Here is a 72089-nt window from a genome sequence, read left to right on the forward strand (position 1 = left end):
TGTGTGCGAGCTGCGCTGGGAAGAGTTTCGTTTCAAGTTTCGCCTTTGTTTTCCACCGTTTCGTGCATGTTTGGGAAACAGTTTTCATCAAGATCGCTCCGCGTGTGTCTTTCGGTCTAAGGTTACAGTGTCTGTATGTATGGTTTATGTGATTTATGGCACACCGTCACCGTTGTTGTTTTGTTACCGTTTGGTGGCGGGAAAAGCGAGCGTAACCGAAACCCGGTTGTGGTTTCTTTTTTGACTCGAGTATTCGAATTGCGACTTGAGTTATCTCAGCTGCTTTTAGCGTGCGTGGATTCAACCCTGCTGCGGACGGGCAGCAATCTGAGCTTCTTCCGTGCGTAACCTTGCTTCACTTGTTTGCTATTGTGGATGCAGTTATTGTCATGAACGGAACAAATCTTCACCGTCGGATTTTTGTTGTTGTTTGCCGTTATTAATAGTGGCATATGTATCCCTGTTATCACAATGTGCTCACACTTTTGCTCACAGTTCCCTGATTGTACGTTTCACAGCATAGTTGGTTGACGTACGTCTCTTATTTGCCACAGGAGGGATTAAGACACTATACCCTGCTATCTTTCATTGCAATGACGAACGACAGAGGGAAAGCTGAGACGATGTTTATGATAGCATTATCACACTTGAAGTCCGCTGTTTGCCTTCACTAATTTGATATCTAAATTCTCTTAATAATGATTCAAGACATCATTAAAAAGTGAGTTATCATGTCAAGTTCGTTTACCTAGAGTTTACTCAGCCCTCTTACTATCAAGTACTTTAATGGATGATGTACGTATAGTTGAAGAAATCGATAATGGCCTAAGAGACAACTTTACTTGTTGTAAACCTTGTTGAGGAATTAAATATAATTCATTCATATTGTGAAGAAACAAAATAAATCTCCGTGACGGGGAATCGAACCCCGGTCTCCCGCGTGACAGGCGGGGATACTTACCACTATACTATCACGGACTTCTGATTTGCCCGATACTGCAAAAAAGTTTTCATTTATCGGAATCTGCATGCATGCATGCCAAAGGTTTCTTTCGACAGAGTGTTGTTTAACTATTGTAAACTGATACATTCCAATTTATCATCGAGAATGCCAATGTACTACATGAAACTGTAGAACCAGTTTGTAAACTTTCAAAACTGCTTTTCACCATCTGAGTGCATGTCGGTTCCTCTCTTGCATTAATAATTTTTCCAGTCTTTAACTTTTCCAGTGTACTGCGCTGTACCAACAGCATCAATTAGCGCTTTGCTCAATGTACCTCAACCCCTTTCTGTACCACATTACTTTATGAAACGCATATCAATTACGGCAATTCAATTAGTAGAGCATGCATCAGGTTCGTTCCATTTTCATAAACTACCGAGCAACCAGATAGAAAATGCAGCATCTTCAACTTGCTCCTGCATGGCATTAGTCCGGCCCCGTTCACCATGTTAAAGTTTTTTGTTTTACCAAATCCCTTGATTGTTCGATGCCGAGTTTTGAATTACAGCTTAAATTAAACTACTATTTCCATCGCAATGGAACGGTAAAAATTCGAGCCACACTAACGGCTGACTTCTCTCACCGCACTGACTGGGCCGGGTAGGTAAGGTACTGCATATTTCATCTTTCGCTAGTAAACAAAATTTTAGATGGGATATTGTTTGCTTCAGGGATTTACTTTTGAAGCCACCCAAGCTAAGCAACCTAATTCCTGGGATGAAAACCGTATTCACAGGAAAGCTTTTATTGATTAGGGAGGCAAACTGTAGGGAAGGAGCGGAGTGGGAGAGGCATTTTTAAACGATTGAATAGTTATCACAGAGGATTTATCTGGGAAACCTGGAAGGTTTGAAATGTGTACAGCATAAACAGTACACTTGAACCCGAACGACTGCTTGTACACTCACTGGTAGGTAGACTGTTGAGCTATCTATTAAGATGTATATCAAAGGATTATTTGTATTTGCTAAATGAAGAGTACTATTTGCTCCAATTGGTACTTCAGTTGAACCAGGCAAAATGGCGGATAAGCGGTAGCGTGGCCGAGCGGTCTAAGGCGCTGGTTTAAGGCACCAGTCTCTTCGGGGGCGTGGGTTCGAATCCCACCGCTGCCAAATAGAGTCTATTTTGCATGATCTGATGAGCGTGATTAGCAGCAGATTTTATACATCTGTATGTTAAATTTTGATTTTAAAACCAAGAAAATATGCTGCCAATTCCGGTTAGTAAGGATCAGTAGACATTTAATTACATTTGTGCTTTTTTCGTTTGCGACGTATGGAAAATATAGGCAATATTGTCATGTAGACTTATTTACAACTGGAATTAGTCATATAATTAGTTGCCACAACAGATTTTTAACAACTGTGCTAGTAGAGATGAAACGAATATTTTTGACAAGGACGAAACATTATATTAAACACAAAGAAACACGTAACTATCGTCTTCGGGAGAGTCGTCTTTAAAAAAATTGATAGAGATGCCAAAATCGGATATTTCGTAGACTGTGTTAAATTGGGTTGCCTTGTTGTGTTAAAACGTAGTTGATTGAAGTTTCTCGTACGAAGAAATTGTTCTGGGGTGTAAAGATTGAGCAATTCCTGTAAAGTACGGCAATTAACCTGTCCAAAATCAGCATTGAAAAGCATGAAAAACGAAACAGGAACAGACGAAAAAGAGGAAACTGCTGGTAGAAAAAAAATGAAATGAGAGAGAAAAGGAGGGAAAACGAGAGAAGACGGGGAAGTGAAAAAATGTGACAGAAAAGGTGGGTAAACGGGAAAGAGAAAGAGGGAAAATAAAACAAGAAAGGGAAAACAAGCGAAACTTAAAGGGAAAAAAATGGCGAGAGTGCAAAAAACCGAGAGAGGAAACATAGAAAACGAGAAGCAGAGATTAAACGGGATATAAAAGCAGAAAGAAGGCTGAAAAAAAGTTTGAGAAATGGGAATGGGATGGCAAAATAAGACAATTAAAGAAGAAAAGACAAACAGGAAAAACGGACCAAAGAAAAAGGTAAAACGAAAGGGAAAAAAGCCGAAAAAACCGGCTATCTAAATCTAAATGGCACAGATGAGGGTGATAAATTAGAATGAAAGGAGATAAAAAGATTTAGTGAAAGTTGAGCAACTGGAAATACAAAAAGCAAAAAGGGAAGAGAAAAGACGCAATTTGGGTAAGAAAATTACAACATCTGTGTAAAACAAGTGGACAAACAGGACTTGAAATAGGATCAAATGGGGCAGAAAAACGGAGCAATGAAACAGGAAATACTTAACAGAAATAGAGAAAAACAAGAGAATACAAAGGAATACACAAGGAAAAAGAAGAAAAGTAAGAGCCAGAAAACGGAACAGAAAAGATAAAAAAATGGAACAGAAAGGTGCTAAAACATGTGGGAAATTAAGATTAAAAATGTCGATCCTAATTTGAAGTAAAACTTCGTGTGTAATTTCGTGTCCACGTCCACTTTCTAGTCTAACTTAATGTCTAATGTCAAGTTCAAATAAACGTCGATTTCTACTAAAATGCCAAGTCCAATTTCAAATAAAAACTTTAAAGTGACCTATAATCGATAAAAGGAAAAAGGGAAAAAAAATTTCAAATTTTCTTTTTTTTTGTTCGATTTCATGTAATTCCAAGTCAAATTTCCAGTCTAAATTACTTTAAATTTAGTCAAAATTCAAGTCTAATTTAATGTCATATGTCAATTCCAATTTCAAGTCCAATTTCAACTCTAATTTCTAACCCGACTCCAAGTCGAATTTCGACTTTAATTTTCAATTCAATTTTACCCGACAGTGCGGAGTTTTCAACCTATTTACTTATTTCTTACTTCTACCAGCATGGAGCCGGGGTGGCTCTTGCCGTATCAAGAATTTCTCTCCACAGTGCTCGGATCTTGGCTACTTGTTGCCAATTCGTTGAGCGTCTCGACACTCGCAAGTTGGCTTCAACCTCGTCGAGCCATCTCTATTCCTGGTGCCGTTGGGATTTATTGAAGATAAACATGATTATGTTGCATTTTAGGACAATCCAGGCATCCAGGTGGTAACACTATAGAGATTTAGTTAATGAATGATGTAAAAAATAATGGGCCTAATTTGCCGCCTGGAACTCCCGATAGAATGCAAAACAATTTATTCTTTTACGAGTTTTTCTAACGCGGATTCAATCTAAGCAAAAGGTATCCATCGCACAAAAGGGGTTTTAGTGTAATCAAATGGCATACTTAAAAAATCTCAGTTAATGGTAAAAGATTTTTTTAAATCCTTGACCTACAATGGCGAATTTGAATTCAACCTGGTGTTTAATCTAGTGGACGCCTGCTCATGATTCTGATCGATGATGATCGGTTAAGGACGTGGTTCGGGGTGAGCGGTGACGCTTCATCAGGCTCGAGCAATATGTCGGTTACTGGTTACTGGCGTTGAAGATTGCTTCTAAATACTTCATGGAGCATGGTTCGAAGCATTTCGTAGGTGGATGTTTGGTTAACCCTAACCATAGTTTAGGTTTTTTTTATTGACTAGATGTGTCTTTCCCAGCATCCTCCAAAGTGAAGCACCATTTGGTCTGGGTGGTTACGAAGCTCTTGATTGAAATGTTCTGGTCCATTCATTGCAGTGCATCTCTTAGTTCGCGTCTAGCACGCTATAAAATTTTAGCCATTGGCGTTGATTATCTCTAGTGGCATACCTGTTCGTGCGACGAAGTTGCAAATAGTGAGTATCTGCTATCTTTTTCCAGAAATTTTTCCATATCAGAGGGTGTTTTAATTATTTTGCTACATTTTAATTTACTTCGATTTACGCTTGATGATAGGATGATTCGATGGGACGAAAATCTGTAAAACTTGGTGGATTTATACTTTTTTCAATAAAACTAATATTATTCTGCTTATACCATTCCACGACATCCGATAATGGCAGCGGGCTAAGTCGGCTCAGAACATCACGGGAACTTTGTGCATCGAATGAATGGTAATATTGTATTCTGAAGACATTTCTCCATGTAAAATCACAATTGTTTCAGACGACCCAGACGTTTTTCGCTTGAAATTTCCAGTTATGTGTTCCATATTTATGTTTGGTTTATTTTGCTCAATCCAACGTCAACGTTGACCGATAGCATTTGACCACTGCATTTACAGTCGATTTTGGGAATTTGAGAGCCTTTTATGACTCTTCCTGACCACGTTGGATTTTCAACATGAGAGTGCAGAATGTTTTCACATCTCTCGCGTTCCATCTTTGATAACTTTTCAACGTGTATATCAATCCTGATGGAACTTTTACCACTGAGTAAGCAATCCCTCCGGATAAAATACTGTCATTAGTTTCTTGGCACAGTAACTAGGTTCAGCTGACAGTGGTCTACTCTGCGCCTGCGGCTTTTCATTGCCTGTACAGGCCCGAAAGAATCGATGACCGTGACCGAGACCGTGAAAACACTAGTTTAAAAGTTGACAACCCAAGTAACAAATTGGGTTTTGTTATACTTTTTTAATTGTGTTTGTGACTAAAACTGGTCATGAAAACCCGAATAAGAGTGCAATAAAACGCTTATTGCTACTTAATTTTATGACTTTTGGGAAAAAAGTCTTTTACAAATTCACATGCACTAATACGACTGTGAAAGCGCAGTACACCTTTTCTTATCGAAATTTGGACTAAACTTGCGGAGAGTACTATGTTTAGGTTAACTCCGCTTAGTCGTGTAGAAAACCTCGTAAAAAGTGACGTTAGTTTGTTTTTCAAAAGAAACATTTTGCTGTAGGTCAAAAAAATTAAATGTTTCTCTCACCTTCTCGTTGAACTTAATATTGTTTATTCAAGTTAAAATCCAAGATGGCCGATGATGAGTCACAAAAAAGTCCTGTAAGAGATTCGCTTCATTGTCCCTACTACTTTAGCAGCCGATAACCGGGGTGGCTCTTGCCGCATCAAGAATTCCTCTCAATTGTACTAGCCCAGGACCTAATTGTCGCCAATTCGTTGCAAGTCTCGACACTCGCAAGTCGGCTTCAACCTGGTCGAGCCATCTATCACGTTGAGCGCCTCTATTCCTGGTGCCGATGGGGTTCTTGAAGAGAATGGATTTCACTGTAGAGTCGTCCGGCATCCTTGCGATGTGGCCGGCCATGCAAAGCAAATGCTATTATGTACATGTTTATCGCTGTGATAAGTGGAAGGAACGAGGAAAAAGAGAGTGGTTGTTGCTTAGATCCTTTAGAAAAGTTACGCGAGAATTGTCGAACGGACGTCGTCCGACACAAGTGAAACTTTTGCTTGCATCTGTCCGACGTCGTCCGATAAATTTTTTTTATTGGGATTTTGGTAGATTCATTTTAAAGTTATCGTGTTTTAGCATCCATGAGGATCCCATCCAAGGGGAAGATTATTTTGCAAAAACGTCTGGTCCATGCCAAGTTTTCACTACTTTCACTGATATTGGATATTCACAATTATGCTTTGCATCAGGTCGTACATTTGTGAAGCTGTAGAGGCTTTCTAATCTTCAATATGTTGATTTAATTTCAAATGTTCATTAAATAAATTCGAATTCTCGTTCCACAACTCTGATAGACCGAATGCTATTATTCTGCACAGCCATTATATGTTTAGCAAGTTCGTGATTCACTTCAAATTAGTTAACGACCAAATTGTTTCTCCAGCCCATACTAAACGACATCTTAAAACCAATTCAATTATTCAATATCATTGGCTTAGCCATGATTCTACTAATTGATTAATATATGAACGTAAAGACCAAGGTAGATGCATTTCTGCGTTCTATATTCCATGCTTAAACATCATTCCAAGTCACAAGTGCATGCGATCACAAGCGCAAATATGAAAATCGATACAATTGAATAATCTATCATCAGCTTATGTTCGCAAGCTAGTCTAACTAGGAGGCAAACAATAAACAACACATGCACAGTTCAACGCAAATCTTCGCAAATTTAGTTTAAAATTAGCAAAATGATCAACTTTCTGCCAGCATAGTCTTCCGAGAAATTTACCCGGCAGACAAACGCATATTTGCGAGATTAAGTTGTACAGGACGGGTACGTGGTAGGTACGGTACAAAGCATTTCATTCCAGTCGGAAGCACACTCTATGTGAAAGCAAGATAAATATAACACACAAAGTTCTGATCTCTTGCTCGAAACCATGTCAAACTGCAGACGATGCAAGTTTCGCGAATCACACAACCGCCAGGAAAAGTTGCCCCGCAGAATGACAATAGCGCTGGTGCTCCGTACCTACCACATTCCTATCGCTCTGCTCTGGGAAAAGTTTTCATCGGCCCGAGAAAAGGAAATATAATTGTGCGCTGCTGCTGTGCTTCGGCCGGTGATGCTTCTCGCTGCGAACAATTTCTGGTTGTTGCCTCTATTTGTTAGTAAGAATCCATAATCCAATAAAAGCAACTTGTTTCAGTTTGAAATTAAGCCAGCAGTCTCACTCTCAGTGCTAGTGGCTTCCTGGGCCGCTTCGTTGTGATGTAAGATGCTGGGCAAATTTGATTTGTGCTCTACTAGGAAAACCCTCAATGAATATTCCACAACCTTGTTCGTTTGTTGCCTGAAGAATTTACAGTTGAAATCAATTTATCGATTTTTAAGCCCAGTAAAATCACCTCGCTTTGATCTTCTCTTCTCATACTATTGCAGAGATAGTAGTATAGAATAGAACCGTAGGTAGGCGTAGGAGAGGTCAATTCAAAGACCGCACATCAAACGAATAAAACATTCCGATTAAGTTGCATCACCGCTTTTATTTCCGGTTGATGCGGGCCGCCCGTCGTACTGTCATTTCCATGCGATCCGCCTCCTACTGTGGTGCTCCCGACGACGGAACATAAGCAGCGTGCTTTCATATTCTGCATAATGAGTCTATTTTTCACCTCAATACACGTGGCTGTGCTGTTTTTTTTTCGCTTGCTGCTCTTGTTGTCAATTTCAGCGTAAGAGAATATTTCATTCAGCGGAGAAAGAAGGGACTTCCTAGTGGGGAAGCAACTAAAAAAACAGAGGGAATTCACGGAGTGAATTTCGTTCGAAGATTTTCGTCAGGATTGCTAATGGAGTGACGGCTGTACAGTGGACGAGTTCAATAGAAAGCTCTTATTGATTTATAGCCTTAATATGGTCGGTGTAGAATTGCAGAATTCATGAGAAAATGGAAAACCCGGCTAAACGAAGCAGTCGCTAGTTGATTAAACAGAAATTTCCCTCTTCCAATTGAATCAAATTAAAGAAATGAAAGCGTTAATTATAATCTGTGCTTGCGGTCTCAAGCAGCCGCTCATTATTTGACGGTAAACAAGGCGCCTCCATCGAAACCCGGGAAAATGTGGACGCATGATTTGTCTCAGAGAATCGTAATTTTCAACACTACACATGAAATTGTTCGTAATTCAGGAGAATATACAACGGCTAAAAGTTGTTTTGCTGTGCAAAAGTCAGGCATTTAAATAAAGTTGTATAAAAAACTGCAAACAATTGAGAAAAAGAGAAAACAACTTTGTAAATTAGCAACGAAGACATGGATAAAGTTTAGCTACTTCAGTGATTGATGGGAGATGTTACACTCATGCTATGGAGAATGCTTATGGTGAAAGACTTAAAATAAACTCGGTGCATTATTCGGCACGCTGTCACTCAGCAGCTCTTTTCGATGCACACTCAACTGTCCCATATTGTCTAGTGGTTAGGATATCCGGCTCTCACCCGGAAGGCCCGGGTTCGATTCCCGGTATGGGAAGCTTTTTTTTTGTACCTCAACGAATTGAAAAAGTTGCTGTTTCTGTCTATTGTTTTATACTTTGAAAACAGATTGCAACCAAATTGTTCCAAACATGTTAAATTAAAATCATTAAAAATGAATACAGAAAAATCTTACGACAATCCAATCGAACCACCCATCTTCACACACTATCTCTTGTGAAGGGCTTGGTTGTATAAATAAAACAGAAAATTCCAACATGTCAGCTGCTTTCATGCAATTAAAAAGCGAGCGTGATCTGCCCCAGCTGTGATAAACAGTCAGTCAACCCCCCGCACGTCACACGAACAACAGCGAACAAACAATACGAATGCGAATACTTATAATTACCCTCCCGGTAGAGTGTCACTTGTGATTCTTGTTCACACACCGTACAGGTGCCGCCGCCAGGATAAGTACGAATATCTAGGACGTTGACCGAAGGAGAGTCCACTTGCCGGATCCGCAGACCGCGAATAACAATGGCACTGGCGGCTCGGCTGTGCAGCGACGTCAACAGCGCGTGGCGGCGGTGGCGGCGGCGGCGTCGGCTCTGAGTGCAAATGAGCAACAAATGAGTCTGTTGTTGCAATGTTTGCCCTGAGTGTTTTCTCTGTGCACACAAACAGAAGGATACATTTTCCTCTAGCCTCTAGTAGGTGCGGGTTCCAGCGGACGGCTATTTGCTGTTTGTTGATGCTACTATTGCTGATGATGATTTTGATGGCGAAGAAGATGGTGCTGATGATGATGCTGATGACGATGATGGTAAAAATGATTATGATGAAGTTGGTTCCCGTTGGCCATTACTGTTTAATTCATAAAGTTAAGTGCTGGGTGAAACCTAAAATGATAAATAAATTTGTTTATGGTCAGCTAGCTGACAGCTGCTAGCTGCTGCGCTTCCTTATGGTTATTATGTGTACTTCAGAACAGTGTAATATTTGTGCAAAACTAACGTCAATTAATATGATATAATGTTTCTGAGCGGTCATATAATAATCGCCTTCATCAAGCCATCAGTTCTCACCAATAATGCACGAATATTTGCGGCAAGAATATCACATTCGGATCCGGTAGGTACGAGAAGCAAAAACACCACCACCATCACCGTTGCTGAACAGTCGTTCCGCATTGCGACTCGAAAAAATGGAAATTATTCGTTTGAAGCATTCGCAATTACCACAATAAATCCTTGCATAATAGGGTTAATTATGGTTGCATGTTTTGCTCTGGCAAAAAGGAAAAATATTTATGTGATAAAGTATTCAGCGTCACAACCAACGTGTGTCACTGCACAGGAAAAACTATTAGCTTTAATCTCTTAAGTGGTTTTATGTGCATTAATCCTTTTGCTTTATTCATGAGAAGCATTTAACCTAGCCAACAGGCACTGCAATAATTGAAAGCTTTCATCCGTTTTCTTCGATGTTGATGTAGTTTTTAAGCTGGTTATGAATGGAAGAATGGAGCATCGAGCATGAATTATATTTGTTTGATTTTTCAAGTGATAATTCAGCTTGTTGAGTGTCGACCAAACCTCGTGATTTTAGTCATGACCTTGAAATGCGCTCAGGCATATATTAATATTTTTTGAAACGATGGTTCTACAATTGATGATGGGACGGTAAGGGAAAGTATTGAAGAAGGATTTTTTGGGAATGGATCGGAAAGAGTGGAAAGGAAGGGGGGGGGGGGGGGGGTAATAGGTAGCTACGCTTAATAAGTTGTCACTGTGACTCCTACCTTTTGTCCAATGAAATCTCAGTATTTAGTGTAATTTATGCCCCAAAAAGTAATGGAACCTATAGAATGCAATGTTTTATTTTGTGATGGTTTCCCGAGTCAATGGGAGCATCTTGGTACACTGAAGAAGGGAAGGGGACCGTTTTTTATCCGTGCTGTATGTCTACGTAAAGCCTTGTACGATCAACCAGTCCTTGTATCGCACAGTCTGGCCGTTTCTGTCCTGCTTCTTCTTGAAGGTCCATTTTTATCCTACGGTCTTCCTTCCAGGTGGTAGAGACACTAGCCCTTACGTTTGGTTGTCCAAGCTGCTGCTTCCGAGAACTGGATTGCCTCGGAATAGTTTCTTGGTTCGTTGGTGTTTTTACTGGTGACTGGTGTACTGTCCATAGCATTGGAACTGGACTCCCTTGATGGATCCTATCGAACGTCGTGGCCCAATTGACATAACAGTACCATCCCTGTCCTCCTCGATTGCTTGGTATCGTCGTCATCGTCACCAACAGATTCACACCCGACAACGGTATCGGGGCTCTCACCATCGTCCTCGCTTTCCTCTAACTCACCGTCATCATTGTTTTTATCATCTGGCGTCTCTGCTGCGGTTTGCTTCAATTTGGAGTAATTGGAATTCAATCGTATTCTCCTCTTGAACGCTTTCGGTAAGCTCATCGTGGTCGCCTTCACCAATCGTGGTATCCCTGCTGATGTAGACTTTTCGGGTGGTTCTGTTCAGCACGATACACCTTGTGATCCTGTGAATATTTCACGAACATCAGCTTTCGGGATGTAGAACTTGGTTTGTTCCGCTGTTGCTTCGGGTCTTTTGTTGTTTTAGCCGCCTCGACTCGACACGTTCTTGAATTTTGGCCGCTACTTCCGACTTCTCTCAACAGGAACAGCGTGCAGTACCTCGAATAGTCGTCGATAATCGTCGTGAAGTAGCGGAATCCGGTTACGGATGTTACCTGCACCGGACCACACACGCTCGTATGCACCTGCTCCAATGGAGCTTTGGTGCTCGATTTAGATTCCTTAGAAAAGGGTGTACGGGAGCTTTTACATTTGCAACAATACTAGCAGACTACCTTCACTTCGTACTCGTGGATTCGGTGACTAAATCGTCCATTCGGGAAATCGCGTTCAGATCCCGGTAGCCGAATTCCTGATGACTTTCATGCTTGCGACCCTTCTTGTGGCTCCCACCGGCCAGCAGCGTGACCTCCTTCGGTTGCTGCAGGTCTTGTTTGAGCGTTGCTATGGCTGCCGTTTGGTTGCCAGGTATCACCCGTCAACCGTTGATGTCGAAAATAGCGGTTGCATTTTTCTGCACCAGTCCCAAGTACTATGCTGCATCAATATCCGGACACTTAAGCAGGTCATATGTTTAATATGCTCCGTAAACAATAATTTCGCAACATTCTAGTAATTGCTTTGTACTATAATCAAATATAAAGCTTAAATTTGCAATAACACGTCAATTTTACAATGAAAACTCAATAAACCACATTAAAATAAGAGAAATGAACAGGCTTGTCTTGTTCATAAATCCGGACACCTCACATCTCAGTGAATCAATATCCGGACACTTTTGAATCGTTTTCCGGACAGGCAAAACTTTCTCGTATTTTTTCTAAGAAATGTATGCCTATAAACAATCAACTTATCACTTGTAAAATGTAGTATTAAATAATCATCTCTCTATACATTTTTTTAATTTTAATGCCACTTTGGTGTCATTAACTGTACGATTTTAGTCAAGTACTACACTGACCACTTACCTAACCAGAGAACGAAAGTGATTAAGTATTTCTACATTAAATGTCTGGAAGTATTTTGGATTTCCAAATATTTTGACGGTTCCATGGATCGAGACTCCTTCTTTTACAACACCTTATGCCTGATTCAACGTGTCCTTTCGCATTTGCTAAGGAAAACGTTAGGTAGTTACCATCAATAGTCACACATGTCCGGATTTAAAAACATGGTTTTATATCCGGACAGCGTAATTATTTATAAAAATACACTTTATTTCAACACATTAATGAATGACACCGTCTCAATTAATTAAAACTAACCTTCTTTGTTGATACTAAGCCTAAAAAGTTGGTTTCTTTGTAATAATAAGCTCCCAAGACCTTAAATCGCGAAAGCACTACTGTTTAGTAATCTGAGAAAAATTCGCAGAAAAAAGACACTGTTCGACACCAACGTTAGGTTTGGATTTATTTAAGTTATTTCGCGCAGCCTACTTAACCACCGATTATGTTTAAACGCTCTTAGATATATTTGCCAATTAATCCACATAACTACACCTCATAAATTGTATATATTATAACTTAATAAGGATAAATTAGTGAAGGTGTCCGGATATTGGTACCGTCCGGATTTTGATGCAGCATGGTAGCACACTTTAGGAACATTTCTGGCTTTAGTTTTCAAAAGGTCGCATAATCAACCTTTTTGCATGCATTATGCGACCTTCTGAAAACTAATGCCAGATTTAGTTGAAGCAACCAAATTACGACTGAAATTAGTCATATTTCGGTTACCACAACAACTTTACAACACTCGTGCTAGTAGGGGTGATGACACAGACAAAGGGTTTGTCGCCAACCACATAGGCATGTTGGGTGCCTTGCTCACGGTCATCTCGGTTTGCTAACTCAGGTCGTTGTTGCTTTGGATGACGTCGGGGCATTCTCCTTTGACGTTAGCTCGCTTCCCATCGGCAAGTATGATATGTCTCATCTCGCTTTCGGGAAGCTCCGTATAAACTCAGGCTTGCAACGTTGTGGCTACTTGCTGCTGACTTCACGATCTTCGGCTTGTCCGCGACTCGATCCTCGTGCTGGTTGGCAAGTAATGCAAACGAAACGGAATTGTGATTTACCTCTTTCTTGAATGATGAGGGCTTTCCCCGAATCTGGCCCAGAGCCCTGCTTTCCTCGGCTTCGTTTGGAAGTTTTCGTTTAATAACTTATTGCATCAGGATCTTATCAGACGGGTCTACAGCAGAGCCGTAGCGTGGAATTGTGACGCCCTTGGCGAAGACCTGATTTAGTGCTCCCTCGTTTCGTATTATCGTTTTCCTTCCAATTTTATGGTTTTTGATAAAATTTTTAGCCACTAAACAGATTCTGAACCTGCGCTAAGTTGTGGTTAGTGAACCACATGAGCTGGATTCTCAACCACATTTTTGATCATATTTTGGACCGGATTTTGGACCTGAAGCAGACTTTGGGACACAATTTTTTGACCAGTTTTTAAACCACCATGGATCAGGTTTTGGAGCAGATTCCGAACTTGAACCATCTTTTGGATATAGACTAGATTTAAAATCGCATTTTTTTCATCAATTTTTGTTTCATATTTGGACTAGATTCTGGACCAAATTTCGAACCACATTTTTGAACAATATTTTTGACCAGATTCTGGACCCGAACAAAATCTTGGAGTTGCATCAGATTCCAAGTAGATCAGATGGGTCACATTTTTATCAGATTTGGACTAGATTTTGGACCACATAGTTGATCAAATTTAGACATAGACCAGATTGTGGACCTTGCCCCGAATCTAGACCACATTTTTTATTAGTTTTTGGATCAGAGCTTGCATCAAATCTGGGTCCTGATTCTGAAACAGAACCGGAATGGAAACCAAACTTTGGGCTACAGTTTTGATCAGATGTTGAACCACCAACCAGATTTTGAACCATATTATGGACCTGGACTATGGACACAGCGAGTTAGAAGGAAACGAGAAAGCTGGGAAATACTGTAAAGGAAAATTGCTTTGCGGCACCTGGACTACAGCAATCAAAGAAGTTTATTACACTTAGTGGCAAGAAAAACCTGGAGCTGCTTAGCTTAAATGAAAAAGAGCTAAGCATAAGGACAGGATTGCTTACAGGATACTGCCCGAGTAAATACCAGCTCACAAAAATGGGCATTCTTAGTGAAGATATATGCTGGTTCTGTGGATACGACACTGAAACGTCAGAACATCTACTATGAGTGTGTGGTGCGGTAATGCAATGCAGATTAAGAGTCCTCGGTAAAGGAACATGGGAGCCTTTGAATATTCGGACTGACAGTCCCAACAAGGTAATTAACTTCATAAGAAGTGCTGTACCTAATTGGGACTACTGTGCATATTGAGTACTGACAACAACTCGAATTACTGGTCAAGCAGTGCACATAGATTAAGGATGGAGCATACTACAATAGATCTAAATGCTGGTCGCAGAGGTCTCGTCTCCTATAAACAAAAAAAATTAACCTGGACTAGAGATTTTGTATTATCTTCAGTTTTAGTTGAAATATCGCGATGAATATATCGCGTAACGTTTCAGCCTACTACTCTTCAGCTATCGTCTGACTCGATTTTTTTTAAACGGTACAAAAAACACACATTACAAAACTTTTACATTCTTCTAGTATCTACGCCACATTCATATCAATTGGAGAGATTTTGTATCAAATTAGTGAACAGATTTGAACTAGATTCTGGATCAGATTTTGGTTTACATTTTTAATTAGATTTTGGCCATATGCTGGACCCGTTTCTGGACCTGAATCAAATTTTGGACCTTCATCAAATTCTGGGCCAGATCTTGGACCACATTTTTATCAAATTTGGACCAGGTTTTGAATAATATTTTGTACCACATTTCTGGGATTTTTGATCAGATGTGGGACCAAATTTAGAACCACATACTGAAAGAAGACCAGATTTTGAGGCTGGTCCTGATTCTGGAGCACATTTGTTATCAGATTTTGTATCAAATTTTGAAACAGATTTAAAAACTGGGCCAGATTATAAACCAGATTTTGGACCTGGACCTGAGCTTTCATACGTGAGTCGCACAACACCCTGTATTTAAAAATCCGATACACTTGAGAGTGCCTTATTGAGGCTCATGCTGTTTTAGCGCCCCTTGAGCTAGCGCCCTTGGTGGAGGACAGTCTGACCAACTGCATGGGACCAACTTGGAGGGTGTTTAAAGAGCTTGGAACCTTACACTTCAAGATCATCGTAACCATGAGATTTTTCGTCGAACTCCGTCATGCGCTCTCCCTCTCCCTACCTTCGACGTGAAACTCACCTTTTGATGACGGTTCTGGAGCGCTTTCCAGGCATGTTTCCCTGTCTTTGACGGTCGAATCAGTCCATTGGTCAGTCCTATGCCATTGGTTTCACACCTGGTTCGACGTAACGCCATAAGTCCAGTCGCTTCACATGAGGAATTCCACTTTGAAGCGCCAGTTTGCGTAGTTTGAATTGTTCAGCTTCTGTAGATTGAATCAGTATTCCATCCAGAACACTTCAGTCTGGCAAAAACCAGTTCGTGCTTGCCCGTAACCTACAATAGCAGCAGAACTGAAGTAAAACTCAAGTGGTTGGAATGGTTACTAACTAACAAATGAAAATTTATTCTCTCTAACATACAGAGGCTATGATTGGATTAGATTTGATTGTTTGTTGTACAGACCCGGGTGCGGGGTATGCCCTGAAGTCTACTGCCTCTTCCTGGTTTTCCGCTGGAAACCATTTTAGCTAGTATTTCATTGGGCATTCTGGCCACGTACCTAGTCCACCACAGACTGTCACATTGTACTACCTTGACCGTCACTGTATCAGCATATTTGTATACATTGTACAGATCGAGGTGGTCCATGTGCCCATTCAGCATCACACTAGTTACGCTGAACTAGTTTCGTCGAAAAACGATGTTCTAGTATTATCTGCCACAGCTCATTTTGTTTAACTGAATCGTACGCCGCCTTAAAGTCCACATACAGATGACGACCCTGCAAGTTGTACTCCCAGTAGTTGTCTCGTGACTGGAGCCTCGCGAAAATCAGTTTAGAATCTTGGAGACTGTCAAAAAGTTTTATAGCGACAGATATCACCTTCACCTTTTTTTGATTTTTGAATATTAAAATGGGTACCATGTTGCCCACAAAAGGATTAAGAAACAGTGAGCCTCATTTTCTTCGTTACGTTGGACGATGGCTCCGCACTTGATTGAACCTTATAATACGAATATTTACAGACAGCTACTATTGCATGCGACATCGATTTGGGTGCTCGCTCACGAATTGAGTCCGATTCATATTAGCAATCTATTTTTCCTTACGAAAAAATAACGACCAACGACTAACCTGGTGGTCAAATTTCTAACCATTGCCATTCTCTCTCACTTCTCGATTCCCGGGGGCAGAAACGAATGATAACACTGCTGGAGCCGCAGCATATAAATGGATTTATTCTGGCCGCAAATTGCTGCATCCTCCCAGCGCAAGCATGCCTGTAAGCACTATTTATAGCATGGATCACGGCTTTTGGTCGAGATACCAAGTTCGTACCCGGTTGCATCCGGTTGGACCGAGCAGCAGCGCAAAGCTTCGGGACCCGTCGCTAGTTCATCGTTTGGTCTTATCATCACGAGGTTATCCTCGGTCGGCGTAATTTATTTCAGTAAACGTAAATGATGTTTTTTTTCGGCACCTACTGTCAGCAGATCGTCGCTAGGTGGTTCTCACTCGCTGGGACGACACCAACGACTGCCTTAACCCTTTGATGGTGGGTGACCTAGTTTAAATTTTACCTTCACTGATCTCAAACCACTAACCCCCCTCCGCTCCTTTCGATGATGTAAAATGTACGGTTTCGCTGTTCTGATCGAGACGAAACAATGCGATGAGAATAAGCTGATTATTAATTTATTCTAGTGGTTGAATGCATCCCCACCCAACGCTACGTCATCAAGCCGCACAGAGGTAGGAGTATCAATATACAACACCTTTCCCGTCCGCGGTAGGTAGGTACACCCAGCAGGAGTCACGTTTTGTTGAGTGCTCGCCGTTATGAGGCATTCAAGCTCACTCAGTAGGATCAAATTTTGGGAGAAATTACGTCGCTACCGTGTCAAGAAGCTGCTCATTATTTAAACATTTTAATTACCTTTTCCCCATGCATAATACGGTGTCAGTGTTCTACATTTGGCATTGGTTTATATTTTTCCAACATAAATGAAGTCATGAGTTAGGTATTAAAATTAAGGAAATTTGTCACAAAATATCTCGTTGTAAATCACTCAATCAAAGCTGGTTTGACATATCTTAATTCAGCAGAGAAAACTATTGCAATTTTAGATGATTTCAATCCAAATTAGATTTTAATGTTTATTTAATTCCTCAGAGGAGTTTGCAACAAGATGTTATCTAAAGAAAAAAATCTATTTTAAAATCTTTCCTCTACTACTCTGACTGAAAGCGACATGCTTCTTTGTTCATTAAGCACAGATGCCATTAGTGTGCAAACTGCTTTGAACAACCGTTGAACTGTTAATTACTAAAAACGGAATACATCGCAACCGCACCAACACCAACCCAAAAAGCTCCGTAATTTCACGACAAAATTTCATTATCCAAAAGCGGAAAAAACACTGGAGATCCTGTCTCACTAATGGCATTACCCTGACGTTGACGTTATTTCATCATTCCACAAACTGAACATAAATTTAACCACCCTCCATCTTCCCTTCCCAGGATGTGTAGCGTAGCAGAGAATAGGGGCGCGTTCGTGTCATGTCAAAGTTCAAACATTAACGCTGATGCCCTGTGAAAACTGCCAACTGGCGGGTGGCTGCAGACCAGCGGCGTAGAAGAAACGGAAGGATTAAGCCCGCGTCGCTGACATAAGTAAGACTGCAACAACGTCTAGGAACGAGCTTCGGAACTGCGGTCCGTTGCGATAACGGTTTATGAAACACGTATCCTTGCACTAACGGGAAAATCGTAAACCAACAAATTGACTCATGACTCAAGCTTAACCAATTGCAAATTGTGGCGATGCATTTTCAAAGCTCTAAAACGGTTGCCATGAATGTATCCTTTTTAAAGCAACCATTGTTTTCAACTTTTTTTTCTCGATTTGCGTCATAATCTGTCGCTGTTGTTGAATATGCAAATCCACTCGAACTCAGTTCCTGCTGAATGGCGGAAAGCGAAATGTATAAAAATAACATAGAGTGGTTCAAAATTGTTATTCTTGTCGTACCAATCACTTTGAACGTGACAGGAAGTTCAATTCTCAGTATTGATTGTTGAAGCAACATTTAATTTACTTGTCGGGTGATTTTCGGTGGTTAAAAAGCAAAATTATAGAAGTGGGAAGAACAGTGAACCAAACCACAAGTGATCCAAATGGAATTTATGAACTGTTCTAGATACGTAAAACGACAACCATGTGTTGAGATCGATGTGAACAACGTGTGTGTGTGTATGTGGGACATTGAAATTTTCATACCGAATTGGATGCAATTCATGACACGATCCATATGCATAACGAATGAACATTGTTTTCGCATTGATTCGACTGATTGCTGATTGCTAACACTATCATCATCACTCACAGGCAAAACGCTCCTCAGCAATTCCTCACCAACAACGAGTGGACGCTCGATACTTCAACATATCACGGCAAAATAGTGAACCTTTTGATGCCATTGAGTAACACCGTCTTCAAGAAAAATCGCTGCCAGTCACAAGGGACAATAAAGCCAGACAAATGCATGTCATTGTTTTTGCACAATTCATCGGACTTTTCTTCCCGAAGCCTCACTCATCTTACGGCACTATGGCGCGGTGAATCACAAAGCCCCATTCGGCAACAAGCCGCCTTTTCTCGCCGAAATACCTCAAACTCGTTCGCATTTAACACCTACCGTCGTCGTCAGTCACATCAGACGCCGTTGTCGTGCCGGATGTGTTCAGAATCCAACCCAATCCAACCCAACCCGCAGGGTTCTCCGTTCCCTGTGTGAGTGCGGAAAACGTATGAAGCTTAGCATTGGGAATTTTTAAAAACCTGATCCTTCCGGCTGTAGCCGTAGTAGCTTCCTATGTATCGAAAAAATAAAACGAAAAACAAGCATCACATTCACAAGCCGCCTTCGGTTGTTTAGGTGCTTAGAGCTGGAAACGATTTTGCATTCTCTCGGCCGAGCAAGTGTGTCAAGGCTTGCCGGATCTCTCCACCGCACCGGAGCAGCAGGCCGTACGGCAGTGCTACGACGACGATAGCTCGGAGACGAATGATGTTTCCCCGGAGGATTAGCTTGGAGTTTAATTTTGTCGAATGTCGTAAAGTGCCGCAGGCTGAAACACGGCTTGACGTATTTATGCGAGTCCGGAGAGTGTGCTGCTTTGGCGGCAGTCCGGATTATTGGTTAGAATTTCGGGCTGCTGCGGTACAGTCAGCCAATACAATGGGGCGAGGTTTTGCGAGGTTGTCGCACAGGACAACCAACGAGCGGAAGGAATTATGAAAAAGTCCTGCATAAGCCAATAAAACGTATACACACAGTCATATGTCAAACAAATTCATCGCAAAGCGCAGGAGAACCTGTGCAGTTTATTTTTCCTGGGGGAATTGGAGTAAATATAACTAGAAAGTATGGAATTTAAAGGAAAAATTGAAAAATATTTTCAAGAATGTAACACTATCGACAACTATTTCTGTGGTTTCTATTAAACTAACAACTTTTTTGTTCAACACAATGAGCAGAACTTCTTTCAGAAATGAGAAATAAATCCACACAATGAGAAACAGACTAAACATAATGAGAAAAACTGATGCGCAGAAAAACTTTTTAATGCGCTCTTTAAATGAGCAACTTTCGGTTTTGAACAAAACAAAACAAAACAAACAAAACAACCGGTGCGCGTACAGCAACTATAGACTCAGAGGCGTCAAGACAATCAAAAGTCGTTAAATTTTGAATCTTAGCGGAGAATTACCTTTGTTTACAATGGGACTTTCCTGTTGGTGCGCGTCAAGAAGCAAATGCATGGGAATTCCAATGTTGTCATATCTAAATAACATTTTTCGCACTGTTGCCGTTGTGACATGCCTAGCCATATGATGCAGTTGCGTTCGCGGGCAGCCAAACTCAACTGAATATACTAAATGTAAGAATATTGATTCAACTGCATTAATGGATTAATATTTTTCTGATGGCAATGACCGCTACTGACAATCGTGGTTTTTTCTCAACGCACTACCCATGTTAAAACTACCCATAGTTGTCATACGTAAGCGCATCGCATCAACGTATTCAAAGTGTATTAACATTCTCCTCAATGAGTAGCACAGTGTGCGGTTGCTCATACAACTGCGTTCAGCAAGAAAGAGAAAAGTTAAAATGAAACGGAGCAGAATAAATCGCGTTGAAGACTGAGCACAGTTTGAATTTTTCTCTTCTCTTTTTTTCTTCTGAGGAGGAACCATCCCTGACTTTATATGATCATACCCCCTACAATTTATTTATTTCGTGTATGCATTTTGGCGTAAAATTATTGTCCATTTTTTGGCTAAACAAAATTTTACAATTTGTTGCTTTATCACGAAATGCCAGAAAATAGGACATCTCATGAAGGTTGAAGTTTCTAAAACTTAAAAATAAAAAATAAGAAAACTTATCCAATTTAATTCTACTATGTGTATTTTATTCACGACAGATACGTATTTCGCCTACGACTTGCAGGCTTCCTCAGTGTCTGTTTTCGAACTCGTAGACACATACACATAGTAGAATTAAATTGGATAAGTTTTCTTATTTGTTATTTGTAGGTTTCGTATTCTACTAAGACGCTCCAAAAACTTCAGTTTCTAAAACTGTTTGTATAAGAGAAAGCTTGTTTAAAGAGGAACATTATACAAACTTAATAAGCGTTGCTTCCCTTACCTAGTTTTCCACTCTTTACTCTTCACGTCTTGTCTCGCCCTGATATACTATCAACACATTTGTATCATTACTTTCTTCTACCGTTTCCTCCGTTTATTGTAAAGACTACCGTTATAAAAAATTATTCTGTTGTACATCGTTTTGAACAACTGTGGTTATCCAGCCAGTTTTGATGAGAGAAAACACAAAAGATAAATTTGTTCTCAAAACTTACGAATTTTTGCTCAGCAATCGAGATCTCGGAGAACACACTCGTATTGATTACATACAGTGTTAATTACAGACGAGCAGAGAGAAAACAAGCAATTGTTTTTTAAATGTTTTCATCTATACAATTCTGGTAAGGTAACCAAACCAGGTGGTATTGATTGAAATCTAGGTAACACTTTTTTAAAAAGGAATCCAACTAAAGTCCAAAAATATTTCAAATAGGAAAAGTCGTCCAAGAAGAGTTTAAGGAGAGTCTAAAAAATCTAAAAAGAGTCCAAGAAGAGTCCAGGAAGAGTTTAAGTAGAGTCGAAGAAGAATTTAACAAGAGTTCGATAAGCGTTTGAATGATGTCCAAAAATATTCCAAGTAGAACCTAGAAAGTATAAAAGATGTTCTAAAAGAATCGAAAGAGATTTTAAAACGTACAATAATAATACACAAATAGTCGACAAGTAATTTAAAAATGATCCAAAAGGAATCCAAACATAGGCCAAAAATGATGTCCTATAAGAGTTCAAAAAAAGTCAAGAGTGTCAAAAAGAGTCTAAATAGGATTGGGCAGTAAAAATTTAAACAAACTAGCAGAAAAATCATTACAACTGCATAGACAAACAACTGAGGCGAAAACAATATAAACTAAATTGACTAAATTATTAAGCGAAAGCAATTCGTTCAATAGTTTTAAATTTAAAGATCTTCTTTTTCGGTGAAGAATTAAACACCATTTATGATGTTTTTCGCGCAACGCATTTCTGCCTTCTATACATATTTGATTTGACCATTATCGGACGCCTGGATGCATATCCTTTACATTATTTTCACTAGATTATCAGTATAATAGAGTAATATAAATAAATAAACCGTAATGATAGCCACAAAAATTTAACTTCAAAAACTAAAACACGTACCATTGCAGCGAAGATTTATATGTCTGGCATTAAGGGACCTATCCTGTCAAGACATTATTAATCTTTCTCCGTACCAGGATCGTCGTTGTCGTCGTCGTCTGCTAGGACTGGACACGCTCGAACGGTGCCACAAACTGTACAACACCAGGCTTTACTTGTGGCCAAAGTGCTGAATGACAAAATGGATTCTCCGAAGGTACTGTCTACGATGAACCTCCCATGCAACCCATGCATCCCGTGTGATGTGATAACTTCTATGCTTTAGAATCAATTTCGCTTGGGTTATTCTAGACCTACATCATTCAGTGTGGTCAGGATTGATATACCAATGTTGAGTATGTTTTGAAATTTGTCAAGCCTTTTTCTTAAAACATTGAACCTTGAAAATTCCATCCTTGCAATTGTCATTTTATTTTTATGTTGTTTTTATTTATTTTTGTTTTTTTTTATCTAGGCATTGTGTAATATACAACATACTTAATTTCAAGTAAGTAAATATTCTGACAATAAATTGTTGTTCATTCGATAGAATTATTTATCGTCTAACTTATATTATCCGGTCATAATATAGCTCAGTCCCAAAATTACACCAAAAAATGTGGCACGTCCCTTGTCCCGGTGTCCCTTGCTCGGTGTCTCTAGTCCCGGTGTGCTTTGTCCCGGTACCCCTTGTGTAGGTATCTCTTGCCGATGTCCCTTGTCACGGTGCCCTCGTTTCAGTGCGTTTGTCCCAGTGTCCTTTGCCCTGGTGTCACTTGTTTCGGTGTCTCATGTCCCACTGTCACGGTGTTCCTTGTCCCGGTGTCTTTTTTCTTGGTATCCCTTGTACCAGTATCGCAGTCTCAGTGCTCAGTGCAGTGTCTCAGTGCTCTTATCCTGGTGTCCTTTGTTCCGGTATCTCGGTGACCCTTAGCCCGGCATTCCTTGTCTCGATGTCGCCTTTTCTCATTGTCCCTTGTCCCAGTGTCTCTTTTTCTGGTGTCTCTTGGCCCGGTGACACTTTTTATGATGTCCCTTGTATCAGTATCGCCTGTCCCTGTGTGTGGTTTCCCATTTCCCTGTGTACCTTGTCTCAGTACCCTTGTCTCAGTGCCATTGTCTCAGTGTCCCTTGTTTAGATATCTCCTGTTCCGGTGTCCCTTGTTTCAGCATCCTGGTGACCCTTATCCCGATATCCCTTGTCCTAGTGTCGATTGTCCCTTGTTCCAGTGTCCCTTATCTCTTATGACTGATTTAAAGCGTTGACGCAGCAAATGAAAGGTATTTTTATGGGCTTTCTTGAAAAACAAAAATAAGTATACAAAACAATGAAAAATTTTTTCTTTTTTTTTTTGTTGATTCGATTATATATAGAAAAAAAATTTGGCGACCGTCTATGATCGAGTTCGACCTGTATTTATTATCTAATAGAAAAGTACTTTATCTGATCTCTAGCTCAGGCTCTATTTCGTTTAGAGGTGGCCGGATTAGTGAAAAAGTTTGTTTCGAGCTTGAGACTTTCAAAATTTCGCCAGAAGTTATTCTTATTGTTTTCAGCTCGCACTTTATTAAGTTTTTATTTTGTCCGGTTTGAACTTTGAAAATTCAAAAATTATTTATGTTATATTATTTATGTTATGTTATTTATGTTAAAATTATGTTTTAACTCAAAAATTTAGCAACCGATTTAGCAAATACATTTTGATTAATACAAAAATAAAACATTTAAAACCCTATGAATATATGGCGCAAATCAGGCGGATGTATGTAAAGTTAAGTCCAAAATTTGCTATAATTTTATAATACCATCGGAATTCGACAAAATTTTTGAGTTGCTTTTAATGTAACTTCATTTTTTTCAATACTGTGTTTTGTTCATATTTTATTTAACCATTTTATTTGTTTTGTTATTGTTTTTTTTTCGATTGTTAACACACGTAAATTGTACACTTTAAAAGAATTGTACATAGACTCCAAAAGAATTCAATTCTTCTGCTGTACTTAATTATACTACGCAACTCGCTTAATTTCAAGTAACTAAACGTTCAGACAATAAATTGCTGTACGATCGATAGCATGATTTATCGGCTTGCTTATGTCATCCGGTCATAATATAGCTGTGTCCCAAAATTAAACTAATAGATGTGATACGTCCCTTGTCCCGGTGTGCTTTGTCGCGGTATCCCTTGTGTAGGTGTCTCTTGCCCCGGTGTCACTTGTCCCTAATTCCGATTGTTCGGATCGTGGGCGAACTAAATTTTTAGAGCAGCCTTTTATTTTGCAGCTTGAAACTAAAATAAATTTTATTCAATATTTTCTAATAGCAAAAAGATACATTTTCTTACATGAATAGTATCTTCTATCGGACACGCCGCGTCACGCTCCGCTGATCATCAACCTTCGTTACAAATATTAATTTCACATAGATAATCAACTAAATCGTTATTTTAGAATCGTACTTACGTCTTGCCGAAAGGGCCAAGTGATTCCACTAAATTTAAAATCAATTAAATTTAAATGGCAATCTTAGAACCGATCTGCAGGTTACCGGTTGGTTGATTTTGCTGCACAGAATTTGTCTATTTACTAACGATTTGGTATTTATTTCACTCTACTCACTTTTCTTCCGTTATACTTGTGAATCCGCTCCCTAGCACTACCTCAGCGGAGACAGTATTAGCCTAATGCTATTTTTATTTTAATTTCAATTTCAACTTTTCTTTCAATTTTTCATTATACTAATTTTGTTTTGTTTACCTCACTAGAACCACGGTGTTAGTTTTTGTTGTCTAGGTCACAGTAATTTCCCTATATGATTGTATTTGTATTGACGTTGATTTACCAATGACGTAGTGGCAGGTGCCCCGGTGCCACAACACCGATGTCTCTTGTCACGGTGCTCTCGTTTCAGTGCGTTTGTTCCATTGTCCCTTGTCCTGGTGTCTCTTGTTCCGGTGTCTCATGTCCGAGTGTCCCTTATCACGGTGTCCCTTTTCCTGGTATCCCTTGTCCCAGTATCGCTTGTCCCGGTTTCTTTTTTCCCAGTCGACCTTGTCCCGTAACCCTTGTCCTGGTGTCTCCTGTCCAGGTGTCCCTTGTCCCAGTATCCCGGTGACCCTCACTACGGCGTCGTTTGTCTTGGTGTTCCTTGTCCCGGTGTCCATTGTCCCGGTATTCCTTATCTCGATGTCCCTTGTCCCAGTGGCCTCGTGTCACTGCCTTTGTCCCAGTGTTCCTTGTCCTGGAGTCTCTTCTTGTGGTGCCCCGTATCCCGGTGTCCCTTTTCCCATTTTACTTTGTCCCAGTGCCCCTATCTCAGTGCCCTTATCCTAGTGTTCCTGGTTTTGGTGTCTCCTGTCCCGGTGTCCCTTGTCACGGTACCCCGGTGATTCTTATCCCAATGTCCCTAGTCCTGGTGTTCATTGTTCCGGTGTCCATTACCCGGTATTCCTTGTCTCGATGTCCCTTTTCTCGGTGTCCTTTGTCCCAGTGCCCTCGTCTCAGTGCCTTTGTCCTGGTGTTCCTTATCCATGTGTCCCTTGTCCCGGTGTCCCTTCTCCTGTTGTTCCTTGTATCAGTATCGCCTGTCCTGGTGTTTTAGTCCCGGTTTCCCTTTTACTGGTGTACTTTGTCCCGATGCTCTTGTTTCGTTACCCTTGTCCCAGTGTCCCTTGTTTTTGGGTCTCCTGTCTCCTGGTGTCGCTTGTCCTGATATCCCTGTGACCCTTATTTAGGTGTCCCTTGTCCTGGTGTTCTTTGTCCCGGTGCCCCTTTCCCGGTGTTCCTTGTTTCAGCATCCCTTGTCCCAGGGTCCCTCATCCTGGTATTCCTTGTCTTGGTGTTCCTTTTCTTGATGAGTTTTGTTCCGATGTGCCTTTTTCCGATGTGCCTTTTTCCGATGTTCCTTCTTCATTCTCTTTCGATGAGTTTATCAAGGATAGACATGAGATAAAGCAGCTAGTTGCAGGCATCAAATCCGCTATGATCGCAGCTGAATGCGAGCAGAAGCAGCTGAGGGCTAGAGCTGAGACTACTGAAACTGCACTAAGCGAAGCTATGAAGAAGACTTCCGAAGCACAGGAGACGCCTAGAGCACCTCCTGATCTGAATTTACGTTCGGATAAAAGGAATAGAGAAACGCCTGGGGAAAAAGACGAGCAAAAGAAGACCAGGAATAACGAAGAAGACGATCCGAGCCGTAGCAAAAGCAGTTATTGGCGCACTGTTGTAAGTCAGAAGGACAAACAGCAGCGAAAAGAAGAAAAGAGGTAAGAGCAAAAGAAGTCTAGACCTCGTTGCGCAAGAATAAAGGGTGTTGCTCTAGTTGTTGAAGCGAACGCCAACGTTTCTTACGCAGCGGTCGCAAAAGTCCGAAAAGCTCCGGAGTTGAAGGAACTCGAAGAGAAAGGGGTAAGAATCAGGCGAACTCAAAAGATAGAGATGCTTTTTGAGCTGGAAAAGGATCCATCGGTTAAGAGCGTAGCTTTCAAGGAGCTTGTTGCCAAAGCACTTGAAGATGAAGCGAACGTGAAAGTGCTTTCGCAATAAACCGTGATCGAGTGCAGGGACCTGGACGCGATCACAACAGAACAAGTGCGTTGAAGGTACAGTGCGAATTGAGCGACGTACCAATGGTAATCCGGCTGAGGGAGGCCTGTGGCGGAACGCAGACGGCGACGATTCGTCTCTCAGCGGCAGCAGCCCCCAAGCTGTCCCTTGTTCCAGTATCCTTTGTCCCAATGTCCCTTATCCTGGTATTCCTTGTCTTGAAGTCCCTTTTCCCTGTTTCCCTTGTTCCGATGTGCCTTGTTCCGGTGTCCCTTTTTCATTCTCTTTTGTCCCTTCTCCTTTCTTCCTTCTATCTTTTCCCTTCCACACACACACACACACACACACACACACACACACACACACACACACACACACACACACACACACACACACACACACACACACACACACACACACACACACACACACACACACACACACACACACACACACACACACACACACACGCACACACACACGCACACACACACACGCACACACACACACGCACACACACACGCACACACGCACACACACACGCACACACGCACACACACACGCACACACACTTCCGATTGTTAGAAAAATGATATGCAGGTGATTCAGGAAGGCTACTAGTCGACTCTTTCCTACTAGAGGAGCAGTGCTCTTTTCTGCCGTCATATGCAAAAGTGGCGATAAACCATATTAGATATTTTTCAGTACAAGCAAAATTTTTAAATAAAGACAATAATGTAGAATTTCGTGTCTATAGACTAGATATACTTGTCATTTGTCATTTGTTTATTGTTCAGTAGTGTAAGGTTCTACCTTTTAAAAATACTACCTCCGGTTTGTCACAGTAATTACTATTATAATGTTTGTTTAAAACTAGTCACTAATAAATTAATTTACCAATCTAACTACGGTTCCAAAAACTCATGCAGCCACTCTTAAAAATTGCTTCCGATGAAGAACGTTTTACTATGGGATCTAAACTATTCCAATTAATGACACCTCGAACGAACAGTGAATTGGCGTAACTCGTTGTATTGTTTGCAGGAATGACTAAGTTTTGTAAACGACGGCGGTGTGATTGTATCAGTTTTCGATGCAGTATGGCCGGGGTTTGCGTAGACATTAATTTTCTCAGGAACATGCAGGATCGATATGCGTAGAAAACTTGTAGAGAACATCCCAGCAAATTCTTCTGTAGATGGCTTACATGGTCATACCGGGTTAAACTGTATGTAAATTGGTTCGATTTTATTCATTCTGATTTTGAACTTTTGACGAGTGAGTACTCCTGCAAGACGAGAGCAATTTGTAATAAAACTTAAAGAAAATTTCCAACTTTTGATATTAATGCGAAATAGTATTATCAAATAGACGACTGTTTGCTGGGCTATTTCAATGTCGGCTCTAAGTTAACTAGTAAAATATTTGAAGGTCTGTAAAAAATCATGCAATGATGTTAAAATGCAAGATTTTGAACACATTTGAACAGGCTACTTATGTAAATTACGGAAATTACCGTTTCACCAATTTGTCAGCTATAATTCCAAACTACCAAATAACTTTTGATTGTCATAAACTTTCATTATTATTACAATTGAAATTGAAATGCAAAACTGTAGAAAGAACTTTTCCATGGGATTAACATATCCAAAACAACTCCTCCCGATGTCTAACAAATAAGCCATTGTCGTTCCAGCAGGCCATCAATAAAGCTTTGAATGTAAATTCATCCCGGGCTAACCCATTTCTCCAAATGAACAAAGTTTTAATCACAACCGCATTGCATAAGAGTGCCGGCGAATTTCGCCACAGGAAGAGAACTTGTTTCCGCACCAATGTTCCATGATAATATCCGCGGTTTTTCTTTCACAAGAACAGCAACAACAGCAACCGGAGCAGGGAGGCGGTCCAGTGAAGATGCAGCGTTCTAGAGTCGTCGCTCTGAGCTGCGTATGCGAGCGAACAAGCATGTTTGCATGTGAGTGAAAAGTAAAACCCGAGCAATATTTGCCAAATGTAGTGCAGCGCAAACCAGCAGAATATCTAATATACCATCAACGCCCCAATGATCAGCGGACGGTTTCATCCTTTGCCAGCGTGCAAACATACAGTATAGTGATAAACTTTGCCCGCGCGCCCACCAAACCAGAGCTCTCGTCTGCATATACTACGAGGCGGCTTTTTTGTGTTTTTTTTTCAAGATATAGATCATTCCGGCTGTATTCGCATTCGTAGTACTATAAGGCGGAAAATGGAAACATATGGCAAATAGAGTACTCCATAAGCTTAGAGTAGCGACCGGCTCACACTCGTGGAACGCCATTTTTTACGGCAAACCGAGTTTTTTCCTTCCTAGAGCTGCAATACTATTTACCAGAAAGCTTCACTACTGACACATTGCGCTGGTATCGTATATGGTCCAGGCACAAAGGCACCACGGGCTCCAGTACTGGGAAAACGGTGCTGTGTACCATTATTCATTTTTTTAACTTTCCCATATCCCGTATCCCGTATTCCGGGCCCGGCCTAGCGCCATAAGTATTAACGACCTTTTGCAGTTCAAATTTCGTCTTCGCAGCGTATGAGAATTCTGACTTACTGAGGCCATATGGTTCATCCTGAAGGCAATATTTCATGTAGATTATACGCGGAGAAAGTGTGCGATCTCGTTAGTATCAGCGCATCGGAGTTAAAACAGATTGTCATTCATGGTTCTGAAGTTTTATTCGTCGCCGAATGAAACTTTCAAATTGACGCAAGCAAAAAGTATCGATTAACTCTGGTTATCTAGCGCCAAGTCACTGTCGAAGCGAGTCCGAATAAGATGTGAAAAGTATGATTTATTTCACCCTGATCAGAGTAAAATGGCAAAGTTATGTCAAAATGTGTTCGCATTGAGAAGCAACTTCTCGGTCGTTCTCATTAAGAGTTAGGCAATAAAAATGATGACTGAAATTTTACATAACAGAACATCTGTTTTAATATCAACTAAAGTTATAATTTTGTAACACTTTTTTGCTAGATCGTTCTGCTAGGGCTTGAAAATGACTGGATTTAAACTTTTCCCAATAACCGACTACCCGAAAGTACGCCCGGCACGGCTGAAGGCTGCGCTTACTTCCGACCCGTCTATCTTCCACTTTGAATAAAGCATATAGTGTTATGCTGACGATGGGTATTATTGTGATGATAATAAAATGACGACGAGAATGATGATGGTGATGATGGTGATCATGATGGTAATGATGATGCTAGCACAACAAACCTCGCGAAACAATGAATACGGCGAAGCAACAAAATGCTCCGTAATTTATCTTCGACGTGCAAAGAATGGAATCTGACTTGCTCTCAGCAGCGCCAGGCTGAGGGTCAGGGTGTGGAAGGGGACGAATCCGAAAGGGTACAACCTGCATAAACTAACCCGGAAATCGGTCAGGCAGTCAGGCAGCGATACGATTTCCTCTACCATCCTTTACCACGAAGTTGCTGTCATTAGACATTTGCACACAGAAAAACGACGACAATGAGTAAAGACTATAGCAGCAGCATTCAACGCTGGTACAGCGTTGGATGAAAAACTTTGCGCAATATGTATTACTCTCGTTATTACATTGCATTAAATATTCATAAACATGCAATTTTGTAATTCTATGCTCTCGCGTGCTTACCACGGGCAAAGAAGCAGCAACCTAGTTCTCCGGCCAGGGCAAGGTTAAATTGGACGCAATAATTTTCAGCCCTAGAGTTTGGCGGAGCCTGCACAATGCACGGTCCAAAGGAAACAAGAGCGTTTTCATACGAAACTGCCTGGAAGACCGGCTGCACTGATGCTGTCTTGCATATTTAATTACTCTTACGAAATAGTTTTGCCTGCAAGTGTAGTAGCTTCTATAGAGGGAAGTTGTTCAATATTAGTTTTATTTGCACGGTGCAGTACGAAAGTCATCACCACTAGCGTGTCCGGAAAGAATCGAAAGGCGGGGCACTCGGCCTTTCAGAAGAACGTTTTGGCCTGAAAAAATCGAGCCAGAAAAAAATTCGTTTTGTTTTCTCACATGTTTTTCCTCTTTTCTGTTCAGTTTTTCTCTCTTGCAGTCCCCCCAAGCAACAATGTGAGTTTTATTGTACTCTTATGGTGGTCTACAAGACCAATTTTGGTCTTAAATGCCATCATAAGAGTGTCAGAAAACCCAAATTGTTACTACGGCCGTTAATCTACTTTTTGTACAATTTTTCCACCTTTCTTGGTTTTCTCTCTCACTTTTCTTATATCTCTTTTTACTATCGTTTTCCTTTTCTTTCTGTACCGGGTTTCCTGTTTCAATATTTGGTATTTCTTTACGTACTGTTCCATTTTTCTTATTTTCAGTCCTATTTTTCACTCAATTTATGCTAATTTCTTGTATGTTCTCTGTTTTTTCTATTTCCTTTTTCGTTTTCAGTTTTTCTTAACTATATTGTTTTTTCTTTCTCTCCCGTTTTCGGTTTTCCATACGGTTTACCTCGTTTTAATACCCCGTTGTTTCTTCTTTTCTGCAATTTTTATTCTGTTTTTGGCTTTCTTTTTTCCTGTTTACTTTTTTCTTTGATCCGTTTTTCCTGTGTTCTGTCCCATTTTCTGTTTTTTGCCCCAACTTCTCGTTTTCTATCCAGTTTTACCTCTTTTTCCTATTTTCTTCGTTTCTTCTATTGCTTTGTTTTTTTCTCTCGTTATTCTTCTTTTCTGTTATGATTTATTTCTTTTTTGCTCCCATTTCCCCATCTTTTTTCTTCCAATCTCTTTTTTTCACTGCAGTTTTTCTTATTTCTGTGTTTCGTTTTTTTGCCTTACCTGTTACGTTTTTCACGCTTTCCAATCCTTATCTTTCTCTTGTTTTCCCTTTTCTGTCCCGTTTTTTTAGCTTTCATCTTTACTTATCCTCGTTTTTAGGTTCGTTTTTCTACTTTTCCTGTCTCGTTGTTATTTTCTGTTCCGTATCGTCTTCTTTCTTTTTTTTTCAGTCCTGGTTTTCGTATTTTTCCCTTTTGAACTCTTTTTCTATCTCGTTTTTCGTTTTCATCTGATCCGTTCTTCTCCTTATTCCATTTTCCCACAGATTATTGTTTCGTTTTATTCTATTCTCATTTTTTTCTATTCCGTTACCCATATTTTTTGTTTTTGTTTCTCCATTTTCTGGCGCCCGTATTTTCTATTCTTATTTTTCTCCTACCCCGTATCTCCTTTGTTTTTGTCCCGTTTTCTTTACTTATCTGGCCAGTTTGTCCTTATTTTCTTTATTGTTTTGTGCCTTTTTCCTGTCATTTTTCTCTTCCGTTCTTTCTTTTACTGTCCAGTTTCTGCCTTTTTTGCTTCGATTTCCGTCTTTTCTGTTTCGTTTTCTTCTTTTCAATTTATTGCTCTTTTCATGTTTTTTTTCTTTCCCATTCTGCCTTCTTTTGGTTGTTTTTCCTCATACCATTTTCTCTTCTTTTTCTCACTCTCGTGCGTTTCCTCTTTTTCATTCCGTTTGCCAGTTTTTGTAGCGTTTTCTCCCGTGCTCTTCTCCGTTTTTTCTCCTTCCATCTAATTTTTGTTTGCTATATTCTCTGGAGAGTAACAGGAGACGGACTATCTTTAAATCCATCTACAATCCGTCTGTCAATAGGCTAACAAAAAAACTTACATTTTTATTAGAACGTTTGGCTCATGATATATGATTATGGTTCATTTTTCTGTTAAAACCACTAAAAAAATAGGTAAATAATCAGTAAAGCCGAGTTTTTCGGCCACAACTTAGAAACGACTAAAAACGTTTTCATGAAAATTTCATCTGCAAAAGATTAGAAATTGACAACAAGAAAGACATACGAATATTAGTAGACAAGACAACCCGGAAAAAAATAACCATAACACGATGATAAAAATCATGGTAACGGTAGGATACAAAATACGGTAAAATTTATCGTCCGACAAGATAACCAAACTATCAATCTTATTGTTGTCGACCATAACTTTCATGGTTTTCAGAGATTCTACCATAAAAATACGGGTTGTTAAGTATCTTAACCATAAAAAATTTAGTTTTTCGCGAACAAAAATTTTCATTTACAGTAAAAGTTATCGTCCTTTCATGGTAATTTTTTTAGGCGAAAAAAAAAATAATTTAAAAAGACGATAAATTTATGATGAATATGGCCATATGATGAATATGGCGTAAAATAAGAAACAAAAATATTATTAAAATTTGAATTTGAGGCACTTTTACAGTAAATTTACTATTTTTTATGGGACAACGCGTTTCCCTGTTACAAAACTTTTATTTTGTAAGAGCGGCACGTGTTGTGCCTTATCTACTAATATTCATATGGTGGTGCTCTTACGTAGGCACAGAGCAGTGAAAACGCACATAAAAAATGGAGAAAGAAAGGTTCCAAAAAATTTCCAAGTAATTTTGCGACTTTTCTTTGGAGTTTTTCTCCATCACTTATCTTGAAATTAGACTTAAAATCGAAAAGAAATGGAATGGAACTGGAATTGAAATTGGACTTGAGATTAAGCATCGATTAGGCTTGAAACTAAACTTGAAATTTAATTTATAACTACCTGAGCAGGAGAAAATTACTGAAGAATATCTGAACCAGATATTTTTTGGTGTTTAACTGCATATCTGAATTAGATATTGACGAGCTTGACATGAGAGGTAAAATAGCTAAAATAATAGCTAAAGATGTTCTACAAACACTTAAAATAATAACTGATTTTGTTATTGCAATAACTAAATCATATCAAATGTTTTTGCTATACCTCAATGAGGTATTCTTTATAAGTTATTCTTTATAAAAATGCGATAACTTATGAATATCAAATTTTGATATGATAACTGAATTTGAAATCCATTAGGTGTGGATGAGGTATTGGCTCCTGCTCGGGTAGACTTAAAATTGGATTAGAAACTGGAACTATTTTTATGCAATTGATTTACTTATCGCAAAGATAGTGGCAGATTAAACTAAAAACTGCGGTCTTTTGAATTAAAATTAAGTTTTGATTTTGAGTTACATTAAATTTTACAGTGGAACTAGTGCACGTGACTCAGTGTACCCCAGCCTGGGCAGGCCACTGGTCACTACCCGTCGCTGAATTGTATGAATAGGTTGAACATAAGGTTTGCTTTTCTGTAGAACAATGTTTGAGGCAATTGAAAGTTAAGTGGTGTAACAAAAATTCGAGCGTATAGGGCAAGGACATCGCCAAATAATATCAAACAATTTTTTTAGTTGACACAAGCTTTTTCAATGATGTTGTTAATAAATAAGGAATTATTGCTTTCATGATCACGTGTTATAATTATATTATGATTTCATAATTTCACTGTTTTATGATTTCATGATCTATTGTTGAAAAATTTGACAAATCTGAAAATCTGAAAATCTGTTGCAATTATACTTTAGTTAAAGCTGCTAAAACAGAAATGTGGTTTTCTTCTGTCTCTCTTCTGATGCAATCATTTAATTAGGATTCATTATGGTTCTAGGTATTGCCCTAATTAACCAGGTTTCTCTTCTTCTGGCATAGTTCAACATGATTATGTTTCATTCATTCCACTGACTAGCCGTTCGTCTAGAAGTCTGGATGGAAGCAATTTAAAATATATATATATATTTTAAGAGCAAAGCTCATTAGCGGTGTTCATTTAATCATTTCTACGTGTTCTAGCCTTTGCACATCTAGCGCATAAAACGTTGGCGTTTTATCTATTCAACTGATGTTAGGAGACAGACAAACGAATACTAGTTTTTTATTTGCAATAAAAATAAGCTACGAAATCCTTTTTATTTTTCAAGTAAAATGGGATTTAAATTTTGACTTCGAATTTTCGATTTGTTTTTTTCGATTTGTTAGGTCATTCAGATATTTTTTAATAAACTCAATTCTGCAAGTTAGTTTTCTAGTTTAGTTTTCTAGTTTCGAACATGTTCGATAAGTTTACCACAACGCTTGCAAATTAACCAACACTCTGCATATAAAATACATTAGAATAAATAATTCCTAAGAAAAGGTGAGAAACATCCTTAAGAGATGGTGTAAATTTTTCCCCTCACTAAAATAAATATTATTGCTTTGCGTCGAAATTCCTACTCCTAACATATATCGAAAAACGAAAATAAAAGTCAGATATAAATTGATGACGTTCGTACTACCCGCTGATAGTACCGCAGTATCATCATCGTCGTCGTCCTTATTCCCGTCGTCGTCGTCGTCGACGTTGATGGTTGTTATCATTTGCTTCATCATTACTACCTCAATTTCCTGCTGGCTGCTACCCACTGGGGTAGTGGGTGGGGGTGGATGGCTCTCGAAACAACAACGGGCGAAACTACTGCACTGACAGTGCCTACTAAACCGTGAGTGGGGCCAATCGAGTCACCAGGATGTGGAAAATTTAATGCAGACATACCTTTCAATCTCCACATCTACACCCGCCCGCCCGGAGGATGCTTGTCGCGCGCGCGGAATGTGCGGTGCGCACACATCTTTCCTCGAGTGTTTCACCGGTGATGCAGGTGGTAATGATAAGACTCACAATTCATGGACAGCCACAGGCCACACGACACTACTATCACGGTGGAAACAAACAATGAAGAGCGTCAGATAGATGCGGCTGCTGGCAATTGTCGCGTAAGGAGCCACTCGGTCCAATGCACACCAGCTGGTTAGGTATGTACCGGGATGTTCGGTAACAGCTGGCGGAAGTAATAATTTCGCTTTACTGAAAGACTGCTGCGAGAAGTTAAATCTTGACTTCCGACAGACAGGTGCTTTCTGAGGTAAGATCTGTCAGTTTCAGTAATCATTGCACCTCATGCATGATTATTATTAGCTACACTCGAAATGAAGAAGGTTATTTGGAGGTATCTGCTTCTTGGGTTATCAAAGCATCATTCGCATTCCAAGTATATTTCGGTTGAGTTTTCACTATGCCATTTATTATTTCTTTTAAAAAAAAGGTAGATTTGTCTTCACCTTTTTTTGGGCCAAAATGGGCCGAAGAATGCCAGACACCGCGATATGGGACACCAAGGCAAAGGACAAAGGACAAATGACCGGGACAAAAGGCATCATAACAAAAGACTGTGGGATAAAGGACACAGCGACAAAGGTTATCGGGCAAGGACATCGGGACAGTGGATAGCCGGATAAAAAATACCGGGACAAGGGACATTAGGACAAGGGTTACCGGGACAAGGAACACCGAGATAAGGTGTATCGCAATCAAAGACACCGGGACAAGGGACATCAGGACAAAGGATGCTGGGGCAAGGAAACCGGGACTAGTGACACTGAGACAAGAGACCCCAGGACTAGGGAACCGGGAAAAGGAACATCAGGACAACCGTGACAAGGGAAACCGGGACAAGGGACTCCAAGACAAGAAACACCAGGCTTAGGATACCAAGATTAGGGATACCGGGACAAAGGATGCAGTTCAAGGAACAGCCTTTTTTTTTATTGAACATCGTTTTGCAATATTTGCTTTCGTATTATGGCTTATTAATTTGGTTATAATTGTCTAAATGACTGTAATTATTTTTATACTGGTTTGTTTAGGTTTTCTTTCTTTGTTTTTCAGATTCTTTTTGAACTCTTCTTGAATACTTCTTAGACCCTTTATGGATTCTTTTTGGTCGTTTTCAAACTCTCTTTGGATTCCCTTCGGACTTGTTTACGCTTTCTGGGCTCTTCCTGGATTCTTATTCAACTCTTTTTGGATTCTTTTTAGGCTCTTCTCGGACTCTTCTTGAACTTTACTCGGACGCCTTTCATACCCTCTTTCATGTCTTTTTGGATTTGGAATATTCCCAGGACCTTTCTTGGACTCTTTCCGGATATTTTTCAGACGCCTCTGGGACTATTTTTGGACTCTTCTTGAACTCTTTTTGGTCTCTTCCAGGACTTTTCTTGAGCTTTTTCCGGACTCTTTCAAGGTGTTTAGGGCTTCTCTTGGATTCGTCTTGGGCTTTCGCTGGACTCTTGTCAGACTCGCTCTGGACTTTTCCGGATTCCTTTTAGATTCTTTTTGAATTATTTGCGGATTTTTTTCGATTTTTCATTTTGATTTCCTTGGGATTTTTTTGGATAGTTTTTTGACTCTTTTTAGACTCTTCTTAGATCTTTCTTGGAGTCTTCGTAAATTCTTCTTAGACCTTTTTTGAACTCTTTTTGAGCTTTTTTTCTTTTTGTACGTTTTTCATATTTCTATCGGACTTTTTCGACTTTTTCATTGGACTCTTTTATGACTTTTCTGTGGACTCTTTCTGGAATAATTTTGATCCCTCTTTGGATTCTCTTTAAATTCCTTTTGGACTTTTTTAAACTCTTCTTAGACTCGTTCTGGATTTTCGGACGTTTGTACTCTTTTTGGATTCTTCTTCGACTCTTCTCGGACTCTTCTTTGTTTTTAGACATTTTTCAGGCACCTATCGGACTCTTTTTGGACTCTTCTTGAACTCTCTTTCGTCTCTTCTAGGAACCTTTTTGAACCTATTTTGGATGTTTTTCGAGCTTTTTTTGGCTTCTTCTTTGATTCTTCTTGGATTCAGGCCGGACTCTTCTAAGAGCTTTTTTTTGGACTTTTTTGGAATACTTCTTGGATTCCTTTTCAACTCTTCTTGGACTCTTCCAGGGCTCTTTTTTGACTCTTTTTTGACTTTTTGCATGCTCTCTTTGGACTATTTTTGGCATCTGTATGAACTATAATGGATACTCCTTAGATTTTTTGGGACTCTTCTTATGTAACGTAAAAGCATTTCACCTCAAGATTTCTTAGGGACTAGCAAGCTAATAATGCCCGATTCAAGCAATGCAGATGCGTTCAAGTGGATTTGCATCTCTCCAATAAGCTCAGAGGCAGAGAGCAGAGGCGAAGAGAATCTCTCATTGTTGCCTTGGGCCTTTAGAAAAGTTACGCGAGTCTTTTTGGTCTTTTTTGAACTATTCTGAGAGCCTGTTTTGGACTCTTTTTGGATACATTTGGGATTCTTTTGGACTGTTTTTGGGTTCTTTTCCGACTGTCATTGGACTTTCGATTTTTTTGCACCCTTTTTAGACTCTCTTTGGACTCTTTGGACCCTCCCTGAGGTAAATTTTTAATCGGCACTGTTAAAGTTAAAATTTTAGCTACAGTATTTTTAATGATTGAAGATCAATTTCAATTCTCCCTTCTCACTAGTCCTTGTCCTAACCCTAGTCCTAGTCCTAACCTAATTTCAATCGATTCAAAGTTAACTGAAGTTTTTGGAGCGTCTTAGTAGAATACGAAACCTGAAATTAAACAAAAAAGAAAACTTTTCCAATTGATTTCTACTATTTTATATTCATTCGCGACAGATACGTATTTCGCCTACGCTGAAAGTCGTAGGCGAAATACGTATCTGTCGCGAATAAATATAAAATAGTAGAATTTAATTGGCAAAGTTTTTTTTATTTAATTTCACGATTCAAAGTTCAATTCAAAGTCGAATTTCAAATTCGATTCTAAGTCTAACTTTAGTCCAGTTTCAAGTCCTTTTTAGTGTCCCATTTTAGGTCCAAATGCATATCTAATTAATTACAACTTTAAGTCGATTTTAAGTCCAATCTGAAGTCCAACTTCCAGTCTGATTTCAAGTAAAATTTCAAATCCAATTGCGTGCCCAATTTAATGTCCCATTTTCAAATTTTCGAAAGTTCGATTTCAAATCTAAAGTACAATTTCAAATGTAATTTCATTAAGGTCCAATTTAATGTCCCATTTGAAGGTCAAATTCAAGTCTAACTGAATCCCTGCTTTAACTTCCAAGTGAAATCCAATTTCAAGTTCCATTTTGAGTCCGAGTTCAAGGACCCTACTCTCACCGTCACCTCATCTAAATTATTTAGGTGAGAGCATAATTTGCGATTCTGTAAGTCACTTAAGTAAGTCTGGTCACCTGGGTGGGTATAAATCAAATGGGGGCTGTAAAGTGAGGTGAGGGCAGCTGTAAGAATGAGCCCCTAATCTAATTTGATTCCAGTTTCAAATTCGATTAGAAATCCAATTTCAAGTCTGATTTCAATAGCAATTTCAAATCCTATTTCAAGGGTAATTTCAAGTTCATTTTAATGTCCTAATTTTCAGATTTATTTAATTCCAATTTCATGTCTAATTTGAAGTAAATTTTTAAATTTAATTTTAATTTACATTTGATTTGAAGTCCAATTTTCTGAAATTTCATTTCTGTTTTGAGGTTTAATTTAAAAAATTGTCAATTTTCCGTTCGATATCATGCCCAATTTTAAGGTAAATTCAATTCCAGGTTCAACTCTGATTTGAAGTCCAATTTCATGCCTAAGATCAAGACCAATTTTCAATTCAATCTTCTATACCTATAAAAAAGGATTTCTGTCTGTCTGTCTGTCCCTATGTTCCTTTTAGAATCGAAAACTACTGTACCGATCGGCGTGAAAATTTGCATGTAGGGGTTTTTGGTGCCAGGGAAAGTTTTTATGATGGTTAGAGACCCCTCCTCCCACTATGAGGGGGGGGGGCTCCCATACAAATGAAACACCAATTTCTGTATAACTCGGGAATTAATCAAGCAAATGGAACAAAATTTACATGTGGGTCTTTTTGGAGACAAGAATTTTTTCGATGGTGAATTAAGACCCCTCCCCACTTTAGGAGGGGGGGGGGCTCCTATACAAATGAAATACAAATTTCCTCATAACTCGAAAACTAATTAATCAAACGGAACCATATTTGGCATGTAGGTGTTTTTGGAGGCATGAATTTTTGCTATGATGAATTGAGACCCCTTACCTTTTTAGGAGGGGGGGGGGGCTCCCATACAAATGAAATACAAATTCTATCTAGGTTTATTTATTTTTCTACATCTACTGACCTCTATTACTTTCCTTCAGTTGGCTCACCCTTACGAAATGGTACTTTCTACGACAAGATTTTCCGTGAAATGGTACATCCCGCGTAAGGTTTTTCGCGAAATTTCATTCTACTTTCTCTACAAAATTTACTTTAAAAAAAGTCTGTAGTGGAACTCAGAAAACCGGAGTTTTAACCTAATTAGTCGGTATAATTTTGGAATCAGTAAATTAATTGCGTTAAAACATCTCCCATCTTACGATTATTTGAAAGTTTCCAGGCAAAAATATACTGTTGAAAGAGTGACGTCCCACCTTTTGTTGATATTTGGGTACGCCAGTGATAAGCGGGTTCAATTAACATACAATCCTGTGTAAAGCCAAAACAATTTTTTACTTTATTGACTGTTAACTTTGTAATTGTTCCTTTGCAATTGTCTGGCTTGTCAGTTTTTTACAAGAATTACTTAATTCATTCCCGCGCTTCGAATGTCAACGAATTCCCGACCGTCCAGAAGGATGTAAACTTGTTGAACTGCTAAACCTCATCAAGTTATAACCTCGATTTAAGCAGCTAATTAGTGACGTCGAACATTGCCGGCCATTGTTCGCAGACGATCACCCGTCCGGCTCTTTTGCTGCGGAATGCGATAACGTCGAGTACTCGTAATCCTTGGGAGCTTTTGTTCAGCTCAGTCTCGAAGCTTCCAACTGTCGTGTCGTGTTTCCGTTTGCGCTATCATGGATGGATTCGGAGTCGGACGCTTGAAGCGTAAACTAGCTTCATCAGCACAGCAGCAGCACAGTCAGCAGCAGCAGCAACAGCATAGGTGCCAGTAGAAGGTGTAAACTCACGACGAACAAATTACCAACACCCAGGGCGTGTGTCACAATCCTATAGTATGGCATCGTCCTGCCGTGTGTGCTGCCAGCAGCCGGGAAAAAAGGATTCGAATGTGGGACAAATTTGAATTTCTTTTTTTATTGCTTCTGTTGGTTTTTCTGGCCTGACTGTGAGTTGAGTGAAGTGTGAAGTGGATGGATTCTCGCAGGCTTTATTGTTCGTTTACTGTACCTACCTACTGTACTATTGCCATGCCTGGGCCTGCGAGTGGAAGCAGGAAGCGTTTTCGAAGGAAGGTTTGAAGAAAACGAGAACAACAAGAGAGCAGCGAGAGGAGCGGAAAGAAAACTGTTGAGCACGACTCGGCAGCACACTGCAAATGGTGTTGTCTTCTGCCGACGCAGTGAATGGGATCTCCGTTTTTCAGGAGGCACAGTTTCCTTCGGGGTGGTTGGGTGGATTGGATGGGATTGGGATTGGGATTGTGAGATTGAGTGGTTACGTTATTCTCGGATCGCTAAGCAACACCGTACCGTGGGGAGTGAAATGATTGTTTTTTTTCGTCCTGTGCGGAGAAAACGAGAGTGGTTGTTATCAGTGATATGCGATATTGAGAAGGCACTCAGAGCAGAACCGTGGCGAACAAAGAAGAACCTGTTCAACACCCACATGAAATGTGACTGTGTCACGTGAGAGATGGTTCTCGGTGAGCAGCAGACCGACTGCCAGTGCTGCCATGTGTTTGATAGATTGGTTTGTTTTTGTTCCCTGTTCGCTGGTCGGAGAGATTCCCATGAATGGATCGAAAGAAACCGAGAGCATGGGAGTTTGACAGCTAGCAGGTTGGTGAGTGTGGTAGCCTAGGTTGCGCATGGCATTTTCTCATGAATGGATGCTGCTTGCTCGTTCTGGTGTACACGTGCTCCACTTGATTCACGAGCGAGTACTAAAACCAGGCAGGTTGATGTGGACTTTTTCCCGCTAACGGTCGCTCGCTCCGGTGAGTGCTCATTGTGCTAAAACCAGGGGGAACCTGGCCCAAACTGGCTCGCAGGTCGGAGCCTGTGCTCCAGTTGGTGTTCCGGTTTAGGGTCGTGCTGTTGTTTTTGTATAGATTTGTTACTTAATGCTTTAAATATATGTGCAGTGAAAATATACTTTTTCTTTTTGATTTTGATAACTATTAGCCACCTTTAATCTACGTGGAAAGAAACGAATCGATTAACGACGCGTTCGGCGAAAGGACGTTTTGAAGGATTTTTCCAGCTACGGAACCTAGAGAGCGAGGCGAACAGGTTAAGCCTCCGTGCAAAGATGAATTGTGTCCTTTGGCAAACTGGAAGATAGCGGATGTGTGAAGATCCTCTGCTCGAGATGAGCTGGTGAACGGTTGCTAGTGGGCAAGCATACTGAAGAAAGATGCTTGGGTATTTAAGGATGTTATACTGCAGCCAGTAGTGGGCAGAAGATAGAAGTCGGAATCGGAGCACTGTGGATTGGCTGGAAAAATGATTTTTTTGAAAGGCCCAGTGGTCCTGAGCTGAAGAATTTATGTGCAGGGGCTTCAAGGCAACGCATCCGTAGCGCGAGACACCTGTGCTGGTAGAAATAGATATTTGGATGGAATTTTTGGAATATGCCTGTGTGCCCTAATTTGTTGTGTGCTGTGCTAAGGGCGTGAAGTGTGAAGCTGTACAAAAATTGATAAAGAAAAAAAAACGGAAGATTATTCAAGCAGTAATGGGAAATTTTCGTTAGATGAAAAATCTGTAGGAGTGAAAAACGAGTCATGTGAAGCTGTGTGTATAGCCAAGTAACGCAAAAGCGTGAGCGGAACCCCGAAAAGTGAGCAGGAGAGCCGCGCACTACGAGCGAACGAGCAAACGAGCAAACGGTCGACTGTCGAGAGAAGTTAGTGGAAATCCCTGGAGTTAGTCTAGAAACAAGGGAGCCAGCGAAGGCCTGTGAGTGTTGTGTTCCGCGTTGTGTGGCCTGTACGGGACCGAATTTCCCGAAAATAGCTCTCTCGTCCTGCAGGTGCTGTGTGTGTGCTAAGTGTTGCTGAACAGCGATGATGCTGCTTGGAGTCAGAAATGTGGTAATGAGATGGAAATAATCCTATTTTTATCCTGTTGATTAAAGTTTCTAAGAACCCCGTTGATTGTAGAATAGTTGGAGTGCAGTTCTGTGAACTGCAGACCGTTGAACAGCGAACAAACAAAAGATTTAATTTTATCTGTTACAAATTCTGCTTTCAATCGCAATGCATTCAATTGACCGAATAGTCGGACATTTGAATCGGGGTATTTTAACTTACAGCTAATTAGTCATTCGAGAAAATAATGGGAGAAGCTTAAAGTTCGTAACAGACAGGTCTCTATTAACCAGCTCCGGTAGATTGCGTACTTTAACAGCCGATATTCTGCGCGCCTGCCGAGCGTATGAAAGTGTGTATGTTTTAGTCACGCTGCTGCTGCTGTCGTCGTGGTCGTCGGTGTTGTACGTGCCGATAGCTCGTCCTGCTCTCTGATCGACGAAACCTCGAACTGTGCCTTCGCATGTGTATGTCTGCCGTACACCGACGACTGAAACTCCTTGAGAACAATGAAATACCAGCAGAAAATTTGTCCTTCAAAAGTGTGTTCTAAAATTTAACTCCTCTGTGGGTCGCCGTTCAAACAACCTGTTTTCGGAATCGTACTGCACATTGTACCACCCTTTACGACACCCACCCACGGATTGTGGCTGGTTTGGGGGGTGTGGGGGATGCTGGAGAAAAGTTGGAATTAAAGAAAGGTGACTAGCGAGATTTTACCTGTCGCGGATTTAATCGCTTTGAAACGTAGCAGCAGACGACGGTGTAAAAATAAAAACGTAACGTGATTGTAAGCTTTTCATCAGATTAATTGGCGGCTGCCTCTCAAGAGCTGCCGTGACTGGTTCGATACGCTCGCGGTACGATAGTTGCTTAATACAAGCAAAGTGCGATTTACGTCATAGTGGATTCATTCATAAACTATGAGTGGGCGAGTTTTTTTCCCTGTCTCGTTTGTACGAGACAGATTTTCGAAGGAAGCACCTATGCTCCAATGGGTTGCAAACTTTTTCGGAGAACGGTGGAATTTAGCTGCATTGGAACAGCTTTCGTTTCATGTTTAGCGATAGTGCTCGCTATTCTGATGTAGAATCAATTGTAGTTGCGTGAATATTAATGTGCATTTAGGTGAAAACTTAAAGTTCTAGCAAGCATGCGTGTAATTTTGATAATAAAACGTGCTTTGTGCCTTTTATTCAAGAATTGATGACGCACGGGTGGTTTTGTGCCTGCAAAAATGCGGTTCTAATAATTACTTGATAGTATGGCCATTTTCATCTGGAAAAATCTACAAATATTCAAACAGTATCAACATTCGATTACATGCTTGCATGTTATTAGAATGTTGAACTAATATTTCGGTATTCACATTACTGGTAACTGATATCACATTTTTTATGTAACTGCACTTAACAGTAACACATATTTTGTTAAATATAAATATTATGAACGTTTTAATTTTCACTTCACTAATAGCAACAAATACAGGGGAACTTCGATATAACCCTACTAGCACAGTTGTTACAAAGTAGTTGTGGTAACCGATATATGACTAATTCTGGTCATAAATAGGGACATGAAGCAAAAAGAATTCAAAAATTTAGCTCATTTTACATTGTTTTACGTTACGTTTAGATATAATGAATATATAATCTAGATAGAAGCGTGAAACAACCTTTCTCAAGTTTGTTTTCTTACATACAGTTATTGTGACAACAAATAGATATATGAATAAATCTATACCTATAAAAATGGATTTCTGTCTGTCTGTCCCTATATTCCTTATAGAATCGAAAACTACTGAACCGATCGGCGTGAAAATTTGCATATAGGGGTTTTTGGAGCCAGGGCAGGTTCTTATGATGGTTAGAACCCTCTCCCCACTAAGAGGAGGGGCTCCCATACAAATGAAACACAAATTTCTGCATAACTCGAGAACTAATCAATCAAATGGAACAAAATTTGACATGTGGGTGTTTTTGGAGACAAGATTTTTTTCTATGTTGTATTAGGACCCCTCCCCACTTTAGAAGCGGGGGGGGGGGGCTCCTATTCAAATGAAATGCAAATTTCCTCATAACTCGAAAACTAATTAATGTATGCGGGTGTTTTTAGAGGCATGATTTTTTTCTATGATGAATTGGGACTCTTTACGTTTTTAGGAGGGAGGCTCCCATATAAATGAAATACAAATTTCCTCATAACTAGAGAACTAATCAAGCAAATGGAACCAAATTTAGCAAGTGGGCGTTTTTGGAGGCAATTTTTTTCCTATGGTGAATTGAGACCCCTCCCCTCTTTAGGAGGAAAATAATGACCCCTCTCCCTTTTAAGAGGGTGGGGGGGGGGGGGGGGAATACAAATTTCCTCATAACTCGAGAACTACTTAAGCAAGTGGAACCAAATTTGGCATGTGGGGGGTTTTGGAGGCATGAATTTTTTTAATGATGGTTTGAGACCCCTGTGGTAGGGGGATAAGGACTCTCATACAAATAAAACAGAAATTTTTGCGTAACTCAAAAACTAATCGAGCTCGAGAAATTTTAGACTCTTTCATAAAATATTATTCAATAACAAGACCACCAAAAACTATCAATAGTAACATTAGATAATTCAGCACAAGTGTAGCCGGCGAACTTCCGTCGCACAGTGGGACCATTCTGGAAAAAGGCGGTCAAAAGTATTTTTTCGCTTTTCCTGAAGTTTTCAAGGGTCTTAGGAGAAGTTTCATAAAAAAGTATTCTGCATCTAATGACATTTTCATATAATTAGGTATTAAGGGGATAACAAATTTAAAAAAATTAATTTTTTATAGGAACTAGATAGCATGATTATGTGTTTGGTAAAGTTGTAGAACATTGAATTTCATTAAACTTTGCCGAAGATACTAAGTATCTGCATCATATGGTTTGCGAGATATAATTGACTTTCTGTCGTGACTCCCTTAAAAGCAGTTTTTTAAACTTTTTGTACACAAAACCTCATCTAACAGGTTCGACATGTTCTACAAACTTTTGGATACTATCAAAATATGTAACTTTCTAGAAGGTGTAAATAACATATGTTGCTTTATTTGCTTTAATAATTGATTTGAAGCATAAATTTTACCGTTTTTACAAGTAATTTTTCCGTAAATAGGCACCTACTGGCAGCTAAAGTTAACATCGCTAGAACCTCCATAGAATATAGTGTAAGTGTGCCAAAAATCTCGGCCGGGTCTGGTCGGGCATTATGGTTATATTTGGTTATTTGGTCGGGCATTTTGGTTATTTGGTCGGGCATTTTGGTTACTAGCGTTATAGCACCGTAACTACAAACGATACAGCAAAATTTTGTTCGGAAAAATTGTAGATTAGAACTAGTTCTATAAATGTCCCATACATTATATTGTCATATTTGGCTCGGCTGAGACGGTACTGTCAAATGAATCGAAATTGAATCAAAGTGATCGAACCATCCCTGAAATAAATGAGCACTGGTAATCAATAACGGTTATTAAAATCAAAATCTGCTATTATTATTAATACTGATACTGTTATCAGATCAGAGATAATACTGATGATGTTGTCAGACCTTAAGTCCTCAAATTTTTCTACTTGCAATGTCTACTAGATGTGTTGTTTCATCTTTTGTAAAGCAAACTAGAAACACTTGATACAAACATTTTCGTTGAAGGTAGGTGCAGGTTCTCTAATTATTTTTTCGATAGAATATGTTTGAATTTGAAACTTAGGGTGTGTTTTCTCAAAATTAGTTGCACAACTGCAATCGGTTTAAATGCAAGAGAAACACAACCCCTTATACTTATTTAGATCTTCTACTCCCTCCCCCCTTGTTAGGGATTCCCCCCTTTTGTCAACTTCCCAGTGCTGATTCTTTAATGTCAAGGAACATTTGTGCCAAATTTGATGAAGAATTGTCCAGGCATTTCGGAGTTATGGCCTCCCCTGTTATGAACCCTCCCTGTGATGATCACCCTTTTCTGTTATGACCCCCCCACCCCTCTTTTTTCAACCCCCTGAGTACTGATTATTTTATGGCATGGAACATGTGTGCCAAGTTTGGTGAAGAACTGTCCTGGCATTTCGAAGTTATGGGTCCTATGGGATATGATAACCGCCAAGAAATTGAAAACATCGTACTGTGCTAGTCCTGATGGAATTCCTGCCGTTGTTTTGCTGTTGCGCCGAAGCCTTAGCTGTACCGTTTTGTTGTGTTTTCAACAAATCTTTTACGCAAGGAAAATTTCCTGAGGTTTGGAAGCATTCTTATATGTTTCCGGTCTTTAAGAATGGGGATCGGCGAAGTGTCAGAAACTACCGTGGTATTACAAATTTGAAATTGTTCGAAATAATTGTGAGTGCCGCATTAACTCAACGTACCAGACACTACATTTCCTCGGACCAACACGGTTTCATTGCTGGCCGCTCCGTGACTACAAATCTTCTATATTTCACTTCTAATTGTATTATCGAAACGGAACGTAAGGCACAAGTGGATCTGATCTATACTGATTTAAATGCGGCCTTCGGCATACAAATAAATCTGGTGTACCTCAAGGCAGTAACTTGGGTTCACTTTTGTTTATTATATTCGTCAACGACGCTGCCTCTGCTCTAGGAACTGGGTGCAGACTGGAATATGCTGATGATATTAAAATTTGCTTGACGATTCGTTGCATCGAGGATTGTCGTCGTCTTCAGACACTTTTGGACACATTTGTGAACTGGTGTAAATCAAACTACTTGACTATCAGCACTGCTAAATGTGAGGTAATGACATTCCATCGTATTAAATCGCCAATCGTATTCGATTATAGAATTGATGATCAGATTTTAAAAAGGGTCGATTGCGTTAACGATCTTGATGTCACATTAGACTCGAAAATGGCGTTTGATCGGGATCGTGCGATGATAATTTCAAAAGCAACCCGAAAGCTGGGATTTATCGCCAAAATTGGACGAGATTTCAATGATCCGCATTGTTTTAAAGCACTCTATTGCGCGTTAGTCCGTCCGATTCTTGAAAACGCTTGTCTAATTTGGACACCGCACCAGCTCTATTAGAACTTTGGAATTAAACGAGTGCAGAGTAGGTTTATACGATTGGTTCGACGGAATCTGCCTTGGTGTGATCAAGATAACTTACCTCCATATCCTGACCGTTGCCGTTTGTTTGGTCTCGATACACTTGAGTGTCGGCGTAAGATGCAACAGGCGGTGTTCGTGGCCAAACTGCTGAATGGCGAGATTGACTGCCCAAAGTTGCTGTCGCTTCTAAATTTCCGCGCATCTCAAAGCACTCTGAGAGCGACGTCACTGCTGACTAACCGAACAATTGGGAGAATTATTCTCCCAGAAAATAAAAATGTTAACACTTACATCCACAGGGAGCAAAATAACCATGCGTCGCCTCCATTTAAAATCAATGGAGGCGCTTTGTCTTGGGTCAATATTCATGAACATGTGATAAAATAAATTCCAATTCTTATAAGCATGCCATCTTTAAGGATACACATATAGAAAAGAGTTAGAAATCTCGCGTGGGTATGATCATTCAATAATATTTTATTGTAAGTTTAATGCCAGTGACCTTGTACAGAAAACAGTCTCATCATCTATTGATATTCGTCATATTTTAGCTAACAATTCAATTTTCATGCCAAAAATTTAGATAATAAAAGACATAAATGCCGAAAACGAAGCTGTCAATTAAATTCATATCAAAAGTATTTTGAGAACATTCTATTTCCTGTGGAAACGGGAAAGGATAAAACTTTTATCCTTCCGAGATAACTGGAATCTACAGCCAAAGCAACGAATGAAAACTAAACTGACACAAACTGTGTCACAGCTGTGCGATGGCTTATAGTATCGCCCGTCAGAAATGATTTCGAAAGTTTTCACTTTTTTCCATCCAAAACTGCAAAGATCTATGAGCTTTTATTTATTCACTTATTTTGCCATCAAACTAAAAACTAAAAGCAATATGTTTGTCATTTCCACGCGGCTTCTCTTTTCACAGAATCAGGCGATAGCTAAATCGAATTACAATTGTCAGCCATGAATACTGCTATGCTGGAATGCGACATGCTTGGTTGCACTCTTCGCGTTACTGAAATTGAATTCTGCAAAAGTCGTCGTTTGCTATTTCAGTCAAATGAATGGCGACTTAAATGGCGGAACGCTATTTGCGTGGTTGTTCCACTGCGTGGGACGTCAAAGCTAGATAACAGATCTCGAAAGAGGAAATTTCGGAGAAATACCGATGCATCGGTAGCTAACACATTCGTACGAATTTAAATCAGAAAACAACGCTATTGGGTGATGGTCTTGGAAAACATCAATTCGATTGTAATGACATGAGAACAAAACCATCAGCGCCCGAAGATCGTCAGAAAATGATAGCCTCTAGCCGCAGCAATTTGATTCCGATGGAAATAACCATCATTTTAACTGCCAATAGCTCTCTAAATAGCTAGCAAGAAAAATCACATCCTTGCGGCCATATTGGACGCACAACCTAATCAATATATTGCCTCGCCAGCGTGAATATCCGCACATGTGGCTTTATCGGAGCGTCACATTTCGAGCGTACAAATTGGCGCCGTCCGAACTTCCGCCCGTAGGAGGAAAAGGACCATCAGCAGACAGAAACACAAAATCCGGCGAAGCGATAAATTTTGCTTTCGACGATTCAATAGCTGGTAGGCCTTTTCCTTTACTGCTGCTGCTGCTGCTGCTGCCACCGCCAGGAATTGGCCTTCCACTGCACGTACTCAATCTCAATCGAGGCGTACAGAGTTTATGTTGACCGGGACGCCTACACTGGCCGGGCATAACGCGGCTGAGCACGTTGCTATGGCCGACCCCATCCATCCATCATCAGGCATTTCATGTGAAATCGATGGAAAAATGGATTTTTAAATCTTAGCGAGGAGTTGGTTTTCGCTCTCTCGGCGTGTTAAAGTTAGCAAATTTGTGGCTGTAGTTGGGAAATTTTGCACAAAGGAGAAGACATGGTTAATATAATCATTTGATAATCCTCTACCGTCCATTTCGTTGGTCTGACGTGAAGCTTTCGGGCTGCATTAAGATACAGAGCAAAGTCGTTATAAATGCATGCAGGTTTGCCCAGTGGCGAAGATTAAAGCAGTAATCCAGTAGCTGGGTGATAAAATATTAATACTAAAGTTGGTTTAGTAACGTCCCATAAATGCATTGTATGGCTGCATAAAATCAAACGGGGGAAAAAATCCCATCAGCTGCAATTAGATTGTATCTATTTATTAGTGGATAGAGTTTAACAATTGGAAACGCTAATTATGCTATTCAATTGAATTCCAAATCCTGCTTTGTTGCGATAAATAGCGAATCAATATCGCGCTTATGTGCGCTCGGAGTTTAATCTACAGGGTAGGGTTTGTGTATTATCTGTCACTGGTCAACAATATAACTCATGACACATTAGCGGGAAACCGCAAACCAGAGCATGAGCTTAGATAGCAAATAAAATGCATAAGCCCAGTAACGATCCTACTTCGATTGTTTCAAATCTTCAGTGGCGTTATCATAACTGCAGCATAATTTATTAAATTGATTGTAAAGCTTGCTACAGAAAATTGATTATTTCATTTAGTTGATGCCAATGCACACCTAATTTGATATATTATTCCATAGCATTTTTCTAGCTTTCCAGTGGTGGTTCTAAAATGATAATTGGTTAGTGCACTCATGGCGAATCTTGACTAAGAGAGGCTGTCAGAATCAACAGAATATTTGCAGCCCTGCAACTGTCCTGTACTCTTACAGCTGGCTGCAAAGTCTGTCTTATAAACACCAAGATTAAGAAGACCAAGTTCCTAAATCGGAATGTAGTACCTAGGATTTGCTTTACTTACGATCGAAAGTGAAGCTTGTACAATAAATGTCCAAACGACGATTAGACGATTAGATAAGTCGGATTACCACTGGTGGGGTCCAAGCTGAGAACGAAGAAGAAAATAGCAGTGACCAGCTCGGAAGTCGAGCAGCGAACGAATGACGATAATGGCTTTTCTGCTTTTATTTTTATGTCATTTCAATAGTCTTTACATGTCAAGAAGTTCGAGAACAGACACTGAGGAAGCCTGCAAGTCGTAGGCGAAATACGTATCTGTCAAGAATAAAATAGTCATAGTAGAATTAAATTTTCTTTTTACTTTTATTTTTATTTAATTTTCCAGGTTATTTGAATAGATTATATCTCAGGAACTAACCATCGCAGAGTAAATATTTTATTCTGAAAAGTAAAGTAAATTTTTATAGTTATCGAATTAAAGTATTATTTTGAGAAATTTTTTTACTGTGGCGTAAAACTGCAAATAAAAGTCGTTCAAGGTAACTACGTTCTAGTTCCTGAAAAATTGTTAAAATTTTCAAAATTTTGATGTTGGCGTTATGTTTTGATTCTCAGTTATGGCCGGAAAATTAATGATTACGAAGGCCCTTAGATTTTTGGCCATTTTTTTTCTTCATCCTAGATTGTTGAGTAAAGAGTAGGGCGGGGCATAAGCGCGAAGTTTGATGTTGTCATCAGTTTTCATGAGATATAAAAAAGCACAACAGTAAAATATATTTTATGTTGATGCAATAACTCAATATCTTCGGATTCAACTAGAATCATCTAGGATAATAGTGTTATGCAAAACAAATTCCTAATTTTTCTGATCAAGCGCCGAATCGCACTTTTACCCCACTACACAGTGGTCCAATCAGCGAAATACGTGATCGTGTGATATTGCGCCAAAACGTGAAGTTTTTCGCATATAGTGCCTTTCGGAACATTTCTTGGTATAACAAGACCCTACTTGTGAGAGAAATCTTTGGGTGATTAATTCCCTTAAAAGTGAGATACGACATTTGTTTATTCGTACATTCGAGATACAGGTTTGGTACTTTCGAAAAAGTTGTAGTAAATATCAATACAAATAACTTTGTTGAGGATACCATACTTGTATCTCTTCATGGAAATTGTCAATGAAGCGTTATTCGAGGACAAACCCTTCAAAACAGTTTTTAAACCCTCACTTCTTCTGGTCAACTTTTACGTGTTCATAGTGTGTTCTAGAAAGTTGTTTATCTTGCTAAAATCAACGTTTTTGTAGAACATTATTATACGCGATTTTCTGCAGTTTCGGAGATTTTAAGCATTTTTGATGAAAAGTAGTACTACTTTGAGCTTAAATATTTCCCAAGGTGGCAAATGGTAGCAGATCAAACAACTCGTACTTAGAAGTACAACAAATCTCGAATATACAAAAAAATAAAATTCGTATCTCACTTTTAAGGGAATTAATCACCCAAAGATTTCTCTCACAAGAAGGGGCTTGTTATACCAAGAAATGCTCCTAAAGACACTATATGCGAAAAACTTCACGTTTCGGCGCTATTTCAAACGATCACGTATTTCGCTGTTTGGACCACTGTGCACTAGCGGTACAAAAGTGCGAATACCGCGGGGCAAAAGTGCGAAGCTTAAATGTATGAAATTGGCACAATAGTAGCTAACAAAACCATAATATCTTCAATCGGCGACAAGTTTCAAAAAAGAATATTCTCATTTTGCACCTTTTTTATATTCCGCTGGTGTATTGCAGCCTCCGCCAGAACGAAACTTTACCAAACATTTATTTTTTGTAGCATCTGCGGATGACACTGTTATGCTTCGGCCAGCATCTGTAGAGTACACTGTATCCTGGAGATCTTCCACTTCTAGTATCTGTAATACAGTGCCTAAACCGGTATATAATTACCTATGTATTTTGGCTTCGTCAATGAATCGCACTTTTGCTCCGTCCGTGAATCGCACTTTTGCCCCGCTAGGCGCTTGACGGGGTTTGAGCAAACGAAGGATATTTTGTAAATTGTTCTCACCGCATTTTGAAAAGAAATATGTGAGTGATGTAAAACGCTGCTACAATTTTTCGACAAGTAATGTTCTCCTGTTGATATCGTATTTACCGTGTAAGGAAATATTACATCAATACCGCTCTAAAATAACATTTGCCAATAACTCAGCAACTATGCTTCGTAAACAATAAATGTTTATGATAGATTCAAGCTGTCAAAGTAGTTACCCATCCATGCCAATGCATTCAATTGCCCACATCGCCCCTCCTTTTACCCCTCCTTACTCTATTTGTTGCGTCTTCACAAAAAAATTTCTTTTTATAGCGCTTAGATGAATAGTCAAAAAAATTTAAAATTAGCGATGTCCAAAAAATCGTTTTTTTTTTAGTTTTTCGGTGTGTGTTATTTTGTATAATTTTTTGCGCCATTTTGGTTATGTTTAACAAATTGCTTAGGCCATTGCGTTAATTTATTGTCGTAACTTTCCTGTTTTGTTTCCACGTTTTGCATCATTTTAGTACGTCTATTTTTATATCATTATGGAGTTATTTTCATTTGATTATTGTAATATTATGATATCATTGTTCTGTTTTTTCTGTGTCTTTTTTGAAGCCGTTTTGCATCAGATTCTATGCCATTTTTGCATCGAAATAATATCATTTTTGCGTAAATTTCGTGTTATTTTACTGTAATTTGTGTGTCTTGGTACTGCTTATGCTTATGCTTATTTTTAACATGAAACTACGATGTTTTATATCACTTCTTAATAAGACATGGCCCAAAACGGCGCAATGATAATTTGAATTATTTAAATTTTTAACAAAAAATCGACTGATCTTTCTGTATTATTTTTATGTCTTCTACGCTCTAGTTTCGGGATAATTTTTGTCTTTTTTAGGATTTTTTTACAGTTTTTATTTTTTTTTCATTTTTACCAGTTTTGCCAGTGCCAGTTATGTTTTTTTGTGTCAGTTTTATGTTTAATATTTCACGCTTCAACAAGTTCGGAACAAACACAGGTTTTCATGAAAATGTAAGCAAATTTTCTCAGTAATTCAGAAAAAAGGACTATCCGGAAATAATTTAATATGTTTTCTCAATTGCTGAGCGACAAAGCGAGAGTAAAAGAATAAAAAGTGGCATGAAAAAATAAAAACGAAAGACAGACGTAACAGAATGGGACATAAAAAGAGAGAAAAAATGGAACAGTAGAAAAAGGGAGGAAAAAGGGGGAAAACGAAGTGACTGGACAGAAAATGGTAAAGAACGGAAGAGAGAAGAAATCCGGAACTGGAAAAAGAAAAAACTAGAACAGAACAATGGGAAAACGAAATAGAAAAAAATGAAAGCGGAAGCAAAAAAGAAAAACAGAACGTGAAAGGAAAGGATGAAAAGCGGGACATAAAAAGAAAAAGAACGGAACATACGAAAACGAAATGAAAAATGAAAATCAGGAAAAGTGCGAAAAACTGGACAGGAAAAAAAAAGAAAGATGAAACAGCGGACAGAAAAAAGGAAAACCAAAGGAGAAAAAGAGATAAAACGAAACAGGAAAGGGAATACGGCACAAAAAAACAAGAAAAATCAAAAAGGAAAAGAATAGCTACATGTCAAATGAAAAACCTGGACGTAAAACGGGAATTAATAATGGATAACAATGGAACGGAAATGGACCAAAAACAGAATAAACTCGACAGACGAAAAACGGGAAGGAAATGAGATGAAGAGTTAGAACAACATGAAAACTGGAAACAAAAAAAGAGAAAATACGTGTAATTGGAAAGAAAATAACAAAAATCGAGTGAAGAACAAGAGAAAAACAAGGATTGAAAATAAGAAAAAATAAGGGACAGGAAACGAAGAAAAACAGAACAATGAAACATGTCACACGGAACAGAACAAAAGGAAAATTAGAAAGTAAAGAAAAAACATAAGAAAAATGAGTGCGAAAACCAAGAAAACGTAACAGATAAGGGGAAAACTGAACAAAGATAAGTGGAAAACCGGGACAAAATGCTCAACTGTCCGCATTCGCAAACATTGAAAAAGGCAGAGTGCATCTTAAATTAATCTAAAATGGAAAATATTCCAAATACAGGACATATTACCAAATATAAATTATAAACTTTAGTGCGGTTATAGAAAATAATCACCGAATTTCATGCATAAGTGCAAATAAAACTTTTATTTTGCCACGTTATAGATTACAGCAGTCCCCCGAATAAGGCGGTGGGTGGTAGAGTACGCCCACGGCAATTTATTAGATGTCCAATGGTACATTGTTAGCATGTAGTATAACTTAGTCAACTACCGAAAATCAACTTTATTGGTTTACGGACAGCTGAGATATCGCGATGGGCGTACATCACCATCTATCGCCTTGTTCGGGGGATTTCTGTATGTCGTGATTTGTTTTCAAATACAGCTGAAATAAATAGTGTCACAATTGTGACGTGCTTGTTTCTACGCTTCTTAAGACCGGAGCGGATCGAGTGGCACCGAAATAAACGGAATGACGGATAGTACGCTCATAATTAATGATGCCACTTCCACCCAAAACGGTCTGGTGTCAACCGTAAGGAATTATAGCGGCCATAACTCACTGAATACCAAAAATGTTGGATATCGCTACAGACACGCTCACAGTTGATTAATAATCTGATTTCATTTTTCATACATTCTAAGACATTTGGAATGGAAAAGTTTTTGGAATTTTTAAATTGATTGGTTTTTTTAGAGAAAAAAGTTGAAAAGTTAAATTTCCGTTTTTTATCGGTTCATCATCTGTTCTAACTAGCCGATTAAATCCCCAATAGAAGTTTCCCATTTTTTGTGCTTTCAACCATCTCTCTCCGCATAAACTGACAGATTTTACATTAAACATGGTTGCGACACAGTTTCATCAAAGACCCATATTTTCCTCAGCAATATCTGCTGAAGCCAACAGCCACACAGACACACACACACACAGACGACGAGAATGAGTCTTTATCGCACAGTGAGCCTAGCGGCTGCACCCTGGCTCCGTTTTGCATCGAATGCGGAATGAGAAACTTGTGGGACGATGAGGGGTCATCATGTGGGGTGCAGCAGCAGCGGAGCGAAGGGCAAATTTTGCATATATGTTTCACCGCTGCTGCTGTTGCTGTCTGCCATCCGCTGGGTGCCAACGCGAGTACGGATGAGTGGTGAAGGACATTTCCTCCGGTTTAATTCTCCCTACCTGCAGCCTCCCACCGCATCATCGGTGAGCCTTGAGAGCTATGTACGTGTATCAGCTTGTAACACACATCCAGCAGTAATAATGCTGTAACACACGACACACGACTGCCTCGGTAGGTCGGTCCAACACGACCAGCGCCGACGACGAGGCGCGGCGGGCGAAGCGGAAACGGACGAAAAGATATGACATAATGCGGGAACACTACAAGAGAGACTTTTAACGGAACGGCTGTGTGTGACTGAAAGTGGGCTTCTGGTGTCGGGGATCTTTTCAAGCCGACAACCCGCGTGGGACGTTGTTGGTGTTGGGAAATGGGGAAAAGCACCGAGGCAGGATACTCGCCATATACTCGCTACTTCTGGGGGTTTTAATTAAGAGCGGAGATAGTAACCGGCTACGAGATGGAGCCGTGACGATTATGGCGTTGCTTTCGGAATGAAACAAATGTTTTCACTTGGCCGGACAAGATTTTTGATACCTGTCTGGGACCTTGAGGGGTAGCAAAAAATTAGGGAAATTGCTCGCTGTAAGTTTGGAGTCGAAAAACAAATTTATAAATGGTGCATATTCTGACTGTTGGATATAATTAATCTGTTAATAAAAACAAACCACTTTCTCCAAAATATACGTCCAACAATGGTTTAAAAATGTTTCGGAAATTATTACTACCTAATAGAGTTATTCGAAATTGATTAACAAAATTGTATTCGTTCACAACATGAAAATCGATTTCGTACCGAAACTTAAAATTTCCACTAATTATATTATTGCACGTTCGAATTTTATGTAACCTCGCACCATGCATTCTCATTCGAGTCACGTGAGAGACCAGGAAGTTGGAGCGGATCCACCATTTCATCTGGGATTACCGTTCGGAATTTGATATTCGGCTGTATTTCAATAAAACCGCCACACCCATCAAACACCGAATCGAAAGAAAAACCCGCTCAATATATCTATCTAAATCATCAAATCAAATCAACTGACCCAGTCAGCAAATTACACCCCACCAGTAAAAACCAGTACGTAACAGTAAATTGCTATCCATAAATTTTCGATGGCGTTGCATTCATTCACTCGGTTCGAAAGCCATATTCGAACGAGCGCAGCAGCGGTTGGCACCAGCCCGCCGGATGGAAATTTCGATCTGCGGTACATCATCTATACTGCTGGTCACTCTGGTGGATGTTTCACTTTCCGGTCTAGTTTGGTCCGCTGCCACCACCCGCCATTGAATGGTCATAATTTTCTTGTTTTTATTTTCGTCGAAAACGTGTACTACGTGCATCATAAGATTAATACGTTGATGGTTTGCCAGCATAAAACAGATAAACCGCAATATATTGCTTCACACAGTGGTCAGTGCAATCAATGATGTAACATGTTGTTTGTACGAGCCTAGGTTAATAATTTCAAAATAAAAATTTGCAAACAAAATGGTAATCTTTACACAGTTTTCAAAAACAGACTACGAATAAAATAAATTGAACTATGTACTATGACGAGAATAATCTCATCAAAAACAATTTTGAGAAGACCCTAGGTGATGGTGATGGAAAACATTGAAAAAATGTTTGTATTAGGTCCGAAAAACTTTCTGACTGCCGCTTTCTAACGTTATGCACTGAGGAAAATTATTGACAATTTGACTGGCTCGTAATCCCAATCGAAATGGCCCGTACCTTGCTCACCCGTTCGGCCCACACGGACGGATTGAACGACGTCGAATAGACGATAAAATAAATGCACAAGAACTGTCTGATTGCGACACTAACAATGTTGATTTGAGTGATCTCTCCGTTCGATTTGGCGTTCCCAACGTCAACAAAGTTTGGATTGTGGATTAGATCCTCTTATCACAGACGCGATGACGTGCAGAAATTTGGAACTGCATCGGTCGATGTGATTCGGGTATTTGCAAAAGAAAAAGACGATTCGCTGCACTGTCGTTTGTGTCATACAAAATTGGCCTCCATGCCGATATGAAAATCAAAGCACTGAACACGACCTCATGACAAAACTAGGATGGACCTTTCGTTCGTTCGACATTCCGGAGGCGTTGCGAATCATTTAAAACAACTGCATTCTAGTCATAGTGGACGATGGCAACCTTCAGATTTCACAGTAATTTGGTTTCTCACGCACTTTGCATCTACTACCAAATAACACGTGGATTAAGGACGAAAATTGATGACATCTAACGCAGACGGGCGCACACTTTATCCGTCTCGGAACTGTGTCGCAAATATTCAACCGATAAAACAGCCACAACAATTTTGGACTAATGGGTCGGACGGACCTCAGCACTTGCTACCATGTCCAATCTCATTAAATATTGACGGTAGTATTTTGACCGTAGACTCGACCCGGAATGCGTTGTCTAAACAAAATTTTCAAACGATCGTGTGATACATGTCGACGCATTTTGGTCCAAAAGGACAAAAAGTAGAACTTTTTTCCTTACGTCTTTTACTTTTATTTTAGAAATATGGTGTCTTAGGAAATTTTGTTCGCATAAAGACACCTCATAATCTGAAGGTGTTAAAAGTTAATGATAACTTTTACTAAAATAAAATTTAATAACTAACTTTTTTGTGTCAGATAGGAATATTTTTTCTTCGGCAAAGTTGTGGAAAAAGTAGACATATGCAACTTTGCTGAAGAAATGAACCTTTTATCTCCATCGTGTCAGAGTTATAGACATCTTTCTTTAAAGGGTATCCTAATTGCATCACATCAAATTGCATCACGGAAAAACGTTGTAGTAAATTACCTAGTTGACCTATCCTTTTAAATCTTTCAGGCAATAAAATATAACCCATTAGTAAACTTTTGGCATATTTATTTCATTCAGCTTCAATACCATAACCGAATATAGGCACCTTAGTTGTTAAGTTCCGTTGCGTTGAGTTCCACAGAGGAAATAGATGCTTCTGTAGATACTTATTGAGGTATATCTGCCCGTTTACAGTCCCGGTAGTCACGAACGGTGAACTCCGTTTGCCACATGAGCAGATTGCTTGCCAAATCATGTATTTCTTGACAAATTTTGATAGTTTCTGCTTCCTTACTTCCTCCGAAACATCAAACTTGTACTGGACGGTGAAGAAATGTAGCCCCGGAAGCTGCCCGGAGTCCGCCTTGACGTAAGTCTCATCATCCATTATGAGACAATGAGACTTCGTCAACATCTGAGTGTACAGTTTCCGGGCTGCACTTTGTACATATGCAATCCCGATCCCGGTCCATGGCTCTCTGAATGAAAGACTTCTACAGATTCGACTTCCGTTCAATGCTCAGAGTTTCGTAGTAACTTTTAATCAGACAACTCACCGTTGATTGCACGATGTCGAGTTGTTTTCCGATGTCCCGGTAAGAGAGTGAAGGATTTTCCAGGTGCTTGCGCAAAATCAATTCGCGACGTTGCTTTTCGGGTGACGGCAATTTTTTCATTTTTCAAAAAACTGCAAGCGATATAAATACAGTGTAAACAATACACTCTAAACTACTTCTTCCTAAATTTTCATAAGAGAATACGCAATGGGTAATTGTCTACAGCGTTTTTCCCGCGATGCAATTTGATGTTTTAAGTTAAGTGATGGTGGAAAATCCCGAAAAAAAGGTAGAAAACTATGTTCTGTTAAATGGAATTTTTTTTAAAATATTTTTTTTTAAATATTTTTTTTTTTCTTGTTGGTCAGTTTCTAATCATTTAAGGATAAAATTTTTATGATGACAGCTTTTGTTCTTCAGGTAGAAAATCTCGGTTTTTCTGAACATTTACCTTATTCAAAAATTCATATCTCATGAACTAAACAGTACGCTGCCCGAGTCACAGATCACAGATGGATCTAGAAGTAGTCCATCTCTTGCTGGGGAAACACGGAAAAGCGCAGAAAGGTAAATGTGAGAAATACTGGGATGGAAGTAGAGGAGAAAAAAAGAAGCCCGAGCCCGAAACAAGAAAAAAAATTTAAAAGAACAAAAGAGAGAAAAAAGGAAAACAAAAACGACGCAAAAAGGGGGAAAAAGAAAGAGAAAAGAAGGATAAAACGACAAATAAAACGAAAAACCGAGAGAGAAAATGAATGAAACCCGGACAGAAAAGGAGAAAAAACAGAACAAAAAGGAGAAAATAAGATAAAAAAGGAGGAAAAGAAGAGGAGTAAATACGCGCGTAGGGAAATTGAGAAACAAGAACAGAAAAAAGAGAATATAGAGAGAAAAAAAAAACCGTACGAAAAAACGAAAAATGAAAAAAGAAAACGAGATGGAACGAAATGACTTGAAACACATATGGTCAAAATGTAAATCTTTCGAAATAATCAATAAAAAAAATTTCGATTTTTTTAAGTTGAAAAAGTACTATGCCCCCTTAACTCCAATTTTAAGTCAAGTGATGGTGGAAAACCCCGAAGAAAAGGTAGAAAACTATGTTCTGTTACATGGAAATTTTTTTTTAAAATATTTTTTTCTTGTTTGTCAGGTTCTAATCATTTAAGGATAAATTTGTTCTTTTGTTGTTCTTGAGGTAGAAAATTTCGGCTTTTCTGAATATTTACCTTATTTAAAAATTCATATCTCATGAACTAAATAGTACGCTGCCCGAGTCACAGATCTGATCACAGATCACAGATGGATCTAGAAGTAGTCCGTCTCTTGCTGCTCCTTGGGGAAACACGGAAAAGCGTAAATGTGAGAAAAACTGGAATGGAAGAAGAGGAGAAAAAAAGAAGCCCGAGAGAGAAAAAAAAGAAAAATGCAAAAAAATCGTGGGGAAAACGGGGTGGAAAAAAACAGAAAAAAAATTGAAAAGAACAAAAGAAAAAAAAAGGAAAACATGGCGAAAAAGGGAGACTGGACGCAAAAAGAGGAAGAACGAAAGAGAAAAGAAGGATAAAACGATAAATAGAATGAAAAACCGAGAGAGAAAACGAAAGAAAACCGGACAGAAAAGCAGAAAAAACGAAACAAAAAGGAGAAAATAAGATAAAAAAGGAGGACAAGAAGAGGAGTAAATACGGGCGCAGGGAAATTGAGAAACAAGAACAGAAAAAAGAAAATATAGAGAGAAAAAAGAAAAACGGTACGAAAAAACGAAAAATATACAAAGAAAACGGGATGGAACGAAATACAGAACGGGATAGAAAAGCAGGAACAGCAGGACATAATAATAACTTGATAGAAAACGACAAATGAGACTGGAAATGAGATAAAACGGGCCCGAGAAATAGGTAAATGTATAGAGAAAAAGGTGAAAAAGGAGAAAAGAGGATAACCGGAAAGTAAAGCGAAAAAAGCTAGTCAAAATAAAAAAAACGAGATAGAAAGGAAAAATGATGACGAAAAATAAGAAGGAGGAGAGTGAAAAAACGAAAAAAAGAAGAAGAGAAAAAACAGAAAACGCATATGAAAATTGTAAAAAAGAAGAAGTGAAAACCCAGAGAAAACACAGGATAGGACAGAATACACAGAACAGAAATGAGGAAAAACGAAAGATATAGAAGAAAAGTGAGAGCAAAAATATAAATAACGGTACGGAACAGAATAGTAGTGGAAAAACCCAGTCCCGAGGAAAAAATGGAACAGAGGAGAGGTAAAATGTTGGGGAGAGTAATACGAAATAAGTCAATCATAATTTTAAAAAACCTTGGCGTGTGTAAAAATTCAAATTTAATATCCAATGTCGAGTTCAATTTCAAATTCAATTGCATGCTCCATTTTATTCCCAATTTCAAATTTAATTCTTGTTTTAAGTCAAATTTAACTCTGATTTCCGGTCCAATTTCAAGAGAAATTTCAATTCCAATTTTAAGTCTAATTTTAATTGTAATTCCAAGTCAAAATTTAAATTTCGTTTACATCCGATTTAAAATCCAATTTCAAGTCCAATTCCTAGTCTAATTCAATTACAATCCCATTGAAACTTCAATACCAATGTCAAACGAAAACCCAAAATTCTCTTTTAAGTTCGATTTTATGTTTGATATCAAGTATTCTAAATTAATCCAATTTCAAGTCCAATTTTAAGACCAATTTAAAATAAAGTTTTTAAAGCTAATCGGACTTTATTTTTATAATAAGTAAAAGTAGATTCTCCATCCTACGATTACTCGATTTCCCAGGTTACAATATTCTACTAAAAGGTCGGGTGTCCAACCTTTTGTTTATGTTTGAGCACGCTGGTGTTGATTGGTGCAAAAAAACAGGCCTATTAATAGCATCTTGAGATGTCAATCAATCACTTTTCGTTATAAACTACCAAATAATTGAGCAAAACAACAATAGCCTATCAAGTCAATAACTTAGAGGTACTGTTTAATGCCAAATTAGCCTTACATCGCAACACGCTGAGAAAAATTTATATTAATGGATGTTAGGAAGTATCTGGTGCGAAGAATGATACACTGGATTCTTTGGCCAAGAAGCTAGACTATTGTCTACTCGGAAGGTGCGATAGAAACGGGCAGTCTGGTAAATTACATTAGACTTACACTGACGTCCGGCAACAGACTGCCCGTTTCTATCGCACCGACCGAGTAGATAACAGTTTATCTTCTCAGCGGTAGAAACAAAGAGCAATCACACAAAAAATAATTATCGTCGCCGAGGCGAGTATGTGAAGTGATAGAACTGGGAGAATAAAACGAAGTGGGATATTAGACTACCCAATATAAGGGTGCGGCAGTAGTTTAGTTAGTGAAACATTCGAGTATCAACCGAAAGAACATAGGTGCGAGCTCCAACTGCCATTAAGTGACACAATATATATTTGTGACCTATTGTCATTCTTCGTGCCAGACGTTTCTTCGCTCCCAAAAAAAGAGTTTACGTCATGACCGCATGTAGAGTTATATACAAGTAAAAACGAAAAAAATTACATTAAGTTAAAGCAAGAAGCGGCGTCCACTGATTAATTTTTGCTACAAAATTGATGGCCACTTGACCTCGAAGAGGGTTGAGAACGTGAATGATCTTGATGTACGATGTTTTGAATTCTGTGAGAGTGAAATTGAAAACTCTTATGGAATTACAATCAAACTGTTTTGTTTTTAAATTTAGAAATTTTATCTGATGATGGAATGTTCTTGTATCAGCGATTATTTTGTCGTTTTAAACTCCGAGAAAATCTAAATGAAAAATGATGATTTCCTAGCTTTGCGTAGTATTTTTGCAATAGAAAGGCAGGCATACGGCCAAACCTGGGGTAATACGCTTTCTTCAATTCACACACGGTTTGAGCACAACCGATAGGCTTAACGCACCCAACTGTAAGTTCGTCGTAGTTGGAAACATAAAGTATGCCGTCAACATTATTATTAGGTGAAGCACACTTCACATTAAATACACTCATGGAACGCTTGGAAAGAAACCTGCACTCATTGCCTGTGTGCTAGAGCTAACATTGTACTTCGAAAGCGTAATGTTTTATTTAATATAACTATAGCTATACGCTCTTAGTTAATGATTTTCTAGTTGGTTTCGCTCAGTCTTCCGCAGGTAACTTTAGTAGAGTCATTTGCTTAGAGCTTACCATTACCAGCTAGTTTTACATATCGTAGGTGCCGAAGGCAAAAATTGGTTTAATAATTTTCACGTTGAATCTTGCTATCGTTTCAAGTTGGATGATGAATTGATTGCTTCATTTGTAAGTCAAATCAAATAAAAAAAGAAATGGGAGGCAGTTCGCCAGGTTTATGATATCAAATTGTTATTTTTTTCTCTCTGAACTATTGAAATTTTAAAATTAATAGTAATAAACCTTTAATAACAGGTTGGTTCCGCGATGATTTTTTTTTCTAAGAAAGATGCTACTCCGTTTGCAGTACATTTTAGCTCCGAAATCTTCCGTCACTGCTGAGTCGATAATGGACTGGCACTTTTAAAGTACTTTCAACATCTCTTCCCAGTCGTTAGGCCAAAGAAATGGGATGATTTTCTGTAGTTGTTTGGCTTCTTCTCTACGAAGCATTTGTCTGGAGTACTTTCACACATTTTCAGTTTTGTTCGCGTTAAGTGTTCACGAGGAGCAATCCATCGTTTCAATAGCAGTGCAGTGGTTGGTTGATAGTGTGATTGCCATTACGTGTGGATGACTTTTTCAGCGAGAGTTTTTAACTTAGGATCGATTTGCTTGGTTGTTCTGAATTTTTTGGGTCGTATTGGTAGAGATTATACTCAAATTTGGACCAGAAATAAAGTCGGATTGTACGTGGCTCATGTTTCTTTTAGTTACAAATTGGTTGAATTTCTACCTAAAAAAATGAATAAAGTGAATTCGCGTCCCAAGCAAATTTAATCAATGTCAAAATTAACTCCATGTTTAATTGCCACTGATCGGCAGCATCCATTCAACTGCAAAAGCGTTAATTTACTTTTTTGTCGATCGAACAGTAAACCACATAGTGATAATTGACAAGCTGACATTTAACTATATTTGCAGCAGTCAATTACCCGAAAGTTACCGTCTATCACTCCATCTGCACATAGAACCAACAACAACGGGGCTCGCTCCTCGGATCGGAGTGGCTTCGGATGGAGATTACTGTGTGTGCATTTTGAATTATAAATGTGTCACAGCACAGCATCAGACATCATCTTATCGGCCAAAAAAATCCGTATCCAAAACGATTCGACCGGCTGCTGGTGGCTCTATGACCTGGATTCGTTGAACCCCGATTCCCGTGGTTCGGTCGAATCTACGGCCCGTCCTAGCTTCACTACATATTTACTGAATTGGAATGACACCTCATCCCACCGTCCGGTCCGTCCGTCCGTCCGTCGGTCGTTGGCTGAGTGCTGGATCATGGCCAGTGGCAAATGGTGATGAAGAGCACAAATATGCTCGGATCAAAAGTGGTACCAACTATTGTTTCTCCTCCAGTTGCCGCTATATAAAACCGTAGATACACTCGAATATATAGTCGAATCAGATGTAGTGGATTGTTATTTCTGCACTTTTTTCGATCTATTTATACTCTTTTCAATCGATAACAGCATCGTTCGGTACGATATTGACTATTGGCAAAAATTTGCTGAAGCATGGAGTGTGCAATCATTGCAATCAGCAGACGATTGTTATGGAGGAGGTTTTTTTTTCAACGTGATATTTCAACATCTCTGACTTCGTTACCACCGGAAATGATTATCGAAGCTAGAGATTGGAGCTCTTGCAGCAACAAGCTATAAATAGGTACGTCCAGCGCAGTTGGCACGTTTCGTGAATACCCAAATGAATCCCTTTGGGAAGATCAGTAGACGACTCCGTCGTCCTGGGGACAACTTTTCAATTCCATCATCAATTGTTGTGAATTTATCTTCGGCTTCATGTGTAATCCGCCAGAAAAACTGAACAATCATTCGAATGTGAGCGGAACCACAAGTTATACAGACACCGAAGTCTCACTGCTGGTTGGATTCGCTGCGGGTCTACCTTTTTTCCGCTGGACTTAAATTCCAAACGAATGCTGGCTCGCTGCCCAACCGTTCGTTCGCCTGTTGCCCGCTCTCAACAGCTCAACAGCATCGGAATACCACTTCTGCCTGCCACGGTTGCCCGGTCGGTCGGTCGGTCGGTGGTGGAGCAAAGCGAAGCGAACGAACATTCAGCACAGGATATACAACATCGCCATTTGGCACCGTTGCTGTGAAATTCGCTTTTGTGAATGCAGCAGCCGCCTCGGTCCTCGGCTGCGCTCTGGAGTGGCAGGCACTTGTTGGGTGCGAGTAATATGGATGTTTGCTCCACTCACCATACTGTACCGACCGACACCCGTTCGTCACTTGTTCGTCTTGTTCGTAATCTCATACGGGGAAATGCTGCTGAAATTGTGAAACCAGTGTGAAGTGAAAAATTTAAAACACCGAAGGTGTTCGATCAGAAGGTTTTATTCGTATTTTTCAATGAAAACTTATTCTGTTTGAGAATATCTACTATTTTAATTTGATGTTTTCTCTTTAATTCAGTTAAATTATGCTGAATGCATTGAAGACATCTCTTTTTGAAATTTATTTTGAGATCGTTGAGTATCTTCTAACATAAGTAATATCTTTAAAATCTGTATACAGCAGCTGCATAAGGAGAATGCCTCATTATGACGATTGTTGATTGTTACCTAGAGGTAGCTTTCCATTCTCTAATCTCGGAAAGATGCAAATCATGCCAGTTGCAGGAATTCATTTGTACCTACGATTCGAGTTGAAATTCCGATCGACATCGCCTGAGCAGAATGCAGCATTTCTAATCTGATTGCTGCAGCAGCAATGCAAGAGTTGAATCGTTTCGTTCTAATATTACAACGGTTATCGATGGTTGCACCTTACAACTACGTAGACGAAAACGGAGCTAGCCCACAGGAATTTATTTCCCTTACATTACTTCTAGCAGGAAAATTCTCCCACTGGGGGAAGATGAATCGTTTGGCCTAGCACCGTGGCTATTCATCGGTTACTGCTTTATTGGCTCCAGAAGTTGAATATGAAAACGATTGCGCTTGTGAGTTTCTCAACTGGAAATGTATGCCAGTTTCCATATCATTCGTGAATTTGCTTTAATTATAAATGGTTCGATTAAATGCTTATATTTAATATCGAGCTTGATCGTACCACTTTTTTTTTCATTTTAAAATGTCTTTTAGAAAAATGCCTTTTTTATTTTAGACTAGCTGACTTGAAATTAAACTGTGTTATTCATAAATCATGAATTTTTTGTCACAATCTGGAGTTTGAACTATGAAAGCATCCCAGGTAACCAATGAGCATCACCAATGCTATTCAAATGCGAGCCAATAAGCATTTAAATCGCCACAGTGGTGAGAGGTCTCTAACCATCATAAAATAAATTCGAAACTCCAAAATCCCCCACATGCCAAATTTGGTTCCATTTGTTTGAGTAGTTCACGAGCTATGAGGAAATTTGTATTTCATTTATATGGGAGCCCCCCCCCCTCTTAAAGGGGACATGGGTCATAATTCCCTTCCTAAAAAGGAGAGGGGCCTCAATTCAAATTTGTATTTCATTTATATGGAAGCCCCCCTCTTGAAAGGGAGAGGGGTCCTAATTCATAAAAAAATTCTTGCCTACGAAAACCCGCACATGCCAAATTTGGTTCCTTTGCTTGATTAGTTCTGGAGTTATGAGGAAATTATATTTCATTTGTATGGGAGCCCCCCCTCCTAAACAATAATTCACCATAGAAAAAATTTCTGCTCCTAAAAGCCCCACAGACCAAATTTTGTTCCATTTGCTTGATTAGTTCTCGAGGTAAGAGGGAATTTGTATTTCATATGTATGGAAGCCCCCCTCTTAAAGGGAGCGGGGTCATAATTCCCTTTCTAAAGAGGGGAGGGGTCTCAATTCACCTTAGAAAAAAAATTTGCCTCCAAAAACACCCAGGTGCCAAATTTGGTTTCATTTGTTTGATAATTTCTCTAGTTACGCAGAACTTTGTGTTTCATTTCTATGGGAGCCCCCCTCATAGAAGGGGGAGGAATTTCTAACTATCATAAGAACCTTCCCCGGCCCCAAAAACCCCTATATGATAATGTTCACGCCGATCGGTTAAGTAGTTTTCGATTTTATGAGGAACATACCGACATACAAACTTTAGATTCCACAATGCGTCAAAAAAAATTTTCTTGAGAAAACTTGCAGAACACACTAGAAGAAACATCTTTGCTGAATATAGTAACCAATTATCTCTTACTGGTTGCGAAATATAATGATTTGTTTTATAAGAGCATTTAAAAATGAAATTAGGATCAATAATTTTGCATAAGATTCGACAGAAAAGGCTTTTTCAGAGTCGAAGTAACACGCATACTTTGATGTAGTGATTTTTCGAATCTGTATTTTTCGAATCTTAGCCTATTTCAATCTACGGCTGACATGCAGGAACAAATTCGCCATAATTTTAAGTACTCGTTTAAGTACATTTCTCGTTGATGGTCTCGGTTGCACAGCATGAGAATGTCAGCTACCTTTCCCCGCTGCGACTTGCGGACTGCCGGGGTGTCGATAAGCATTCCCAGAACACTCTTTTATTACATTGGTGATAGTTGATTTGGCTACTTTGAATGATTTTACTGCGTCCAACGTACTAGTAGTTCTGATTTTTGTGATGCGCGAGCAAACTTTTGATGCTTGTTTCTCTTTCTGAGACGCCATTTTGACAGACTGAACAGACAGATAGACTGGACACACAGATAGATTGGACAAAGGGATATATTTAACAGACGGAGAAACTAAACATTTGAAAGTCTGGATAGATTGGCAGACTGGACAGGTCAGATAGACAGGTCAGACAGATAGACTGGACGGATAAACTGGACCTATTGGACTGACAGACAGGATAGACAGACTAGATTTACAGACTGGAAAGTCATACTTGGTTGACAGACTGGACAATTATACTGAGCAGACATAAAGACAGGATAGATAAATAGACAAGCTGGACAGAGGGTTACACTGGACACACAGATAGACTGGACAGTCCAATTGGTTAGACAGACTGGACAGACAGTGCACAGACAGATAGACTGGACAGACAAATTGGACAGATATACTTGGCAGACAGAGAGACTGGACAGACGGATAGGCTGGACAGATAGACAGACTGGACAGACGACAGACAGACAGACTGGACAGACATGTAGATTATATGAACAGACAAACAGATTGAGCAGGCAGATTGATAGACTGGACAGACAGATAGACAGGCAGACAGACAGACTGTATACGCTGACAGACTGAACAGATAGACAGACTAGACAGATAGACAAATAGACAGACTGGATAGACAGAGCAGACTGGACAGACAGACATACTGGACAGACAGGTAGACTGGACATACAGAGAGATAAACAGGACAGACGGTAAACTACATATTTGACAAACTGGACAGATAGACTGAGCAGGCAGAGACTGGACAGATAGACAGACAAACAGACTGACTGAACAGATGGCTGGACTGGCTAGACAGACAGACTGGACAGGCAGACAGAACCGTCCGACAGACGGAACAGACAGGCTAGACTTTCAGGTTGGACAGACATGCTAGACAGACTGGATAGGCATACTGGGCAGACAGAGACTAGACAGACGGATAGACTGACCACACATGTAGACTGGACAGACAAACAGGCAGACAGGCAGGTAAGCTGGATAGACAGATAGACTGGACTGATAGACAGATAGTTAGACTGCACACAGATAGACTGGGCGGATAGATTGCACAGACGGATAGACTGGTCAGATAGACTGGACAGATAGACTGAAGAGATGGACAAACTGGACAAACAGAGACTGGTCAGATTGACAAACTGGACAGATAGACAGACACGACATGCTGGACAGACTATACAGATATATAGACATAGATTAACATACAGGCTGGACATGCAGACAAACTGGACTGGACTGGGCGTACTAATAGACTGGCCAGACAGATAGGCTAGACAGCCAGACTGGACAGATCGAAAGATTGGGTGAAAGACAAACTGGACGGACATTCAGGCTGTTCAGACGAATATACTCGACAGACAGAAAGACTGGGCAAACAGACAGATAAACTGGATAGTCAAACTGGATAGACACACAAATTGGATAGATCGACCGACAGACAGGCTGGGCAGATATATAGATTGGAAAGACAGATAGACAAACAAACAGACCTAACAGATAGATAGACTGAATAGACCGGATAGACAGTCACACTGCTGGACAGGAAAGATAGATAGACAGACTGGACAGAAAGACAGACAGACTGGACATACAGACAGATTGGACAGACCCATACACTGGACATACGGATAGACTGGACAGACTCGCCAGATTGTAACAGTTCTTCAACCGAGTGAATATCCGGATGCATGCTGTTATAGGCTCGTGGTGCCCAAACGTGGTTCAATGGAATGTAGTCTGCAATAATGCCGTAGCTCGCAGTCCAAGCAGCAATTTAAATTTTGTTACGTTCCTCTAGTAGTTTTCATTACCAATTTTATACAATCTCTAATAAAACTATGAGCTGCACTAGAACTTTCTGATAACCGCTATATAACTTCCTTCCACTGGATATATAACATATAACAGGCCCACTGTTCAGAAGTTTTTTTTATAACCTCTTCAAGAGTCAGCTCATAAGCTCAAGTAGATTATTATTATGCGTTGCTGAAAGCAGCAATAAAATCAATTGTGCCTTACGCTGACGGCAACAAAGCTGTCAAGCATAAAGCTTGCTGTGTAAGAGAGCTAAATCACCCAGAAACTTGAAAAAATATAGCAGTGAGCAGGAAAGGTAAAGTTTTATTGTCAGATCATCCTAATCTTTTTGATTTACTATGACCATAATAACATATGCGAAAGGATATAAAATAAATTTTCAGCAGTTTCCGTAGTTGTGCAGCATATGTTCATTAAATTTTTGGAGTGATAAGCAGCAACAATTAACGCGGCATCATAATTATACAATTATTGAAAACCAATTATTTGAATAAAATAAATATGTTCAATTAATGAATCTTAGTTTCTAGCAAAATCATTCTAATTACTTTTTGGCTTGAAAACCGATTGATAATAACTTCTTTTCAGCTACTCACAGTTTGTTTTCATGAACAACCCAAAGAGGCGACAAAAAATGCTAGAAAAGGACTGGGAGAGACTGTTAGAGTCAATAGGATCGTAGCAACTGGCCCTGCAGCTGTCCTGCACTCTAACAGCTGGCTGCGAAATCTGTCGTGTAAAAACAGAAGGTCAAGTTTCGATAACGGAATGTAGCACCTAGGCTTTGCTTTTGTTTTAAGATACCGAGACTGCTAACTAGCTCTGCCATCCGGAGAGTATTTCCGTTTATGTTGTCTTTAAACATGATAGGGTTCTGAAATGTAATTCAAGCGGAATCGTTGATGAATAATATGAATAGCAAAGAGCCCATATTGCTTCCATGAGAAACATCAGACGTATTCGTCACAGATGAAACCTGCAAAACCCTATCTCGCCAAGCCAAATGTTACTACGAGGTTTCCAAACGATACGATTTTCGTAGGAGTTGGAAGTTGTAAAGCTTAGAAGCTGGTAATACCTATGTAGTTCCAGACATTCCAGATACTAGGAAACTTACCTTGTGCAAAGGATTTGTTGAAAATGCAACAAAGTGCAACAACAACAAATCTACGAGCTGCTTCAACAATCGTTACTGGAATAATTTCGAAACTGTCGAGATAGACATTTACTGTAGTCAATTCAGATTCTGCGCTGAAGGCGAACACATTTGCAAATACCTAGCACAAAAAGGTTGCAAATATTTCACAGGAGTCTGCAGTGTGGCACGATTCTGAACATCTAAACAAACAAACTGGCCTTCCCTAAAACGAGTTAAATCTCTCAAGCAGAAACAAAAGCAATTCAGTTTCCTCTGCATAAAGCAAACACATTCTCGTTCAAAACTTGTGATTAGTTGCACAAATTCGGTGCACAGTTTCACAGCGATAGAAACTCACCAAGACGGTTAGCTGATTTCTCTCATTGTGCACAACATTATAAAACTGAACAATCATCAATAAAACTTAGCTATCCACTAGACGTTCTGAGACGCCATTATAGCCTGCCCCAATTACTTAGTTTCGAGAGGTTTTTGTTTTCGTGAATTAATTCCGAACCGATCTGAACTACGGGCGTAAACTACGGGTTCTGGGGCTGCTGATGCGGGATGAATTGAAAACCAACCAACCAACTTTCGGGAACTGGGTACCTCCCGACAAAATGAAGATGGAAAACTTTTACAATTTCGTTCGCTCGCTCGAGCGACGACGACGGCGGCCCTATCGCTTACGAAGTACAAACTTTGCTTCCAGTCGTTTATTTTTGCGTTGAAAAAAAATTACGGTGCAATTTATAATTGGCTGCAGCGCTTAGCGATCTTAAAAGTTGCATTCACACCGAACGAAGACGAGTAATGGAGCGACTAGCGGCGACACAAGTTTGCGAAATCTTGAAATAACATGATTAGCCGCTCGTTGTCTTTTGTCGAGTTCACCACCTCGCTCGTCGTCCTGCAGGAGTGTAGAATAGATTGGCCCTAGGCCAATCTCGTTAGTATGCTGTACCTCAACGTATGCAATTTCTAACCGTTTGGGGATTTTGTGGAGCTCAGAAGGATATTTTCGGTTGGAATGGAAGGAAAACTTGTTATGATAGCGAATATGATGGGAACCCCTTTTTCCGCCTCGACGAAAAA

General features: G+C 39.5%; 1 protein-coding gene and 3 non-coding genes across 4 annotated transcripts; 3 read left to right on the forward strand and 1 right to left on the reverse strand.

The window, feature by feature from the left end:
* Positions 1-906: 906 nt before the first annotated feature.
* Positions 907-978, reverse strand: Trnad-guc (transfer RNA aspartic acid (anticodon GUC)). Its single transcript has one exon. It is a non-coding gene; the product is annotated as a tRNA-Asp (tRNA).
* A 1061-nt stretch (positions 979-2039) lies between these two features.
* Trnal-aag (transfer RNA leucine (anticodon AAG)) lies at positions 2040-2121 on the forward strand. Its single transcript has one exon. It is a non-coding gene; the product is annotated as a tRNA-Leu (tRNA).
* A 6588-nt stretch (positions 2122-8709) lies between these two features.
* Positions 8710-8781, forward strand: Trnae-cuc (transfer RNA glutamic acid (anticodon CUC)). The gene has a single exon. It is a non-coding gene; the product is annotated as a tRNA-Glu (tRNA).
* A 17580-nt stretch (positions 8782-26361) lies between these two features.
* On the forward strand, positions 26362-40645 carry LOC128741026 (uncharacterized). The gene is made up of 5 exons (XM_053836601.1): positions 26362-26648; positions 26738-26790; positions 26946-27134; positions 28802-28906; positions 40497-40645. Exons 1-5 carry the CDS (start codon positions 26362-26364, stop codon positions 40643-40645), a joined length of 783 nt encoding a protein of 260 aa, XP_053692576.1.
* Positions 40646-72089: the final 31444 nt, after the last annotated feature.

The sequence above is a fragment of the Sabethes cyaneus genome, chromosome 3 (assembly GCF_943734655.1).
Source record: "Sabethes cyaneus chromosome 3, idSabCyanKW18_F2, whole genome shotgun sequence".
Lineage (NCBI taxonomy): Eukaryota > Metazoa > Arthropoda > Insecta > Diptera > Culicidae > Sabethes > Sabethes cyaneus.

Coding starts and splice junctions, on each gene's coding strand:
- LOC128741026 (XM_053836601.1), top strand. CDS start 26,362: ATGATCGCAGCTGAATGCGAGCAGAAGCAGCTGAGGGCTAGAGCTGAG. Junction 26,791..26,945: donor AGGAACTCGAAGAGAAAGGG/GTAAGAATCAGG, acceptor GATCGAGTGCAG/GGACCTGGACGCGATCACAA. Junction 28,907..40,496: donor GCGAACAAGCATGTTTGCAT/GTGAGTGAAAAG, acceptor GCTTTTGTTCAG/CTCAGTCTCGAAGCTTCCAA.